General features: G+C 43.6%; 3 protein-coding genes and 1 pseudogene across 3 annotated transcripts; 1 reads left to right on the top strand and 3 right to left on the bottom strand.

Moving 5' to 3' along the window:
• Positions 1 to 9,763: 9,763 nt before the first annotated feature.
• Positions 9,764 to 14,006, bottom strand: LOC136457221 (protein RETICULATA-RELATED 4, chloroplastic-like). The gene is made up of 8 exons (XM_066457277.1): positions 12,953 to 14,006; positions 12,679 to 12,747; positions 11,394 to 11,525; positions 11,249 to 11,302; positions 11,095 to 11,139; positions 10,688 to 10,827; positions 10,306 to 10,431; positions 9,764 to 10,222 (listed from the first exon to the last, which is right to left on the bottom strand). The coding sequence occupies exons 1-8, from the start codon at positions 13,613 to 13,615 to the stop codon at positions 10,162 to 10,164; spliced, it is 1,290 nt and encodes a 429-aa protein (XP_066313374.1). The 5' UTR covers positions 13,616 to 14,006; the 3' UTR covers positions 9,764 to 10,161.
• Positions 14,007 to 17,800: 3,794 nt separating this feature from the next.
• Positions 17,801 to 22,377, bottom strand: LOC136457220 (probably inactive leucine-rich repeat receptor-like protein kinase At3g28040). Its single transcript, XM_066457276.1, has 2 exons — positions 20,364 to 22,377; positions 17,801 to 20,246 (listed from the first exon to the last, which is right to left on the bottom strand). Exons 1-2 carry the CDS (start codon positions 22,094 to 22,096, stop codon positions 18,680 to 18,682), a joined length of 3,300 nt encoding a protein of 1,099 aa, XP_066313373.1. The 5' UTR covers positions 22,097 to 22,377; the 3' UTR covers positions 17,801 to 18,679.
• A 460-nt stretch (positions 22,378 to 22,837) lies between these two features.
• On the bottom strand, positions 22,838 to 29,309 carry LOC136457219 (probable NAD kinase 1). Its single transcript, XM_066457275.1, has 11 exons — positions 29,039 to 29,309; positions 28,768 to 28,884; positions 27,835 to 28,015; positions 27,595 to 27,714; positions 26,822 to 27,114; positions 26,605 to 26,699; positions 26,219 to 26,325; positions 25,368 to 25,441; positions 24,537 to 24,615; positions 23,743 to 24,050; positions 22,838 to 23,585 (listed from the first exon to the last, which is right to left on the bottom strand). The coding sequence occupies exons 1-11, from the start codon at positions 29,063 to 29,065 to the stop codon at positions 23,280 to 23,282; spliced, it is 1,707 nt and encodes a 568-aa protein (XP_066313372.1). The 5' UTR covers positions 29,066 to 29,309; the 3' UTR covers positions 22,838 to 23,279.
• A 4,543-nt stretch (positions 29,310 to 33,852) lies between these two features.
• On the top strand, positions 33,853 to 55,065 carry LOC136461415 (putative protease Do-like 14; annotated as a pseudogene).
• The last annotated feature ends 17,024 nt before the right edge of the window (positions 55,066 to 72,089 follow it).

Genomic DNA, 72,089 nt, shown 5'->3' with positions numbered 1-72,089 from the left:
AGTCAAGCTACTAGTCCATACCCCCTTAATAGTATAGCCAAAGGAAAAATAAAGTCCTAAACTACTACAAGTGTCTCTCCAATACCAAACGACACTTAGAACTAGATCGTCCTTAACCTTGTCATCCATCCTTTGAAAACCGAAATGATTTTCATCGACAGGGGTATGACAAACATGACTGCCCAATCAATTTTCATTACCATGACCTAACTCAAATTATCTATGCAAAACACACGTTAGTCATAGTAATCTCGTATCGTCATTAATCTCTAAAACCCAACTAGGGGCCTAGATGCTTTCAACATCTCCACATCTTGATTGGGATACCATCAGGGCCCATCGCTTTGCCCCCTTTCACCATTTTCAAGGCTTTTCTGATCTTCGATTCTTGAATCCTCCGCACAAAGCGCCTGTTAGTGTCATCAAACAAGTCGTCTAACTGAACGGTGGTGTTCTTGTTCTCACCATTGAACAATTTATTAAAATACTCTTGCCATCTATGTCTGATCCCATCCTCCTTCACCAAGAGATTCTCCCTCTCATCCTTTCTGCACTTGACTTGGTTGAAGTCCCTTGTCTTCCTATCGCAAGCCCTAGCCATCCTATAAATGTCCTTCTCTCCTTCCTTCGTACTCAAACGTCGGTAAAGGTTCTCATAGGCCCACCCCTTTACCTCACTCACCGCTTGTTTTGTAGTCTTCTTTGCCTCCTTATACTTCTCTATGTTGTTTGCACACCTGTCATGATATAAGTGCTTATAGCACTCCTTTTCCTTAATAGCCTTTTGCACATCTTCATTCCACCACCAAATATCTTTCGAGTCGCATCCGCTCCCTTTGGTCACTCCAAGCACCTCTGAAGCAACCTTCCGAACGCATGTTGCCATCTTCTCTCACATGCTGTTTGCATCGCCTTCATCATTCCAAGGGCCATATTCAATGACCTTTTCCTTAAAGACCTTTGATGCCTTTCCTTCTAATTTCCACCACTTTGTTCTAGCAACCCTAGCTTGTTTGTTCTCACGAGCTTGCACCAGAAAGCAAAAATCAGCCACCACCAGCTTGTGTTGAGCGACCACACATTCTCTAGGTATCACCTTACAGTCCACGCATGTTCATTTATCCCTCCTTCTTGTAAGGACAAAGTCGATTTGACTAGAGTACTGGCCGCTACTAAAGCTCACTAAATAGGACTGTCTCTTACAGAAGAAAGTGTTAGCTATTATCAGATCAAAAGATATGACGAAGTCTAAGACTTCCTCTCCCTCCTGGTTCCTGCTACTATATCTGAAACCCCCATGAACCGCCTCGAAACCTGCACTTGATGTACCTACATGGCCATTAAGATCACCTCCTATAAAGAGCTTCTCGCTACTAGGGACAGCTCTAACCAAACGATCTAAGTCTTCCCAGAAAAGCCGCTTATCACTCTCATCATGGCCTACTTGGAGGCATACGCACTAATTACGTTTAAGACCATATCACTAATGACAAGTTTAACGAAGATGATCCTATCCTCTTTCCTTCTCACCTCCACCACACCATCCTTGAGGCTCTTATCAATCAAAACTCCTACTCCATTTTTATTTGAAGTTGTCCCTGTGTACCTGAGCTTGAAGCCGGTATTGTCCACCTCCTTCGCCTTCTGCCCCTTTCATTTAGTCTCTTGGACGCATAAGATATTTACACGCCTCCTAACTGTTGTGTCCACTAACTCTCTTAACTTACCTGTAAGGGACCCTACATTCCAACTACCTAAATGGATCCTAGTTGGCTCGACTAGCTTCCTTACCCTTTGCACCCGCTGAGGTAGGTGTAAAGACCCTTGCTCATTTTGCACCACACCCGGGCGCCGATGTGGCGCGCCACTAAGGATGCGACGACTCGATCCTTGCTCATTTGACACCGTGTCCAGATCGCGACACGGCGTGTCACGGGGGTGACGACGTGGCCCTTGCTCATTTAACACCATACCCGGGTTCCAACATGGCGCATCGCTAAGAAGGTTACGCCCCAACGGGATTCTTTTGGGTTTCATCTCCATTAAAGTGGCTAAGTTTTTACATTGGCTCACCGCGCCTAACACAACCCTCCTCCTTTACCAGGGCTTGGGACCTGCTATGCTGGGACACCAAAGACGCCTCACCATAGACGAAGTTATTGTATTTGTTACCATTATACACAAAAATTTTGCTTTAGCATAAATTGTAATTACATCCTCAAGTAAGCTTAATGCAGCGCATTGCCCCCTTGCTTCTTGTTGGGATGTCGATGTCGAGCTGGGACTTATAAAGGACTTATATAAAAAGTAAAAGCAGCTGCATCAGCATCACGGTCCACACATGCTCAACATGAGTAGCACCTGTGTCACGGCAGCCACAGCAGGGTGTATCGACCGAAGCCCATGAGGCACACAAAGCCCAATGTGCTTGCCTGCATGGTCAAGTCCAATTATTTTGTGTTTGCCTGTGATCAACAAAGTTGTCTTTGGTCGAGCATGGACCAATGACCAAGTCCTTTTTGGGGCTGGATGCAGAAGTTGTAGGCTGCCACGTATTTGTTTTTTATTTGACTCAACTTTAATTAACCAGCTTAGGGCACCTGCGATAGGATGAGCTACTGGCTCTAAGTCATTCTCTCCGATAATATTAATTTTTAGCACATAGCTCATAACTTGAATAGCACCACACAGGAGCGAAGCTGCACTATGATTAGAGGGTGCAAATGCACCCCCCAAATTTTAAAAAAAATCAGTTATAATGACTAAAATCCCACCATGTATGCACCCCACAACACAAGTCTATGCACCCACAATGCAAGTGCACCCCCTTCGATCTCCTCTAGCTTCGCCATTAGCCCCACGTGACATCCTCGTAGAATCTTAAAATATATGTACGAGACTAACTCTTAACTCCTGGTCAAAAGCTAGATTTTCTCTAGCTTGTATTATAATATGAAACAATAAGTTGCTATTACGGGTGCCCTTATATTACAGAAGTCCATTGTAGGGCTTGTAGTCCGAATCCGTGTATAGAGAGTCTGACGCCTCGTCCACACCATGTATAGAGGTCAGAGCAGTAGAAACATAGCAGAGAATTTGGGCATTCACGACTAAACAAGTGTTAGCAATTTTTTGTTCTTTAGTATAAGGTACAGATTTTTTTTGCTTTGTAATTTCTCATAGTTTTTAGAAAAAAAATATTTCCTATGAACAAAAATGTAGACATTTTACGTTTTTTTACCTCAATGTACGCATTTTATTTTAATTTGTATATTATTCTCTTAGTAGTTATCTACTTTTAATTTTCCCAAGTATTTTATGAGAATAAAAATATAATTTTCCCAAGTATATATATCACTTGTCGATAATTTGCTTCTTTAAGCAATACTTAGTTGGAACCTGGACTTCTAGAAGATTTACATGGGTGTTTGTACTCCACATCTATACCCAGTACTATTTTATTATAGAGACAGAATTTCATTCTATTTTTCTGTCCACACCTCTAACTACTTGTGCAGCATTACTCAGTTTGGAGTTGCAAAACCTCGTTGGCATAGCACGACTCATATTATAGCCTAGCTGAATCTATGCACGCGTGTAGCTCTTCTTAAACCTTTTCTAACCCTAGAACAAGATATAAACAATATCCATCTATTTAAGTTTGAATCAGTCTTCAATCAATTTTCCGTATCACATTAATCTTTTACTAATATTTATTATGAGCCTTAAAATCTGATAAAAATAATTAAAATATGTTATGAAAAGTCTAATTATTAATATTTTACCCGGACATCCGTTTGAGCCTCCATTTTTTAAGCGTGCGGACGCAACTTCTTTTTATTTTTCGGTTTTTTGTTTTTCGGAAATGCTTAGGCTCAGGCGTCTGATCATCTGGACACCTCCGTTGGTGGGCCGCGATGCCAACCTGAACAGCCCAACGTTCCACCATGCTCGCTTAACCGAGAATCGTTTAGCCAATCCACTCCAGAAACAAGACTGAACCATACTCTCCACTCGTCGAGTTCTCGCCGCTGCGACATGGTCCACGGCGACCCCTCTGGCATGGCGTTCTTCACTGCGCCTGGCCACCAGTCTGCCTTCATCCTTCCTCGCCACCACACTGGAGCGCCAACGCGCGGCTTCTTCCCTCTCCACCGTGCTCACTAAATGATGTGTATGGTTTCCATTCTGCATCGCCCTCCCCCTCCCCCCCTTCCGCCCGCTTTCGTCCCTCTCTGGTCGTAGCTCGCGCTAGAAGCGGCGACCAATTGACCTTTCCCTCTCTCTCTCCATGGCTCCTGGTCCACTGTCTCCCTCGACGACTCGCCCACCAGTACCTACGATGACGGTGGCAAGGATGCAGATTTTCAGAATCAGCCGTTTCCCCGCTCTGTGTTGCGTCGTAACGAAGAGGAAGGGTGAAAGTCGCAATTGCAAGAGTATGTTTTAAGTGTTTTAGATGTTTCAGAGTTATGTTGCAACTATTGTATATCGATTTTGCAAAAGTAGATCGGGATGTTGCACATGTTGTAATAGCGGTACACGTATGTTTCATGTGTATGTTCTAATTTCATCTGTTCTAGACGTATGTTGCAAGCGTTTTATCTGGATGTTGCCAAAGTAGATCTAGATGTTGCATATATATGCATGTTGTAAGCATATGTTTTAAGTGTTTTCAGATGTCTCATACATATATGTTTGCAAGTGTTTTATGTGACTGTTGCGTATGTTTGTAATGGTTTTTAAATGTTTTTTAGATGTTTTTGCAAGTATTTCAGACGCTTGTTTCAAGTGTTTCATCTATCTTCTTTTGTATGTTGCAACTGTTATATCTGGATGTTTCAAAAGTTGATCGAGTGTTGCACATGGAATTCGCGTGGGAAGCGGCTGGCGGCGCGGGCGACATTGGGGGTGGCACGGGTGATGTCTTGGGCGGCACAAGCCCACTGCTAGAGCACTGGCTCGCGAGCTCGACGCGCTAGGCCCTTGCTCACTCCCTATACGAACACCGTCCGGATGCTAGCGCCCGGATCGGACGTGCGGCGCCTGTAAGTCAGTTCATTTTTCTCTTACATCCGCGTTCGTTTTTCTCTTTTTAGACCGTTAGTTCTTTCTTATTTGACACACGTTTTTTCCTGTTGTCCCTCCATTTTTCCGTTCATTCTGTCTACCTTTTTTCTTTTATTTTCTTTTTTATATCCCCTTTAAATCATGGAAAAGTCCAAGTTTTCTTTTCTTTTTTCTTCTGGCCACGTTGGGTGTTGGTGAGGAAGACGAAGACACAGCTGGGCCTCCGAGCGTTGGGGGTCGTTCGCAGGCGCAGCAAGGGCGGAGGTGGAGCGGGCGGGCACAGGCGATGGGTAAGGGCAGCGTTGGGGGAGGAGGAGGCGGAGCAGCGGCGCGGCGGAGGGAACTCTACCTGCCGGGATCTGTGAGGAGTGGAGGAGAGCCGCTGCCTGCCATAGGTCGCACGCCGGCCACCGTGCCCGCGCACGCCGCCGAACGCCCGAAGCCACGCCCGCACGCTGTCGCCTCCGAGCAGATGTGTGCCCTACGCCCCTTCCTACTGGCGAGCGCAAGCGCGAGGGTGAAGGTAGATGCGAGAGGAGGCGGCTGCGTGGGCGTGCGCGTGAGGGAGCATGATTGAGCGGGATCACGTAATTGGTGCCCAAGCCATTTCTAATGATAGCACTACTGCTACTGCATTTTGATAATGGTAAGTTGGTTAGCTAGATGTTTGGACACATCCTGGTGGCGCCATGGAGCATTGTTCTCTTGCTGTTGTTGATGCCTGCTGGCTGGAATCTGTTTTTTTCCTGTTGTTTATCAAAACTGATGGAGTATTGTGGTTTATTATCAAGAATGAACTACAAATTTGTAATATTTGATTTGAGCATTGAATTGTTAAGTTTGCAATAATCTTGAGTCTTCAAATAATATACTGTGCTGTGCAAGTTTGTACTGTGCTGTGCTGTGCTGTCAGTTCTAAATCATGTCTGATATTTTCTTGCATCGGTTTATTTGGTTTTAACCGAAAAACCAAACTAAAAAACTGAACCAAAATTGGTTGGTTTTTAGAATTTTAGCAAACTGATCAGGGGTCATTTTCTGGAAACTAAAATTTTGGAAAACCGAAGAAACCGAACCGAACCATTGGTTAAAACCGAACGCCCAGAATGATGGCGTCTGGATCGAGGGCTGCAAGCCTGCAACCGCAAGGGCTATTAATTAGGTTTCAGTTTTTTTAGCAAAATTAGGTTTTAGCTTACTGGGCTCTATTGGTTTCACGGCCCGTGCAAAATAATATGCTATGGGCTTTTTGTAAGGTGTAGGGCCTAGTTGGGCTTCCTGCCTCTGCCGTGTGCGCTAGAGAGCCCTAGAGCGCTCGGCAGCGATGGCGGAGCTGCAGGGGGAAAGTCCAAATTACCTTCTTCAACTTTGGCAAAAGTCCGCTTCTCCTCCCTGAACTTCAAAATCGGACAAAACACCTCCCTCAACTTTTTAAACCGTTTATCTTACCTCCTTGGCCCAGTTATAAGCGGTTTTGAAGACGGTTTTGTCTTATTTATTTATTTATTTTGGCTAAATCTTTGAAAAATCATAGTAAATCACAGAAAAATCATAAATATAGAAAATCTAATTTTGTTGGACTCCACATGAGTAAATCTACACAGTGAATATATAATATGGTATGCTTTAGTACAAAGTTTTTATTATGGATTTGGATCTATGCTTTTCTGTAATTAAATGGAATAATTTATAGCTGCAGTTTCTATGGTCCAATTATGGTGATATTTTTATGGTGGGCGAATTATTGTATGCTTAAACTGTAGTAAAAATTTTATACTCATTGGATCATGTATAACTTAGTTATAGATTTATTTATATTTAACAAGCATAAACCTAAATAAAATCTATAACTAAGATATACATGATCCAATGAGTATGAAATTTTTACTAAAGTTTAAGCATACAATAATTAGTCCATCATAAAAATTTCACCACAATTGAACCATAGAAACTGCAGCTATGAATTATTTTATTTAATTATAGAAAAGCATAGATCTAAAGCTATTGCAAAAAAATTGTACTAAAGTATACCATATTATATGTTCACTATGTAGATCTACTCATGTGGAGTCCAACAAAATTAGATTTTCTATTTTATGATTTTTCGGTGATTTACTATGATTTTTCAAAGATTCCGCCGAAATAAATAAATAAGACAAAAGACAAAACCGCCTTCAAAACCGCTTATAACCAGGCCAAGGAGGTAAGATGAACGGTTTTAAAAGTTGAGGGATGTGTTTTGCTCGATTTTGGAGTTCAGGAGAAAAGATGGACTTTCGTAAAAATTGAGAGAGGTAATACGGATTTTTTTCAGCTACAGGGTGGTCCCTGTGGGCTGCGGACCACCCGGGGCTCGGCCCAACCAAAGGCCTATATATGAGTCAAGAAGCCTGTCTGCTGCTCGGCCTTCGCGTGAGGCTTGGCAAGTTGGCAGAGTCCTGTTGATGGGCCAGTTTGATTTGCATTTACTCAACTGTAAGGCCTATTAGGGGGTTAGCTGAATTGTTTTATGCATTTGGAAGAAAATAGGTCTGTTTCTCATTGAAAACTGTAGCTATTCTAGTCTTTTTATACCCGAGTATCATACGGCGCATCCATATAAACGCTGAATCATTCAATCAAGAAAATCCCCGTCATGCCATTTGCTAGCTCATAGTAGATGCAGAATTCTATGACTTCACCATTCTGTTTGTTTAGATCAAACTTTATTGCATCTGAGGTGGAGCCTCGGACCCAACAAATGCTGGACTGCGTGCATCTTCTCTCTGAGGTGTCCCTTGAGGAATCAAGAGTTGAAGAAGCTCAGCATAATATGTCATGATCGACTATCATTGAATTCAGAAAAAAATGTATTTGAATTTGAATTTGAATATTCGTTATAATAAGTATAGTGCTTTATTGTTATAGTTTAAATAAATTATTATATAATATTACGTTCTTAAAAATATATAATATGCATATAATGTGTAAGGGAATTGAGAATAGGGCTCTTGTTGGCGTGCAGCCCGAAAAAATAAGGCCTCAAAAGTAGTAAGAGCCCTCAAATAAAAAGTACCATCGTTGTTTTGACGGCTAATGTTAGAATTGCTCTTTGGTATCTTTAGTTTAAAATTGCATTGAACTACGCAATTTATACCGTGTATCCGCATGTTACATTTGAATTGTTTTTTTTTAATAATGGACCACCCTAGCTACAACTACATACTCCCTCCGTCCTAGAATTAGAGACGTTTTGGGTTGATACACAGCTACAAGACACAAGGCAAAATACCAACGTACCCTATTCTATAGTGCTCTCTCATCTCTGCGCTCCTCTTCCCGGGCATGGATAAGCGTGCTACAGGATAGCTGGCTAGCTGGACAGTATGGTGGATAAGCGCGCTGCACCTAAAACGACATTAATACTGGGACAACGTTGCAATGCTAGAACGTCAATCTTATTGGGATAGAGGGAGTAACGCGGATACGGGGCCGTATCGCGTATCGGATACATATCTGTTACGGATACGTCACTGATACGGCTCTGGTACGTATCCTTCAAGTATTTGATTTTTTTTTATTTAGCAACATCTGATTTTTATTTTTGGAATAGTGAGTACTTTTTTTTTTGAGCAACTGGAATAGTGAGTACGTGACCTGATACGTATCTACCTCTGGCATACGGCCCAGCCCAACAAGCGCTCCTTATCTCCCCGTCACGACACCTCGCGCTGTCGCAGCTCGCACCGCCGCCTGCGCACACGCGCGCCGCCTCCTGCGCAGGGGTTGCGCCCCACTCGCCGGCCACCGGCGGCGAGCCTCCGCCCCCTCCGTGCCATCAATTAACTTCTCCTCCTCCTCCAAACTGCCGCGCCGGTGAGCACCCACCAGTCCGCCATAGCCACGGCCAGCATCGCCGCCTCCTACGCAGGGCATGCGCCACCGCTCGCCGGCCGCCGGAGACGAACCTCCGCCCCCTCCGTGCCATCATTCAACTTCTCCCCTCCTCGAAACTGCCGCACCGGGAGCACCCACCAGTTCGCCATGGCCGCAGCCAGCTCCCGCGATGCAGGGGAGAGGACGATTCAACAAATGATCAGTGATCTGGTGATGTTTATATCATGTATGGTTGCACGTAGAGTACTGAACTAATGATTAGTGATTACAGTACTCAAGTTATAGACTTTCGAAGCACAGGTCTGGTGCAAGCGGTAGAGTTTTACCGCTTGTAGGGTTCCGGGTTCAAGTTGCAGTCTCCTCACATTGCATAGGCGAGGGTAATATTTGCCACTGACACCTTTCTCCAGACCCCACATAGAGCGGGAGCTCTCCAGTGCGTCCTTTTATTATTACGTATCTTGTTTTCTGGGAAATTGCCGTATCCGTATCCTTCTCCGTGCTGCATAGAGCTACAAACGGCAATGATGCTATCAGATGCATAAGGTTCATAAACAAGACAATAATTCAATGTTAATAGGAATGGAATATTGAATTCTAGCGATAGCTGTTATTTGTATGTTGCACTAGAGTAGCTGTTCCGTGAAGAAAATAATAAGATGGCAAAGTAGGATCACAATTTTCTAATTGCATGTTGCACTGCCATTGAACGGATCTAACAGTTTACATGTTGTCGGGGCAGCATCTCCGTTTGTCTGGTAATAAGGCGGCCCTGAGTATACTCCGACAGAATCTGTTTAACAGTTGTCAAGAACTCTAACCGACAAAACAACCAAGGCATTGAGGAAATACAACAAGGCTACAATGCATACGTACATATGAAACAGGACAAGCGATACTTCCTAGAGTTTAGGAAGTCGCATGAAATTCCCAATGTAACATATATTTGAATTTTGAACAATGACAGCCCTTGTTGCAAGTTGCAAGCAAGAAAAGAAAAGTTGAGGGGTAAAACGACGTTGTCGTTGCATACGAGAATTCGACGGATATATCCCTACTTGTGGTTTTCCGAACAAAATTGGGATTTGTCCTATATATAGAGGGGGCCTCCAATCCAATGAAGAGTAGAGCGGCATTCTAGAGGCAGGCAAGCCATCGATGGTATTGTGAACATGCCCAGTGACAGAAGAACATGCAGACAAGCTGCTAGAACTTTTAGGCCTCTTCGTGATCGTGAGACTTTTGGACGCCTATCCATCTGGCATAGTCAATCCAGCTGTTCACAAAGTTCGCCAGTAAGCAAATACAGCAACAGCAGGATGCAAGATTTCAATTTCCGGTGAGGTGAATGTTACTCACAGCAAAGAGCCAAGGAATGTGTTGCCCGTACGAACGATGAAGCTCATTGCACTCAGTAGTAGCTTCTGGTTATGCAGCAGCGGCTCCAGGATCCTCTGTTCGATCACACCAGCCAGAAGCTGATACCTGATGAAGTATATAAATTTTGTCATACGAATGAAATTGTGAATGGCAAACCAAATTGTTAACATCAACATCGTCTGTATCTATTTGCTACATGTTTCACAGCTGCGATCTGTTTCAAGGGGGAAAAAATCAAGTTTGCCAATTCAACTGACACACTTACTCTCTCTGGCTATTCATAGCAAAACAAGATGATCAGTCATAAATTCAAAAGCTTAAGTATGTCTTGTATGCTAAAATATGTAGGAACTCTGTTTACCTGAGGTTACTAGAAATTGACATGTATACACCATAGGCAACACTAGTTTGGACAACTGGAATTTCCACAACTTCATCCTCAAGGTCCTTGTTAACAGCCGCCTTTGCTTTGAGCACTGTATTGGTGACACTAGTGCCAACCTGGGAAGATGACAAATTCATAGGCATTGCAAGCTTAGAGAACTAATTCAGGGAGATGAAACTAACTAATACATAAATAAATTTTGCATGCATAACAATAACATATTGCTAGCGGATAATTCCCGTTTTGGAGAAGTGTTTCTTCGTAACAGGATCATGTTCAACTGTATATCGCTCAGAAAAGAGAATGACAATTTTCTAGCAAAAGATCAAAAGAGACTGCTAATGAAGATCATCACAGAATAGCTATGAGATAAACAAACTTACAAAAGAAGCAGTAGTTCCCACTGCCAAAAGCTTTACAGCATTCCTCTGGAAAGAAGCAGCCGCTGTTAGTTGATCAACATGGCTTGCAAATAAATCCAGATAACTATGATTATCATAAAATAGTTAACAATCGAATGCAATTAATCTACAGTACCACAAAAGCTCCAAGCCTCTGCACAAGTGTGAATGATCTTCCAGCCAGAGCAATCTGCAAAAAAGTCGCATAACATGTTTTCGAATACAAGGGAAAGAAATAGGAGGTCCATTCAACTCTAGGAAAAGGGAAACGGTTGCTTTACTTGGAAAGCATTATCAGGGCAGCTAGAGAAAAATTTGGCAATAGCTGAGGCATTTCTTGCAAGTGGAGGCTTTAAACCAATAGTTGGAGCAGGAAGATAGACAAGCATGACATCCGCAACAATCGCCATGACCTAGGTAGTATCAGAAGCAACAACTGAATTAGATTCCATATCAGAAGAGTTTAAATGTTCAGTGTAGAAAGGTACAATCATGTGATATCAGATAGTGAGGTATTTATAATTAGTGAAGTGAAACCACAGAAAATATGTTCTGTTTGATAGAGAGTAGATCTTAAGGTCTTCCGTTAGCATGAGATTGCAAAGATTGGCATGTTTCATCAGTAACAATGAAAGAATGAGAAATGAACAGGATGGTTCCATGGAAAAGCCAGGGCTCTGACATATTTGGGATATTGTGATTGTTTTGTTTCCAGACTTGATTATTTAACAAAATAGTGAGTCTCATCCTCATTAGATGAAATTGACCCTATTTCCAAATTTTGCCACTACTGTTATAGTCCCCAGCGATAGCCAACATCCTTTTGACAAAGAACACTACTGAAATGTAGATACTGATAAAGAGCCCACTGGTAAAGCTAGTTTAACCAACCACATAAACCAGCTACTATTCAGAATTTTTTTTGTATAAAAAAAAATGTACCTCCCTTGGTTAATTTTCTTTTACAGTACTTGTAATTTTGTGTTACTAGTATAGATATTTTGCGCCTCTCACCAACACCACACATACTCACACCCACGCACACCTCAAGTATACAAACAGATCCTACAACTACACCTAGATTCCAAGATCGCGTCCTTGAAGAGAGGCTCCGTAGACAACGGGCGCGTCGTAATCCCCACGCAAGAGAGGCCCTGTTAAAATAGGGAAAACCCCCGGTGGGAAATCATGGGTCGAGCAGAGCTCGAACCCACGACCGGCCGCTGCACCACCAGCAGCTTTGCCACACGAGCTACGGCTCGCTCCCTACTAGTATAGATATTTTATACATATTAATGGCCAAAGTTTAAAAAGATACAGGCAGGCAGGGATTCTAGGATGTAAAGTGAAAAATTGGATGAGTAGTATGTATCAACTTATAAGATTTTGCCAGTTTTCACATTTCAGTTCCAAACCTTATACACGTGCTGCAAAGATGAAAGTGCAGATTTGTCCTGACTTAACAATCTAATGCGCTATCGGTTGAGAACTAGTACCAAAACGAAGGCATACTGAAGCTTGAAGCAAGTTGGATGATATGACATAAGCACAGTTAAGCGGGCGTACCACATCAGATATGACAACTTCAATCTCTTTGAAGAAATTGTCCCCCCTCTTCTGCAACTCAGCCGCAGTCTGAACAAAAGGAGTCAAATTAGCACTACACAGCTCGACGCAATTGATCACTACAGTATAATACAGAACTGTCAGGAGTAGTATTTGTTTTCATTTTTATAAAAAAAAATAGAAACTACTTAATGAAACTAGTGCAGCGCACGTTCTCGAAAAAAAAATAAAAAAAATATATAGAAAAGGAGAGAGTGCCGAGGTGAGAGGTGACCTTGGCGACGAGACCGATGCCGCACTCTATGCCGAGCTTGGTGAGGAAGAGTTCGTCGGCGAGGAGTCTCTCCCTGAACCCCTCGAACTGGAGGAGCCATTTGATGAAACCGTTCGCCTCGAGTTCGCTGAAGCGGCTCACGATGTCGCCCCCGATCCGGCCGCTCTCGATGGCGGCGGCGAGATCAGACGGCAGGGTGTCGAGCTTCCGCCCCAGCTGCGCCAGCACGAACAGCGCCTCCCCGCGAGCGTCGCCGGGCGATTCGTCGCCGCCACCCTCACCGCCGTGGTCGTTGTGGCCGCCGTCGTCGCCACCACCCTCGCCGCCGCCGCCGCCGTCTCCGCCGTGGTGGTTGTGGCCGTCGTCGGCTTCATCGCTGCCAAAGCCGCCGCCGGCGATGGAGGAGGAGGAGGAGGAGGAGGAGGAGGAGGAGGCGGAGGCGGAGGGTGGTGGTGGGAGAGCGCGATGGAGGGGCGTGCCCGGGGCCGCTGGGAGGTTGGTGCGCGGAATGCGGGCGCGCAGCGGCCGCGGGAGCGCGGCGCGCGAGAAGGGGAGCAGCGGGAGGCGGCCGGGTGCCCGGCTTGTGAGGTGGAGGTGGAGCGGCGTCGGCTGTGCTGACGCGGCGGAGAGCGAAGACGCCGAAGAGGACGGCGGGAGGGCCATGGCGTGTCGACTAGGCGAGCGAGCAGGGTGGCTCGCGGCGGGGCGGGGCGCTGGGCGCGAGCGAGAGGGAGAGGGAGCGCCGTACGGTACCGTGGGGTTATGTACGAGCAGTGGGCGGGCGAACTTTGGGGCGGAGGCACCGAGGTGGCGAGGGAAACGTTGGTGCCGCCGTCGTCAACCCAGCCAGCCAACGAGGTTTACGTTACGAAGGAGGCAGCGAAGGCTGGTGTGGCGGCTTCGGCTAGCCAGCCAACGGGACGACGATTCGTTCGACGCTGCAGCAGCCTCCAGGGTTGGAGAGGAGGAGACCCCCCGGGGGGCGCCGGGCCGAATTTTTAAGATGCCGCGGGCGTGCGCGAGCGGGTGGCCGGTAGACGCCGAGGCCCGTGCCCGCCGGCCCGCGGATTGGATTGGGCAGTATTGGCGCGGGTTGTCGCCTGCTCCACAGTCCATAACTTTTTCTTTTTATTAGTGGAACGATCGACTTTACCGATGATTGGTGATAAAGGGCACAATAAAGCTATCAACGGGCTCAAGGAGCCATACATGTCGTCCTACATCCAGAGATAAGGAACATCTATCTAGCTAAATTGTGAGCCTCTCATGCACAAAAAGTCTCTGTTCGAGATTTCCTTCGGAACTGTGATGTTAATGGCACAAGCTACCCTTTCACCACGACCGACCAATCTAATGCAATGTGAATTCTCTACGTTCAAATCTGCTGCCAGTGACAAAGCTTCGTCGCAGCACGCTGTCGTAGCTTCTACCGTGGCTGGGTCTGAACTTCCGCACCTGGTCTGGTCTGCCGACGTCAAACGTTGGTCAGGGTGGTGGTTAGGTGCCTACCTGATGGGCCGCGCTATTGTTTTTGCCTGCTGGGCCTTGCGTCTCCTGGAGGCTGGAGCGAGCCGTAGACCTCGCTCAGCTGGGCTTGTAGAGTAGACTCGCACACTGGACGGAAAAGCCCACGTATACCGTGCAAGGGGACCTGAGAGGTCCAAATGTCCAGTCGAGATTTCTTAACCAAGTTACAATCTTGCGAATTGATAGTTTGTAAAATTTCCTTCTAATCCCTCCAGGCCTCCACTATTTGCAGTATCCAAACTTTACTCTCTCATGTATCAAATCTGATTTTGGTCCTCTCCCCAACTTATAGAACCATTTTGCTTTTTCATTCTGAGCGACTTATTATACGTCAATTTTATCCAACGACGTGGTGTCATGTCGTTCACAACGGGAACAAACCAAACTACGTCGATAGTTTAAAGGGTAAACCAAGATGCAAATATATATTCTTCAAAAAAAATCCAAATATTTTTTCCCAAAAATGTGCAATTGAAAAATCCTAGAATTTGGTTTAACCTGAGAAGTTTTGTTTTACCTTCAAAAATATGAGACCACTTCCAGATTGTCCTAGAACCATGTTTTATCTTAGGGTTCCTAGATTTGAAATATTTGAATCTTTTATGATCCCCTTTTAGCATTTATTTTGCTAGTAGATGCTCTTGTCATCTACTATATATAATTAGCCTACGTTTACAGTCTAAACTCCTTACATTATTTGATATGTGTCTTGTCAATAATCATGTCATTGCTGCCGAGCCGCAGCGTCTAACATGGAGTAGAAGATCCAACTAAGTATATATAGATCTTTGTTCATCATTTAAACTTGCAACCCAAATTCCAAACATGTGCTTAGAGCGTGTGGGTGTACTACCCAATGTGATATTTGTAGCACCCTCCAAAAACAAACTTAGTGAGATGGCAATGAAACAAGAGATATTTGTCCCTTTTACTGGCATTGGTACTCCACAACCAATAATGCATGGTAGTACATGCGAAGAACACAAGTAGCAACGACAGCACTGTCGACCATAGGTATTCTCAAGTTCAAAATTCAAATAAAATAGATATTCAAAACTGCTTATCGCACTACTAGGACGAGTACCACTTACAGTGGCGCGGAGCAAAGGGAAGGAAGGGTGAAAAAAAAACCTACAGCGTCGGTACGGCAGCATATGGACGTGTGCAACGACAAGAAAACAGACAAAGCTTTCCCGTTCACCAAAGCTAGCAGCACTCTGGTGTGGCCCTGTTGTCTCAATCTCCTGTAGAAAATTCTGTCCCCGTTCGGCTTATCTTAAATCCAGTTTATTCATTTTTTTTAATCAGAACTATGTTTTTCTCTTACAATATTTCGACCAAAACAATATTTTTCGGTCAAGTTTTAGCAAGCCGAACAGGACCTAACCCTGAGTTAGGTAGTCAGCTCATGCCTCATGGCACGGCACTGTGCGGTTATCAGTGACACCGTGACACTGCTGGTACCGAGAAGCGAGAAGACAAAAACTAATGCCGGCCTGATGAGTGCCTACCTGACCAGACCCTCTGCCGTTTTCTGATGTCGGTCTCTGCCTTGTTGCGTCGCGAACCAACATTCCAACATTTTTTTTTCTCGTAAGTATTCTCAAGACTCAGGCACTCAGCTGTGTTTACCAGTTCACCGTCACCCCCAAGCTTCAGCATCTCGCTTCCAGTTTCAAACTCTGAAGGGAATGACATTATGTGCTCCAGACTGCAGGGACAGATTTCAGCACTTGTTTGAAACGACATATTCCCGGATTTGTTTAACTTTCGGGCACAATAGCGACCATGAATGATATTAAAAGCCTGAAATCACCAGCATCTCCAGGATAGTCCCTTTGTTCGAAAGAATAATAAAAAAACTTGTCGTTAGGACAAAATTTGACCAGAACCTAACTAATTAAATAAAAACCATAAACATCAATAACTATTACTCCCTATATTCCAAATTATAAAGCGTTTTGGTTTTTTTTTTTCTAGATACGTTAATTATGTACTTAGATACTCGTTATATCTAGATACATGGTACAAACAATAGGTCTAGAAAAGCAAGAATATGTTATAATTTAGAAGGATGGGACTATCTTTACCAGAAAAAGTCAATAACTATTACATTATTTACTTTTTAAAACTTGAAACTACTATGTGTACATCTGTAGAATATTTGCAAAATCTTTTAAAATCAATTTTTAAAATCATATTCTTTTAAAAAAAATATTACTTCATCCGTTTCAAATTATAAGATATTTTTAGATACATTATTTTTTCTTATACATCTAGATATAGTGTATATTTAAGTATATAATAAAAATTATATATTTTAAAAAATCAAAATATTTTATAAGTCAGAACGGAGGAAGTAGTAAAAAGTAGGCGCAGTGTAGGTGCAATCATGCAGCCCCGTTCGCCTGGCAAAATTTTGGCTGAAACTGGCTGAAAAATACTGTTCTGACTGAATTGTTGTGAGAGAAAAACACTGTTCCACATAAAAAAAAGAAGCCGAATAAGTTAAATATGGGATAAGCCGAACGGAGCCAGGTCTTTGGCCCTGTGGATAGTGTTGCACGCTGCTGCATACCTGGAACCTGGATACTAGTAGATCGCAATGCAAGCGCGTTGCTGACTACTGAGCATGGCAACTATTCTTCTCGCACGCACAGACGCACTAGGTACGGGGTCAATCATATGATACCACAGGCCCACAGTGCAACGAAACAGTGACATATCGAAAAAGGGTTCCCCCTCCGTCCATAGGGTGTGAGGTTTAGGCCCTCCGTCCATAGGGTGTGAGGTTTAGGCACCGTTGGCTTCGCTGAATTTGACTGAAAATATTGTTTCGGCTAAATTGTTGTAAGAGAAAAATACTAATTTAGCTAAAAAAAAGAAACTGAATAAACTAAAACTTAAAATAAATCGAACGGGGCCATAAAGCTACAAATGTGTTTTTTTTTCATGGACGGGGGACAGTAGATTAAAACTGACAGGTCAAAAAGGTGAAAGCGGGATCGAACCAAATAGACGAACCAAATATGCATGGCGCCCACTAGGGAGCATGCAGCCCGAAGTGTCCACCGCTGCTGGATTGCCTGCCTTGAGGAGCTAGTTAACCTGCATGAGATGAGTGAAATCCGGACGTATTTGGCAGCGTTTCATATTCTTATAGAAACGTTTATGACTTAGATTCTCTTTAGAAATGCTTCTACGATGGATCGAAACGATTTCGTGAAATCGTTTGGCAAGTTTGTTGGGTTCTTAAAGCTAGAACTAGAATTAGGAGAAGTCACATTTCAATCGTGCTGGGGATCTAAAATTTGGTTCGCACACCCGAACTCGGTAAAAATACGAGGATCAGGCAAGGTAAGTATGTAGGTAACTCTCTGGATACAATACAAACCGAAGATGGGAACAGCGAAGACCAAGACAAGGGAGATGCAATCCGCAAGCTGTGGCAAAACATGCCCCTCCAGTTTGGAAGTTGTGATAACTCTCTTGCTCGCAGAACGCATCTAGTAGTATAGAAGCTGAAACTGTAGATTCAGTTAGGTGACACAAGATAAAAAAAGAGCTGCCGTATGTTATGTATCCAGCAGCATCTATTCCGTATCAGACGAGCCTGGTGTTGCATATATTGTCCACATCTATCTTCCTCCACTGCACTACTGCAGCATTGATACCCTGATGCTGATGCTTTGCCATGGGGTGGGCTGGTGGACCCCAGGCCCGGACTCACGTAACGCACACTTTTCGCTGTGCGCTCACATGCCTCAAGGAAGAACTACAGTCGCAACGCTGGCTGCCACTGCTTGCCTGCAACTGCAACTCACCCACCGGCCGGCGAGACGTACGTGTCACGACATGAGTGGAAGAAGGCCGGCGTTCTGAGATGACTTGACATCCATCCATCCAAAAGCGAGGTGAGGAGAAAATTGCCAAATTGGCACGTACAAGGTGCAGCAGTGACAGAGCTGAATGAATGAGCATGCATGGAAAAGGAGATGGAGCATCCACCTGCCCACCTGTGGTTGCTACGCTACACTAGCATGAATGCACATAGTACTCGCAGGCTGCCGCCGACCGAACCAGGCCAGCAGCAGCAGGCCAGGGACGAGAGATGCCGTTGCTTGCATGCCATGCCAAACGCCCAACGGACGGCCCGACGTTGTTGGTTGGTCGTGACTCGTGACTGACAGTCAGGATGGATCAGAAGGAGGAGGCTTCCGTTCTGCCCACGGGCGCCTTGATGACCTGCAGGATCTGGACCACCTCCGCCATGGACGGCCGGTTGGACGGGATCTGCGACGTGCACACCATGCCCAGCTTCAGCACCGGCAGCACCTCCTCCTCGGGGACGTGCCCGCCCATGGCCGGGTCCACGCACTCCAGCGCGTTGCCGTGCTCCAGCAGGACGCGCACCTGGTCCATGAGCACCACCACGTCGTCGTCGCCGTACTCCACGGCGCGCCGCCCCGTCACCAGCTCCAGGATCAGCACGCCCAGCCCGTAGATGTCGCACTTCTCGTTCGCACACAGGCTCTGGCACGCCAGCTCCGGCGCCACGTACCCCATCCCGCCGCCGGCATGGAACCGGCTGCCGCCGCCGTCCGCCAGCTTCCCCGGCAGCAGCCGCGCCAGCCCGAAGTCGCCCACCGCCGGGTTGCACTCATCGTCCAGCAGGAAGATGTTGCTCGGCTTCACGTTGTAGTGGACCAGCGGCGGCCGGAACGCCTGGTGCAGGTGCGCCAGCGCCCGGGCCGTCCCGGAAACCACGCGGAACCGCTCCTCCCACGTCATCGCCGGCAACTCCTCACGGCCGTGGAGCCGCGCCTCCAGGCTGCCGTGCGCCGCGTAGTCCGTGATCAGCAGCTGCAGCTGCGGCGTCCAGTAGTAGCCCTTGAGCGGAAGCAGGTTCGGGTGCCGCGCCTTCCCCAGCACGCGCACCTCCTGCTCGAACTCCTCGCGCGACCGCACCGTGTTCGCCGCTACCAGCCTCTTCACCGCCACCACGCGGCCGTCGCCCACGGGCGCGCGGTACACCGTGCCGAACGCGCCGCGCCCGATCTCCCTCGCCTTGCTCATCAGCGCGTCGGCGCCGGCCACCAGGTCCTCCGACCGGAGGCTGCTCCCGGGACCGAACGTCACCATCTTGCCGGCGGCGAGCTTGCCCCTGCCCTTTCCGCCGGGCGGCGACGATGACTTGGTCGTCGAGCTGCTGGTGACGATGCTCTCGTCCACCTCCTTCTTCTGGTCGTAGCCAGGGCCACCACCACCCGCCGCCTCGGCTCTCCGCCGGGCCGACACGTTGAGCAGCGTGACCACGATGACCCCCAGGACGATCGCGACCGCCGCACAGATGGCCACCATGGCGGACACGCTCAGGAACCGCCGCTTCCTCGGCGCGCGCACGCCGCCGCCGTTCGTCTCCAGGTTGTTGTCGCCGCCGCCGGCCCCGCCGGGCGGGCACTCGTTGGGGTCCAGCACCAGCGGCTTGGGCACGTTCATCATGCACGGCCCCGCCACCAGCGGGCTGCAGATGCCCAGGTTGCCCTCCAGCGCGCTCGCGTCCAGGCTCTGGAACACGCCCGACGCCGGCAGCCGCCCGACGAGGCGGTTGTGCGAGATGTTCACGGCCAGCAGGTTCTCCAGCCCGCCCAGCTGCGCCGCGATCTCGCCGCTCAGGTTGTTGTACTCCAGCCGCAGGATCTCCAGCTTCTTCAGCTTCGAGATGCCCGCCGGGATCGGCCCCGTCAAGCCGTTGTGCCCAAAGCTCCTGCGTGCATGCATAAACCAAACCGTCGTCAGAACTCAGACGGACGTGACATGACAGTGTCGTGATCGTGACACATGCAAATTGCAACGCAACACAAGTACAGTAGTAAACACTTACAGGAGGTACAGGGAAGAACAGTTCCCGATGCTGTCGGGGATGGGGCCGGAGAGGGAGTTGCCGTCGAGCTGGAGCACGGCGAGGCTACCGGACTCGCAGAGGTCGGCAGGCATGGCGCCGTACAGACCCGTGCTACGCAGGTCGAGCACCGTCAGGTTGCGGAGCAGGCCGAGCTCCGGCGGCAGCGGCGTGCGGAGGTCGTTACGGGACAGGTTGAGGTACCGGAGCTTGAAGAATAGCGACATCTCCGTGGGGATGCCGCCGGTGAGCTTGTTGCCGGAGAGGTCGAGCCACTGCAGCGTCTCCGCCAGCCTTGTCGAGCCGGACGGCAGGACGCCCGAGAGCGCGTTGGACGACACGTCGAGCGTCTCGAGCCCGACGTCGAACAGAGCGTCCGGGATGCTGCTGCTGAGGCTATTGCCCCTCAGGTGCAGCTCGGCGAGCTTGGTGCACCCGGACATGGAGGCCGGGACGGTCCCGGAGAGCTGGTTCCTGGACAGGCTCAGGTAGTTGAGCGCCTTGAGGTCGCCGAGCGAGTCCGGCAGGCTTCCGGTGAGCGCGTTGTCGGATAAGTCCAGGTGCTGCACCGCGGCCAGCTTGCCGAGCCAAGCGGGGACGTCGCCGGAGAGCCGGTTGCCGGACGCGGAGAAGTAGACGAGCGAGCCGAGCTGGCCGATGGAGTCAGGGAGGTGGCCGTCGAACGCGTTGGCGCTGAGGTCAATGGTGCTGAGGTGCGGGCACAGGCCGATGTCCGCCGGGACGGCGCCGACGAACCGGTTGCCGCTGAGGCTGAGGGTCTTGAGGTTGTGAAGCCTAGCAATGCCGTCGGTGACGGGGCCGGAGAACTGGTTGCGTGACAGGTCGAGCGTGCGCAGGCGCTCGAGCGGCCAGAGCGCGCCGGCGAAGTCGGGCGAGCCGGAGAGCTGATTGCCGGACACGTTGAGGTGGAGCAGGAGCGGGCTCCCGGACGCCAGCCCCTCCGGCACGGGGCCGGAGAACTGGTTGCCGGACAGCACGAGGAACCGGAGCGTGCGCGGGAAGGCGGGTGGGAGCGGGCCGGAGAAGGCGTTGCCGGTGAGGTCGAGGTAGCGGAGGGAGGCGAGGCGCGCGACGTCGTCGGGGAGCGGGCCGGAGAAGGCGTTGTAGGAGAGGTCGAGCGAGCGGAGGGAGCCGAGGAGGGAGAGGCCCTGCGGGAGCGGGCCGGAGAGGTTGTTGCGGGCGAGGGAGAGGTCCTGGAGCGCCGTCAGGCGGTCGAGGCCCCGCGGCATGCTGCCGGACAGCGCGAGCCCGTCGAGCGCCAGGCGGAGCACGCGGGAGGTGGCCGGGTCGCACTCCACGCGCGCCCAGCCGCAGGGGGTGGCGTCCGACTCCGTCCACGTGGCCAGCGCGCCGGTCGGGTCGGACAGCGCCGACTTGAACACCACTAGCCCCAGCACCTCCTCGTTCACCGTCATCGGCATGTCGGCCTTCGTCGCTGGCAGCGCGCCGCCAATGAGGAGCAGGAGGAGGAGGAGGAGAGCAGGGGAGGTGGCAGTAACTGTGGCCATTTCTGCTGCTGCAGGTGCGGGTGCGGGGCTGCCGCGTGCAGAATGTTTCCGGGACGGGATAGATATGGTGGCGGTGGCGATGACGGTGGCTGGCAGTAGATGAGATCTAGTGTCGCGGAGGAGGAGGGGGTAGTGTAGTGGTACCGGCGCCGAGCTGTGTTTTGGGAGTGTGCATGGTGGAGGCATCCATCGGAGCCGCGGGGAGGGGAGGAACAGAAAATGCAGGCCGCGCGCGTCGCTGGATTGGATTGCCCGTGACTCGCGAGCGGGTAGGTTTGGACAGATGGAAAGCAACAAACGAGTTCACGCTCTCTGGTCCCGGCCCGGTCCTCGGGTTGGCCATGGCCATGCCACTGTGACGCTGGACGGTGGGGTCGCCGGAGGAATCCAGCTCGCCGGAACACGACACCGCACGGCGATTGAGGCGACGACGCGCGCGCGCACAAGCTCGCTGCAGCTGTGGAAAGGGAACGCATGCGCCGGCCGTTCTTAATCTTTATACTCGGCCTTTAATTCACGCAAAAGCAGCCGCAGAATCACGTCGAAAGCTACTCGACTTTTGTTAATCCTGATTACGGATTCAAAACGCGTGACCGATCGCCCTCGCCCCTCAACTCCAAGTGGGCAGCAGGCACCCATCTGGCCGTCACAGGAGCAGGAGCAGCAGCAGAGCATGCCCACTCCATGACTCCATTCATCATTTCAGCCTGTTCGGTTGGCTGGTTTGTATCATTACTGGTTCGTAAAAAAATACTGCTGACTGGTTTGTGTGAGAAAAAAAATACTGTTCTGACTAAAAATTTACGATCGTTTACGACAAGCCATAGCCAAACGAACAGGCTGTCAGTTATCAGCATGGAAGCTGAAAAAGGGACGGAGGCTTCCCCATCAGTCGTCACAAAGTGCCCAGATCGCAAGACTGCAAGCTGTAACAGAAACATCTCATCTTGTATGGCTAGCGGATTATTTCATTCAGATCTGGGGAGCAGATCACATGTATACATGCATACGTTGGTGGTGTATTATTCAACATGTTCAGTCGTTGCCATCCATACCTATCTCTCTCACCCCATACTTTATCCGGAATCAGTGTACATATCTTCTGCCACGTGTGCTATAATCGAGCACTGAAGCACAGAAACCTGTACACACACATGCATGGCCATGGCTATATATTTGGACTCTGCACTATACCTCATATCTAAACGCACGCAACTTTGTATATATATATATAAGTATAAGTAATGGAACGGTAAAGGTGAGCACCCTCGAGTAGGTACAGTTATTCCTCTTGATGTTAGCTGCACTTTGAGGATTCCCAGCTTGAATTCTGGCACTGGACTGATATATAACTGAAAAAACTGTTGAATCAATCACGCGGGCCGTCAAACGACTGGGATTTCCTCAAGTTCCAATGGAGGCCCTCATGGATGCTCCGGAGGAAATCGGTGGTCGAGTCCACCAGGCAGGCTGTGGGCACGGGCCAAGGAGAAATGCTGCAGATCAGGGCGTCACCGGGCGATAGCTGCTGACGATCTTTGCCATCGAAGGATGCCCAGACATTCCCCCTGCTGTTGCACGGCACTTGAACGCGCAGAGTCACGTATTCAGGCAGAATCAAAGGTCTGAATGACAAGGAATGCGGACAGATTGGGGTGAAAAGGATCCCTGGGACCTGCAAACGCCGGCTACACATTAGAAACCACAGCGAAATGGCAGCATGGACAAGTAATGCTGATTGCTGAGCCGCTGGAAGAAGATTTGTGTAACAATCCAAGCGTTACTGACTGAAATTGGTCAAATAAACGCCATATAAATCAATTGGGGCATACCTGAGGATGAACCATGGACCCTCCAGCTGCTAATGAATATGCTGTACTTCCAGATGTAGTCGATATGATGAGTCCATCCCCTTGTACACAAGTAACAAAAGAACTGTCACAGTACACTTCCAGGTTGGTAAGGTAAGATGATATTCCTCGGTCAATTGTAACTTCGTTTAACACTAAGAATGGTTCCTCAGTCACGATTTCATCCTTTGCCGCGTCACGTATTACATGACACTGTATTCGGTTTCTCAGCGTGATGCTAAATGGCCCGTTCAGCACATTGTCCAACAACTCACGGTATTGCTCGCTTGCTGAAAAAAAAAGGTTAAGGACAACACAATAGATAAAAACAGGACTGTCAATTGGATAGAAGAAATCTTCACATGCAATTTATTGTCCAACAGAAATAGGTTTTCCGAGATCCAGTAAAATCCAGCTGTTCTAGGTTATTATTGCATAGAGCACCAAAGGGCGCCTAGCTCAAACGGTTAGGTGACCCAGCGGCACTCAGTCCTGGGTTCGACTCCCCGTGGGAGCGAATTTCAGGCTGAGGTTAAAAAAATCGCCTCGTCCGTCCCCATAACCAAAGCAGGGGGGGGGGGGGGGGCACCGTCCCAATTCTCACTTGGGCGACAGAAAGCCACCGTGTAAGGGTGGGGGCGGGGGTTCGGGGGTTTTCTCGGCCGGGTGAGAAGGTCCTTCTTCTTATTTGTAATGCTGCGGGGGTAGTCTTAACCCCCCGGTCGAGTTTTTTTTATTATTGCATAGAGCGTGTTAGCACTGGTGGTAAAGGATACGGAAAGGTGTCATGAAGCCCAGTGATCCCAGGGCAAATGCAACAACTGGAGGAACTGGTCCTTTGAACAATGATGCAGCCTGTTAAGAGGAATCCAGAAAATTTCTAGTTTCAGTTGGAGAGCAGTTGAGTAAAATAAAACTAAGTGAAAGTACAAGTCCAAATAAACATACGAGAATATTATCAGAATAAGCATAGACACTCAAGCTGTCCAGCAGTTGGCAGGCAGGCAACATGCAAAATACTAACATTAAATAAAACATCTAAAATATGGAACAGGTAAGCTACTAAGGTGTTTCCCACAGTGAATTGTATTAGTACTCTTCACTTTATCATTGAAAATTCACCTGAATAAGAACTGCCATATTCCATAGAAAAGCAAGACTACCATAAATTTGGCTTGGACAGCACATTGTCATGACCATTCCTGGAGGGATCTCTACAGACCTTCGATTTCGGATGTTATGTTACCACGTAAACTATATGCATTGTCCAAAAATGGGAGTTTCTGTGAAATAGTTTATCGTCCAAATGTTCGGATCAGATCAAAGTTTAGTTGGTTGAGGCAAAGCCAGTCAACTGACTCCAAGGTCCATGTGATCCTCCTAAGGCTCCGCATATTAAAAAAATCATCACAGGAGTAATAATTTGTTTTTGAATCTTAAAAAGTATGTAGGATGAAGCTCCACACTGACATGACAAGGGAACAAATAGGAACCTCAGAAACTGAAGGAACTATATCAAAATGGATTAAAAAAAGAAGCTTCAAAGTCCAGATAACATTTTGCAAGGGTGCATCACAACTGAAATATAAAACAAAATGGATGCATACCCACAGAACAGTTCCATCACCGCCAAGAGTTACAATTAGATCAACCTTCGTACGCAGCATCTTTATCTCCTCATCTATAAGAGTTGGCCAGAACACGGGAAGTGATATCTCAATAGAATGATTGCAGGAACAATCTAGATAGATCTAAAACACGACAATACAAAAGTAGAAGATGAAGAATGTTGATGAATAAAAAACTACAGAGGAAAAGTATGTTTTTATGCTAAATGTATTAAGTTTTTTTGAAAACATTAAATGTAGGAGTACTACTAAGGTTTACAACTGTAAGACAGCTGCTGCTGCTGCACATGCAACATGCACGACTCAAACAAGTTCTGCATCATTCATAGTGATACAAACACAGCTTAATACTGTGCTCAGTAGCCAACCCAGGTTCATTTCCTCCATATTTCATAAATATGTTGGAGGGGGCAATCTCTCCCTTCCAATCTGCCTTTTTTTTACTGTGCACAGTTTAGGCCAAAGAATGTGTTACTAAAAAGATAGCATTGTGGTCTGACCAGTAAGGTTGGATTTGAGAACATCAGCATCCATAAACTCTCTCCACCATAGTAATATGCATTGCAAATTACATGGGTAAATTGGACAACAGAACATCAACATACAAATAGCAAGATGAGGCAGAAACTTCATATAACCTAAGCACCACTAGTGTCTTGCAAAAGCATGTATAAGCTATCCATAAACACTCTCCAAATTACTATACCTTATTAATTAATTTATTCAATTCCCATCACAAAAAGGAAAAATATCTTCTTGAGTAATCTATGTCCTGAACTGCTAATCTGGAGCACATGGAAGAAGCGCATCACATAAGTTAAACCTCTTACCATCATCCCATGTTTGGACGAAGTTGTAGTAGGAATCCTCCATTAGAGGTTCCTTTTTAACACGTGGTTCAACAAAGATGTTTATATTTTTATGCTCCCTAAGCCATCTGCGGAAAAATAATTCAAAACCTTTCAATGGCGTGAGCACAATATACAGGCTACCTGTGCAGTAGCATACTAGCATATAACCCATGTAAGTTGTGATTCATCAGGCACAAAAACATATCAAGGGTGCTGATTTCTAAAAATATTGAGTTATGTCATTTAAAACAATTTAGTTTTCATATGGTACAGTGTGACAGCATTTGTAATTCAGAATTATGGAAAAATTACTAAGTATATTAATGGATAAGTAGTGGTGGTGCAAAGTAGGGAAGAGAACACACCTGACCATTTCAGCACAAAGAACACGCACAGAGTTGGAATTCGGTTTGGTTATGAAAAGCACTGTTTGTGGTGGTGATTCCCATTTCAGTAAGATCTGAAAGCGAAGTATTTGTCATCATTGGAAGAGAGAGGAGCAAAAGTGTGATAGTTGTTTGGTAAAAATTTCTAGAACTATCTGCCATTCCAAAATGAATTGAACATGACAAATGGACCAACCTGCTTATTGCTCCTTTCTGCGGTTGTTATATCACCTTTTTCAAAGGACACAAAATCATGCTTATGCTGACCATTTTTATCCCCATTACATCCCCATGAAAGTTTAAATGATGCCTTTCTCCCCACCACCTTGTGATTAGATCTTGGGATAGCTCCAGGAACTTCGTCCTGCAGAACCTCGTGTGCACATATACCATGCTTACCGCAACATCCTAATTGATCAGGTGCAGGTGTCTCCAGAGTCAGTTGGCTGGCCAGTTTGTCCAAGTCATTACTGATACAACTGTTGTAGCCTGCACAAGATAGAACTCCAGTTGCTCAAGAGAAACAAATAGTATATATGCAGAGCACAATATTATAGTATTCTACAATGTAATACATGTGTCTAATTTTGGGATCCATCCGATGATGCTATGATAACCCCCACACCCTCAAGTCACAAACAAAGCTACCCCTATGAGCAGTATGTTGAACATTGCAGGGGCCAGAGTCTAAAATTTGCTAAACCAACCATACCCCTTGCCGGATGGGCCTACGCATGTGTAGCAACCTGCTTGGAATTTTGTGGTTGCTTCACCAACTAAACCATCAAGAATGCAAAACATAGATAGCAACTTGAAGCAATAGCTCTTTCATTCCTATCTTAATTGAAAGGCAGAGCTCCTGCCAAAGTTTTCAAACAAAAAACTTGAAGCAATAGTTAATGGATCGCTCAAGTTATGAGATTGTTTCACTAGAAGTAAAATCATCAATAGCAAATGCACAAATCTCACCTTTGATTTTACTCTGCTGCTTGTGCGCTGTCTCTAGTTCATACTTACGTTTCCACTCTGCTGCCTCTGATTGAGCAGCAGCCTTCCCTTCAGCCACTCGTCGTAAGGCTTTTGCAACAGCTTCAAATTCACATAAATTTATAACAATTAGTATTTTAATAGTAAATGGAAGGTTCGTATTTTGGATTTTTGTAGAACATTTTAGGCTTCAATCAAAGTAAAAACTATGTCTATCCTTACTTCTCATAGCTTCTGAAAACTCAACAAGGTGTGCATCAGTTGACCTGACAGGAGTTTGAGCAAGAAATTCATATGCTGCCTTCTCTGATTCTAGTGAAACAGTAGAGCTAGCTGTAGAGATGGATCCATTTTCACTTTGATGTGAGGCCACGACATCTATATTTACTCTCTCATCAGAAACCTAAAATACAAGCAGGTGTGTCAGTGTGAATGTAAAACAATGGGACATCTGACGACTGTTAAAAAAACTGTGTCTCTCCTTTCATTGTGAATATATCAACTGCCTCCAGAAATAAATGTATCCAGTCGTTTAAGATTGCAATGACATATTTAGCTTAGTTTTGATTCACAGATAAAACGTTGAGAGGTTTTCAGATAAATTCAGACTTAGACTCACCAAACTTTTGAACTCCATAATCAATACCCAACAAAATGCTGATCGGTTTATTTAACTCAGAGCTTAAATAGGCTCAAACTGCAAACTGATGCAATGTTAAACTTGGAATATGTTATAACTAAGTGATTTTGCCTCATATTTTCATGTGCATGACTCAGATTTGCAATCGGTGCGACTTTCTAGCTGAAATCAAATCACAAATTCAAGTTTCACATATTATGCAAATGTCTGTACTAAACACGTTTTTAAACAAATTACACTAAAAACACCGGAATCACTCTTTTCCCCACAAAATGGGGAAAAGAGGTCAAGCCCATTGGCATTTCTGGTCCAGGAACTCCCCGAGCTTGCAAGATAAGCTAGTTACTTAAAACACTTGTACGACAAAAACAGAAGACGTAAAACTCAAGGACACTCCAGCTAGTTACTTGGCCGCCCTTATTACGCAATCGCACAACGAAGAACAAAGCTACGAGCGAGACGAACTCAAAGCGGGCACACATTCCTTTGGGCCATCTATACAAGTCTGCACGTACCGAGTCGACCAATGATCTGATGCTCGGAGGAGCTGGGATCGGAATCGGCGCAGGGCCGAGGCTCCGGAACTTGGAATCCGACGGCGCGAGCTGAACTTCCTCGGAGGACGACGGCTCCTACCACACGGAAACCACGCATTCATCAGAACCAGCTAAACCAAACACTCCGTCGAAGCAAATTGGGCGGAAATCGGACGCCCAGCCGCCCGAACCGCCACCAGGAGTCGCCCCAGCGCAGCTAGCGCGGACGGATCGGGAGGAGCCGGCGTACCTTGTCGGCGAGCTCGTCGAGCGACATGGCGCCGCGATCCGGTCCGCTTCGCGTCCTCGCCGTCGCAGAGAACACCCCCTGTACTACTTGTTCTGCTCTTGGCTCCGGGCTCCCGGTCCAGGGGCTTGGGTAGGCAGTGTACTTGGCCTCCGATTCGCGAGGTGGAGAGAGAAGGAGAAGAAGAGGTGGGTGGTGGACCGGTGGCCGGTGGGTGTGGTGCGAGGCGACGACGCCGAAGCCGGTGACTCGGTGAGGAGCGCCACCTCTCCCCGCCCGGCGCGGCTATTTATCGGCTTCTGGTTTGACGCCGACGGGCGCTTGCCGGTGGGGCCCAGCTGCAGTGGGACGGTCGGCTTCCGGCTGACGCGTGCCGGGAAGGGAGCGGCATGGCGTGTGGAGCCTTCGTGGTTGCTGCCGGGGTCCACCACGCTTCTCATTTCTTTTTCCTGATTTGGGAATTATTAAATTAATCGAATTATACCCCCCAACTTTTGGGGAGACAATGGGAGTATCTGTTGAAAGAAACTTGACACGGTGCGCATGTGCACCTGTGTGTACTCGTGCGAAGTAGATCTGCAGCCTAATTTCAAGAAATTTCTTTTGAATTCCTTTTTATATGAATATATCATGTATGAAGTATGAATAAAACTGCTTGACCTCCCTTGGTTCCCGATGTGATATTGAAGGTGGATCTTATTTCTGCTTGTTTTTTTAAATAGTGTTGAATAAACGTGGTACGGAGTTTGGTTTTCTTGTAAAAACATCTATCCATAGCAATTTTAGACGAGGAGAACATCAACTAGAAGACAAGTTGTTGGGGGAGATCTTATACCAAACGACGTCTTCTTTACCTCGTACTTCAATCCATGGGATTAATACCATACGTGCAATTAGATCTTGTCCGGAATGATAGGTATGCCGCCCCAAGTCCATAGAATTGCCACATTTCAAACATGACAAAGCAATCTCTTAGACTTCAGTTGTGAAGCTTTCTTTTTTGGCGCGGGTCTGACTTTTTCTCGGCCACCTCACCAGCGGGCAGCGGCGGCCGTCCGACTCCTTTCTCGGCAGCGAGCGCGGAAACGCGTCAGAGCGCACGTCGGCTACCGCGCTACGTCCGGTCCGGGTCCGCCGATGGAGAGCGTCAAAGTCAGCGGCAGCGGGCAGCATGCGGGGGAAGCTGGCGCATGGCGCTAGCTGCTGGCCGACGCCGTCCACCGGTCCACGCGCGCACCGAGGCGATCGATCCGACGACGCGAGGCGAGGGGACACCACCATCACACGACACGAACGGCTCTCGCGGACGCGGCGACGGCTGACTGGTTGGTAAAATTTGCAACTCGTTTTACGGCTATAATTTAAGAAAACCTATGTGACGTAATTAAAACGGCATTCCTGGCTAGATTTGCCCCCCGTTCATCCGTGGGCCGTGGCGGCCGACAGGTGGACGATAAAACGTGACGCAGGTCGTGTAGCCACGTGATAGCTAGGGGCTGATTGCGGAAATACACATGGAATAGCGGTGTACTGGGGTAGTGTGGTTTATGGTCTATGTTGGCTATGAGAGAATCTTTTGTAGCAGATCAACGGCCCAGCGTTGCAATCAGATGCGACCTATCTAACATCCGTTCGCGTGATGGGTTTCTATGGTTTATAAGCCTATGATTTATAAGCCGACTGATACTGTTTTGTTGTGAAAGAAAAATATTATATCATAGTTGATAAATACGGCTGAACGAACAAGGTGTAAAACGTTTGTGCTCGCACATCAATCTCTTCCAAATAAAAGTCCAAACCAACCAACTGACGTGAGTGAGCTATCTAAAACGTCATCCGTACCGAACTGTTGACACATCGCGCCTTGCATTGCCTGCGCGGCTGATGAGCCAGGATTTATAAGCACGTAAAATAGTTCGATTCAGAAAGTAGTACAAAATAGTTCATGACACTGGTAAATTAAATTAAAGATATCTATTCAAGCCTAAGGTATTCACTATTCAGGAGCACGCGAAAATGACACAACATTTGTTTGAACTGAATTACGATTTAGTTGGCGGTTGCCAATGGAAGTACGTACTAGCATAAACTGAAAATTTGTAAACACCATCATGTGTTTGGTGCTTCTCTGTTCCGACAAGCATAATAGAAAGCTCAACAAGTAATACAGGTAAGGAAGCATTAAAGTTTGAGAATGAAGATAACTCATTCTGAGCTTGTGAAATCATTAGGATAAACTGAGTAAGCTTAACCATTTTGCATTCTCCTCGCCTGCTCAATCACACCAAGCATCGGGCCGTCCAACTATCATCAGACAGGTCTAGGGCTAGCTAGGTATTTGTTGTTGTTTTTTGTGTGTGGATTGGGGGAAGGGGGCAACAAACAAACTGTCTGACATGCGACAGCGAGAGAGACTTGGGCATTTCACCTTGCCTTGTACCCTTGGTCAGTGTCAGCGTTACATACCATTGACGAGTAATCATACAAAATCACACATAGTGGATTAGGAGTAGCGCATTGTTAACGAGAGTTTATACTAGTTCAAGCTAAGAGCCCAAGTCTAGTGAAAGAGGAAAGTCTACATTGCTTGTGCACTGAGCGCTCAGTTCAGTGTCGATTTGGGGATGCGATGCAGGTGTGAGTGGAAGTTGTGTGTGTAATGTGTTCCAATGCCCTCATGCGAGTGCTCCCACATAGTGGGGGGCAAGGTTACATGCAGTCGCAGACGGTTTGATGGTAGTCAACAATACTATTGCTCTATAGTACACAATCATATCCAAGTAGCTATGATTCTTGCGCGGACTTTTGGGTCGCAGTCAGATCCGAATAGACAACAGGGATGGTGCTCGTCATGTAGCACATTGCCGCCCATGCTAGGCTGGTAGCATAGTGCCAATACAATGGAGAGTATGACGAACACTGCACACAGTCATGCACAATTAAAGTGCAGAGCATGGCCCGCACAATAGCCTGTCCAGGTATAGCTTCGGAGCCTATTCAAGTACTTATCCTCCTGCGTAATGGCTGTCCATGGCTGGTACGGCTAAAACTCGCTGAAAACAGGTAAGCCAATCAGAGCCGGTGTAGAGGAGAGCATGTCCCACTTGATCGTTCCTGTACACAAAGCCAGTGTGACACCCCCAAATTAGGTATGTTCTAGCCTAATTGGTTTGGCCTACCTGGGTTGTGATCTTAGGGTGCGTTCGCTGGTCTGACCAGTCAGTTTCAGCCAACTGCTCCTCCCCACAACAACCAGTCAGTTTCAGCCAGTCGAATGGAGCCTTAGTGAGAATATCCTCGGTCACTTTTAGCTTCCGTCTGCACCGCTCTTGCTATGACTACGGAGAATGTTATTAGAGAATATGGGATATCTCTAGCGATATGATAGTGTCGGCACGAAAATGTGTCAACACACAATAAGTCGGAAGGATCTGCTCGATGGAGCTGGAGATCCGTTTGGCTTCAACGCAGGGTTAGTCGATCCTACGTATTCCTTCCGAGACGTGTCAGTCAATTTGATCCTGCAATTAACAAGGAGAGAAAGTTTATCAGTAATTTAAGGTGGAACATACTGGTCTGTGCCCAGACAGTTCCAAGTGTACCGCTTTGGGAGCAGCCAGGCGTGAAAAGTGATTGAATAGCCGATATGCACAGAAATCGGCTGTTACAGACTGTAAAGCTCGTGGGTAGCGATTAATTTCATATTAACAGGTACAGTACTCATAGGTGTAAATGAGATCATCAACTAAACAGATGTAATCAGTATAAAGCAGTAAGCCGATGAATCTAACGATAAAAGGATATAGCATGCGAACAAATCGACTATCTGATATAAATTGACATACAAACGCTCTGAATCTAATATGTTACCACCAACAGTGAGGTTCGACCGAATCAATGGCAGCTATGATGATAGTAACAAACTAAAATCGAAGAATCCATAAAAGCATCCATACTTTGACAGGCTTTTCGAAAGACATGCTATTCGTGAAGGCTCGGATGAATCGACTAAAATGGCCAATTCAGGTGAAGAGAACTACAACATATGAACAATCGACTATTTCACATGAACAAACCTATAGACTCCTCAGACTCAACTTGCTATCTCTAACAGTGGGGTTCGACCGGTTTGATGCACCCGTGAAAAAACAACGAATCAAACCTTTAAAGTACACAGATCTATTCATGCTTAACAGAATCATGGACGCACACTGTAGGCGTTAACGCACAGGCGATCGGCTATTTAGCCGATGTAGGCTTAGCAAATAGCTAAGGCCACTCCTAATCAGGAACAAATCTACTAACTAGCATCCTCCAATCTACAGTGCCATCAGTGGGGATCGATCGGATCGTTACGGCCATAATGGTGAACTATAAACTAGATTTAATTAGCTAGCAAACCTCTTCAAGATTATTCATGCCTTAACCACGTACTATGCGCGATCAAGATCAAAGTAAAAACGGACGATCAAACATAAACCGTCGCTCAAGGTAAACAATATTGTGTTATAACAAAATGAACGACGAACCTAAAGGATATGAGGCCAATCTAAATCGATCTTGATCGGGCAGCTTGATATTGCTGCAAACTAATAACAATGGAAAACATCAGTAAGATCGGTACCTTAATGAATATACCAAAGATTGACACTCTTAGGTAGAGCCGATAACTTGATCCTAATCTAATTCGAGCAGTGGAGGTTGACCGGATCGATGCAGTCGTACTTGAACTAGATAAGAGTCGATAACTAGCTTATATCAGAGTCGCAATGGAGGTCGATCGAATCGATGCAGCCGTACAAATAGAGGTATAAGCCATGACGGTACTTACAGACAAGCCGGAGGTCAACCGGACTGATGCAGCCCTGCTTGCTGAAGAACCCGTCGAGATCTACTCTACTCCTACTCCTAAGGTCTGGTCGGAGCCGAAAGAGTAAATAACTTATATTTGATTGATTGTGTGTCCTTTATAATAGCCGGGGTCTAATATTTATACCCGAAACCTACGCATGAATCCTACTTAAGCACGACTCATTATAATCTTTGGTATAAGAGAAAATATTCCTAATTTAAGATAACTTGAACCCTAATCTTTTTCTTTTTGTAGAGTCCAACATGTTTTTCCTAACGCCAACCGCAACTTTTATCGTTATCTGCTGGCGCTATCTGAAGAGAGCCGATTCCAATACTGCATTCGAATCAGCTGATACCGACCTTTATGCAATCGATTTCTTGATGACATGATCTTGGGAGCTTTCGAATTTCTGTAATTCTTATTTCCAAATTTTGATGTAAACAGATAGATTAGGATCATGTAATTTTGTTGTCTTTATCTCTAGGGAAGCTAGGTTTCTTGCCCCCTAAACAATGTATTATATTCCAACATAATTCGTTCACTAAACTCAGCAATACAATCAACTATTCCACCAATTCTATTTCTCTCACGATCTCAAAAAGTTGATCCTGCCCCTAGGTCACTTTGCAAGCACAGGACTACTACAAATTTTTTTTATCCCCTCTCTCTCTCTCTCTCTCTCTCTCTCTCTCTCTCTCTCCCCTCTCTCTCTCTCTCTCTCTCTCTCTCTCTCTCTCATAGCTATGCTCATGAGTCATCAGCCTATACGCCCCTTTCAGAAAACATCATTTTCTTGGGGAACTTTGGAATGAATGCATGCATCACATAAACTAGATCGAATATTCATAACTGTCTTGTTCCATTATATTTATGGATACAGCTTTAAGCTTTTGGTCCATACCATTTTTAGCTCAAAGGTAATGTGCTACTAGACTCACAAGCCACTAAACTCTGAAACATGAATAAAATTCATACAAGATGCTTATAGTATCTAAACATGGGCAAAAAGAAAAAAAAAAGAAAGAGGAACGCCACCAACAGCACCCATGGCCTTTTCCTTTCCTAGCGGCGAGCGGCGGCGCCATGCTCCCACTACGTAAAAAAAATGGTTTGTAGCAACGGGATAATTTTTTTAGGGGCGGCTGGTGATGGAGCCGCCCTTACAGTGGCGTACTCGGGAGCCCAGCGACCAGCCGCCCCTACAAATGGAACAGCAGGGACGGCTGGTGATACAAGCCGCCCCTACAAATGGGTCGGATTTGTAGGGACGGCTCACTCACCAGCCGCCTCCGGTATTGCTATTTGTAGGGGTGGCTGGTGATTGAGCCGCCCCTACAAATGCCCGCGTATAAATACCTTTAATTTGTAGGGGCGGCTCAATCAACAGTCGCCCCTACAAATGACCCACATATAAAGCAAATTACATCATCTTCTTTCTCCTCAGGTCACTCACTCCAACCCATGAAAGAAAGGTGGGGAGGCCTTGGGCACCTCCCAAAAATTGCTCTACTAAGGGGGAATGTTTTGGTCTTAAATCATTTGATGGAGAGATTGTAGACGGTAAGAAAATGCTATTCCACATTTTTTTGAAAGTTTTAATGGTTGGTTAGTGAGTAATTAGATTTTTGCTTTTCTCTCTCTTCTATGATGCTTGAGCTACTTATGAAGCAAATTAGACCTAAGTTTTGAATGTACTAGAGTAAATTAGGGAGAGGGATAGGATCATACCCTTATTTGGTCAATGTTTCTTGATTTTAGTGAACAATTAGTTAGTTTTATGGATGTTTCATGTGCATGTAGATCTAGATCTAGGGTTTGATTTTTTTATTAATTTCGGTGTTATAAATTTGTGTTTGATGAAATTAGACTAGGGTTTGCATGAAAGATATTAGATAAAATATAATTGTTGCTAATTGTTGTCTTTAAAATTGTTTATTGTAATCAACAAATATGTATTTTAATTATTTATAGATAAATGAGCCATTAATAATTTTCTTCTACCATGGTGTGTTTGTATGATTCATGTAATTATATTTGATTTATATTCATATATATCTGAAGTATATACAATTATTCTTAAGTAATTATTAATTTGATTCATTTATATATATATCTGAATAAGTAGTCCTTTAATATTTGTTTTGTTGTTGTTGTAAAAGATGGAGTACATGAACACTTGGATGTATGGTTCGTTAAGGTTTAAGGTAGGTTTTCGTGAAGAGGTGGATAAATTTATTGAATCCACAAAGAAGCATGCAACGACATTGACAGAGAATAAGGATATAATTATTTATCCCTGTAAAGATTGCAAGAACTGTATGGCATGGACAGATGTGACTATCATCAGATCATATTTGATTATGCGAGGATTTATTGAGGACTACATAGTATGGATTCATCATGGTGAAACAGTTATTGTTAACGACGAGGATGAGGAGGAATACGATAACGAAACCCTAGAATCCCTGTTCCAATATTCAGCAGAGCTTGAAGTACGAATGGATTCAAAGTTTGGCAATAAACAAGGTGGTGATACTGGTGGTTGGGATGGTAACGACGAAGGTGGTGCCAATAATAATGGTGGAGCACGTGTCGGGGATGAAGATGATTTAGAGGACATGATTTGAGCCCTTGGACCAGAGATTTTACTAAATAGCTCGAAAGGTCTAGAAAATTTGGAAAGGATGATAAAAGCATCGAAGGAGACTGTGTATGGTGTTGAAAAGGGTTGTCCGACACATTGGACATTGCTACGTTTTGTGCTTGAGCTACTCATCCTGAAGGCTAAGTACGGCTGGTCAGACTGTAGTTTCAATGATTTATTGCATCTCCTATCATGGGTGCTACCCCAACCAAACTCAGTTCCCACCAACATATATCAAGTGAAGAAGGTCATAAGTTCATTGACAATGGGGGTTGAAAAAAATCCATGCATGCCCCAACCACTGTATACCTTTTCATGGTGAAACGTTCAAGTCACTGGATCAATGTCCTCGGTGTGGGGCCAGCCGGTACAAGAACAATGACCTTTACGGTGGGGACGAAGTATCTATGGGGAAAAAGAGGAATAAGAAGGGTACAAAAAAGGTGGTACAAGAATCTCAGCCTCTAGAGGACACTCCATTAGACAACGATGCAAAGCAGAGAAAAATTCCTACCTTAGTAATATGGTACCTGTTAGTGACCGATCGCTTGAGACATATCTTTCTAAACCCTAAAGAAGCCACACTCATGACATGGTGGGATGATGAGCGCAAGGTGGATGATGATAAGATTGCACACCTGGCTGATTGTAGTCAGTGGCAAAGATTTGATGAGAAGCATAAAGAATTCAATGATGACCCAAGGAATGCATGTTTCGGCTTGAGCACCGATAGAATGAATCCCTTCAATGAGAGAATAAGCGACCACAATACTTGGCCAGTGATCTTGACCATGTACAACATCCCAACGTGGTTGTGTCAGAAGAGAAAGTACCTTCTTCTCACTATTCTTATTTCTGGCTATAAACAACCAGGCATTGATATAGACGTGTTCCTCGAGCCTTTGATGCAAGAAATGGAGAGGCTATGGAGGTATCGAGAGCCGATGAACGATGCGTTCTGAAAGGAGGACTTCATATGTAGAGCAATAATATTTGTTACTACTAATGATTACCCCGCGCTGTTTACTTTGTCTAGACAGATCAAAGGAAAGATAGGATGCTTGGTTTGCTTGGATGGTACTACATGGGTGTACCTGGATGCATCCAAGAAGATAGCTTACCTAAGGAACCGACGCTTCTTAAAGACAAGTCACAAGTACCATAGCAAATTGTTCTTTAGATTTTATGACAACACCCCAGAGATTGAACCCCCTCTAGAGAGACGTCAAAATAGAGAACACGTCTACAAAATGATAAAAACATACGTGTCGTCTATGAAAAAAAGAATTTGAATGGGACGAACAGAGATAGAAGCACACCTCCTGTCGAAGGCGTACCTTTTAAGAAACAATTGATCTTCTTTCAGTATCTGCCTTATTGGCCAGACTTGGAGGTCCGCCATGCCATTGATGCTATACACGTGTAGAAGAATGTCTTTGAGAGTCTCATCGCTACCTTGGTGGACACAGACAAGTTAAAGGATAGTCTGAAAGCATGGAAAGATATGGTGCAGCTAAACGTGATGTCACAACTTCACCCGGTACCTGAGGCTAATAGAAAATACACTCTATCCACGACGTGCTTCAACCTAACACCAGACGAGAAGAGAGCTATATGCACTTTCCTGAGGGGGGTCAAAGTCCCGACTGGGTTTTCAGTAAATGTGAAGAAGCTAGTGTCGATGAAGGACTTGTCAATAACATACTGTAAGGCTCACGATTGTCATGTGATGCTGATAGTGTTTCTACCTATTGCAATTAGGGCTATAAAGCCAGAGTTCTTGAAAATAGCCGTCACCCGCATGTGCTATTTCTTTTCAAAGATCTCACAGAAGACGATTAGCAAGCAAGAGCTGAGTGACCTACATGAATTTGTGGTGGAGACACAAAACCAACTAGAGATGTGTTTACCTCCTACTTTTTTTGATATAATGCCACATCTCATGATTCACATGGTTCATTAGATACAGGCGTTGGACTCTTGCTACTTGCATGAAATGTGGTCCTACGAGCAGTTCATGTCAGTTCTAAGTCGATTCGTGCATAATCGAGCATATCCAGAGGGCTCCATGATAGAGGGTTGTCGAGTGCTACCAAGAGTATCTAAAAGTACAGAAAAGGATTGGTAAACCCGATTCTCGTCATAAAGGTAGGCTAGCTGGGAAGGGCACCAGTGGTAGAAAAGTGTTCATCGACCATGATTATAAAGAGGTGAGTCGGGCGCATTACAGTGTCTTGCAGAGTATACAACTGATGCAACCGTACATTGATGAATACTTGGCTATCATTATGACAGAGAGAAATGGTCGTTCGGATGAATGGATCATGAAACAACACAAGCAATGACTAACTACATGATTGAAGGACCAAAACATACTGCCTAGAGAAACCATAGAGTCTATTACCATCAGTAGGTTGGTGGAGGAGCCATCGAGACAAGTAACATATTGGAATGCTTATGACATCAATTGGTATACGTACTATACCCACGCAAAGGATAGTAAATATGTGAACCAAAACAGCGTCATTCGAATAGAGGCTCTCGATGAATTGGGACGAAAGATCCAATACTATGGCATCATTGAAGAGATATGGGAACTTAACTATGGAAGGAATATAACGGTGGCTCTATTTCGATACCGCTGGATCAAACAACACCAACTGAACGAGATCGGATTGAGAGTTCTGGACCTCGAGAATCTAGGCTACCAAGATGACCCTTGGATGTTCGCTTCACGTGTCGCACAAGTTTTTTATATGTCTGACCCATAAAGTAACCTCCCCCGAAAAAGAAGATAAAGCACGTGGTTGCCTTTGGGAAACAGCACATTATTGGAGTTGATGGCGTGGACGATATTGAAGCTTACAATAACTACGATGAGATGCCGCTATTCACAGACTTTCCTAAGAAGATTAGTGTTGTGAAAAAGAACCTACCCAAAGATATATTGCCATGGAAACAAAAATGTGTCAAGAAGAAAGTCGTTATAGCGGACTAGCTAATTGTTGAACGTGAAGTGTTTGTGTAATTGTGTGTTTGTAAGACTTCATTTATACATGCGTGTGAGACTATATATTTATGTATGTGTATAAGACTATATATTTTTATATGTGTGTGAGACTATATTTATGCATGTGTGTGAGACTACCCTTTGCAACATCTAGATGAATCTATTTCAGCATCCATTCTATTACTACTAAAACTTTATGAAATCACTTAACACTTTATGAATTGAAGAAATAGGCAAAATAAAAATAGGAGATCTTGATGAGTTATACAACTTTTATATTCATCACCTTTACAGCTGAAATCATTTAGTGATTGAAAATCATGTTTGAAGCTGTCATTTTATGAAATTTAAAATTTGAACTATTTAAATTTTGTTAAATAAAAAAGATGACTAAAATAAAAGTTATAAATAGTAATATGTTCAACAACTTTTATATTTATCACCTTTACAACTGAAATCATTTATTGGTTGAAAATCACGTTTAAAGCTATAATTTTCTGAAATTCAAAACTTAAACTGTTCAAAATTAGTGACAAAGATAGATGACTAGACTAAAATAATAGAGCATGATTTTAGAAATTTTTAGGAAGAAAACCATCATATTTGGAGTTAGTATGAGGGAGAAAAACTAGTTACAAGTGTCAGCCATAAATTAAAAAGAGAAATACATTTGTTCATCATTGATAACCATGAACAGTTGTGATTTTTATTTTTAATCTCTGGGTAAAATTTGCAACTAGTATTTCTCCCTCATACTAACTCCAAATGTGATGATTTTTTTCTAAAATTTTCTAAAATCATGCCCTATCAAATTACTATGTTGATTTGGTCATTCTTTTCATTTAACAAAGTTTGAGCACTTCAAATTTTCAAATTTAAAAAATAACAAGTTCAAACGAGATTTTCAACTATTAAATGATTTCAGCTAAAAAAGTGATGAATACCAAAATTTTATAACTCATCAAGATCTACAACTTTTATTTTGATTATTTCTTCATCTGACAAAGTGATAGTAAACATTGTTCACAAATCAATATGTTTCTCGTATAGTTCATGAAACTATGAGTCATATGTGAATTTGTAAATAATGTTTACTAATACTTTATCACATGAAGAAGTGACCAAAATAAATGTTGTAGATAGTGCTGAGTTCAACAACTTTTATGTTGATGACTTTTATTGTTGAAATCATTTAAGGTTTCAAAATCTTGTTTGAAGTTGCCTTTTATTGAAATTAAAAATTTCAACTTTTCAAATTTAGTCAAATGAAAATATGATCAAAATAAAAGTTGTACATTTTAATGAGTTCTACAACTTTGGTATTCATGAGTTTTTAGCTAAAATCATTTACTCTTTCAAAATATTGTTTCAAGTCGAAATTATTTGAATTTCAAATTTTAAATCGTTCAAACAAAGTCACATGATAAGATGATCAAAATAAAAGTTGTATATGTTGATGAGTTATACAACTTTTATGTTTACAAGATTTTTATTTTATTTCATTTAATATCATAAAATTGTAGTTGATTTTTTTAAAATTTAAATTTTTATTTTTTTTGTTTTCTATATTGTTTTGACTACAATTATTTATATATATGTTTCTGCATATGTAGAATAATACAAAATATTATATTTGTACATATATACAATTGTTTTTATATTACTTGTGTTTTTGTGATATAAAAATACAGAATTAATAATTTATTAAAATAGAAAATATTTGTAGGGGTGACTGGATCAGGAATCGCCTGTACAAATGCATTTGTGGGGGTGGCTGGATCAGGAACCGCCACTACAAATCATCCTGAGTATAAAAACAAAGGCGCACGGGTGAAAATGTGTTGGACGCTCTCTTTTTCCTCCCGACGCCGTCAGGCTACCCAATCTTTTCCCCGGCGCCTTGCCGCCGCCGCCTCTCGGACCTCTCCCGACACCCGTGCCCCCTCTCCGCACCCCTAGACCTCTCCCGACGCCCGCACCTCCTCTCCGCACCCGCGCGCCCCATCTCCACAGCAGCTAGGATTTTAGTGCCCTCGGCTGGCGGCGCTAGGGTTTTAGAGCCCCCGGCCGCCGCCTCCTCCCTATCTTCGTGTGAAAGGTCCTTCTTTGGTTTTGATAATTAAGTGATAACTTAGGTGGACTAATTGTGTTTATGTGAGATACACAGGTGATTAGTCCATAGGTACATGTGTGTGAGCAACATATGTCATGAAGGTGAAAATGGCTTGGAGATGTTGCAAAGCTCACACATGTGATGATGAAGAAGCTTATTGCACATGAGACATGACATTGAGTCATGTGATCAAGGTGGAGAAGATCAAGACAAGACTTGGCTTAATGGACCAGTTGCAAGCGTGAAGGGCAAGTCGAAGGCTTTGGAGTGATGGACCACGTGGCGGTGAAGCTTGAGCAAGACTTGGCGCCGATGGACGATAGCAACGGTGAAGAGCAAGTAAAGTCAAGATTGATGAACCAATATGATCATGTGATGATATAAAGTGGATCATATCATTGTTGATCGTGTTGGTGCATATATTGCATTGACATTGGAGGAGATGGAATGAATACGCAAGGTAAAGGTATAACCTAGGGCATTTCATTTTACTGGTCATAGGTGTGTAGAGAAGTTTATGACCAGGTTTAGGATAGATGGCCGTACTATCAAGAGGGGCAAACTTGTTTGCATATCGGTCATCTAGTGCCACTCGAGTGATCTAACTTTGCATCATCGCTAGGCGTTTTTGGGAAAATGGAATGCCTATTTTCTATTGCGCCGGATGCAAATTCTTATGATTGACACATTGGAGCTAGGGTGAAGAAGTTAGAAGTGAAAACGAGTTGATCGCGAAGACGCTGGCGTCGGTCAACTGATCGGACGCTGGGTCTGAAAGCACCGGACACTGGCAGGCTGTGTCCGGTCAGGCTGACGTACGGTGACATAGAAGCTGGAGTGTGACCGAATGCTGGGCTACGTCCGATCAAGTGTGACCGAACGCATCCGGTCGAGATCGGTACCTTACTGGAAACGACCGAACGCTGGGGGTTCAGCGTCCAGTCAGTTGAAGCTGCTGCGTCCGGTCAGATCAAGTGACCGTTGGAATCAGGACACGTGATCGTCTGCGAGCGACCGGACGCTGGGGTCCAGCGTCCGGTCAACATGACCGGAGCGTCTGGTCGGCCCGATTTTTGCCCAGTTAAGGGGTAACGGCTAGTTTAGCCCTTGGGGCTATAAATAGAAGTGCTTGGGAGCCCTCCATCTCACACATACTTGATAGTGATCATTCGATTGTGTGAGTGAGCGATTCTAGTGCGATTGCATCGTGAGGTTGCATCGAGTGGCACTAGGTGATCGAGTTGCAAGCCGGTGGTGCTTATTACTCTTGGAGGTTGCCACCTCCTAGACGACTTAGTGATGGTCTTCGTCGAAGCGTGCAAGAAGCTTGTGCGGCGCTCCGGAGAAGTGCTTGTGAGGGGCATTGTGCTCGCCCCACGGGAGCCGCGAAGAGCAACTCTAGTAAAGCGTGTCATTGAGCTACCCTCACTCAAGGGGTAGGTTCTTGCGGTGCCCGACATGCGGGCTTAGCGGATGATGCTAATTAGCCACCGAACCACCAAGTGAGCGGTCGACACAACGGAGACTAGCGTGTTGGCAAACACGTGAACCTTGGAAGAAAAATTATCGTGTCAACCTTATTCTTCCTGTTGGTTTGCATCCCCATTACACAAGCTTGCAATTACTTTTATACATATTAAGCTTGTGTAGTTGCTCTTGTAATTAGATAGCTTGTGTAGCTTGCTAATTACCTTCTTGCTTATGTAGCATAGAAGTAGCTCCCTTGCGTGGCTAATTTGGTTTTAGTAACCTTGTTAGTCACATTGCTTAGTTTGTGTAGCTAAGTATTTGAGCTCTCTAATTAGACATTGGTTGTCTTGTTATTGAGTATTGCTAGTGAGCTTTGTTAGCTTTGTGCTTTTGCTTACTAGCATGTGTAGGAGCTCCCTTGTTGCTTAAAATACTAGTGGCATAGGTTTATGTAACCTTGCTCCTAGAATTATTTAGGAGAGCTCTAACTAGCCCGGCACTTTTGTTGCATAATTGTTATCTTTGCAAGGTGCTAGTGAACAAATATAGTGGGGTATAGTCTTGGCTAGACCGATAGTTTTAATTCCGCATTTGTATCGGTTAGCCAACGCAATTAAGTTTTAGAAAAGACTATTCACCCCCCTCTAGTCGTCAACTCGACCCTTCACCGTGCCGTCCACATCCATGACCCGGTCCGCCGCCACCTTATTTTCGACCTTGAGGTGCCGTGGGCCTGCTCCCCGCCCTCCCGTGGCCTAGGTGCGTCGGCGTCCGTGCTCCCTCCCATGGCGAGCGGCCACGGTGCCCGACCTCTCCGGTGTCCGCACTCCTTCCCTAGCGTCCACACCTCCAATGACGGGCGGCCCGGCTGCCCGTGCTCTCCGGTGTCCGCGCACCTCCACCAGCGTCCGCGCTCCTCCATAGCTTTCCCTACACCTGACAGGTAATTCGGATCCACCACTGCTGATGCTTTACCATTTAGAATTACAATTAGATACCAGAATTATACGGGTTTGTCTGTTGTCATACGGGTTTGCTTGTTGTTTGGCCTCTGGAAGCTTCGATTAGAATTTCCCCTGTTTTAAGTTGCTAGCTGTGTTAGGGGTGTGCTTGGGGTCAACTTTTTGTAGTGGATCCTGTGTCACCACGCCATAATGCACAATCCCTGCATTAGGAGCCTCTTTATGTCTGTACAAATGGTTTTCCGTTTTATTTATGAATAGTTTCTACAATGTTATATACATAACTAGGTTTGACGTAACATGCTGAAGGAATTTTTTATAAATTTTGACTGTATGCAACTATGCAAGTTTGATAGAATTGGATTGAATTTTGTTTTGGAAGGCAAAACTGGCACACACACCAATTCACCTTTTTTGTAGCTATAGAATGAGTTTGAATTATTGTGCAATATTTGAGGAGAATCTGTGATATGGCTTTTTCAAGCTAGTTTTTAACCTTCATATCTTGTTTTTGAGTATCCGCACACCTTTGCATGCATCAATTTAATATGCCATATTAGAAATCAGACATGTTGCTAAGAATAAAGCAATAATTGATATTGTGTAGTCCACAGTTTAGTACAAATCTAAATCAAGTGTTAATCTGACTTTTTTAAAGTATGGTGTAATTTATATGTTTATGTATATTTATTTTAAAATATATATGGTAGAAGTAGAATCTGCTGTTAATTTGGCTTTTGTGTTAATCAACCTTGTTGGCTTTGTGATAGTTTATTTGTTCCTTGTCACTTCATGACTATCTTGAAAAAATGCTCTAATCCTATGTTATATAGTTGCTTTTTGATGAGAACATTGTTATTTATTTCATTTGTGTGCCTGTTATCAATTGGTATAGAGAAGCTGGCTGGGTCCTTTCTTAAAAAAAACTTTGTAATTTCGTTGCTGTTAGTAATGGAATCTGATCATGTGTTTCTTAATTCTGGTATCTAGTGAAATACTACAATGCTGGTATATTGTTACTTTATAGTAGTTAACTATTAAATTTTCAGTTTCTCAATATTGTTGTATTTGTTTTTTTGGGTAGTGCAGCAGCATGCGTATACGTACATGCTCGTGTTGTACTGTCCTTCTCATAGTGAAATGAATTGGTCTTTGCATTGCAATTAGTATCAAAATTTCAATGACCTGTCCACTAACTCGATCGTCATACAGCACGTTCTGCAATCTTATGTGATATAAATATTAAAAAATTATGAATATGAATATATTTAATGCATAAATAAAACTAACCAAATACAGGCGGCAGTGGTTGCCCACTAGCTCTACAGTAGTGGGTGAAGCCACAAAATTTAAGTTTCACCGTCATCTCATCGGATTAATTTTCCACCTTGGTTTGTGCTTTAGCTCCATGTTTCAGTTCTCAACTCTTTAGTTTTAGCTCCATGTCAACTGTCTTTCTACATTAGCTCCATGTTTATATAAATGTACTTAAAACCTTAGCTTATGTTATATTAATTTTTGTTGTAGTATCACCTTTTGTGACATCATAAATTATTATTTTAGCTTCCAAGTTTTTGTCTTATTACTTGTTGTAATTTTTTTTATTTATGTGTTATGTCCAAACTCTAGCTCTGACTGTATCTTTTTATTCCAAAATCTGGTATCTACTGAACTACTACTACTCTACTTGCTACTGCTAGCTACTCCTACTACTACTAGTTGGCTGCTACTCTACTCTCTTCCCTAGCTGCTGGTTGCTACTCTACTCACTTCCCTATACTACTAAGTGGCTGCTACTAAGTGGCTCACTTCTAGTACTCTATCTACGACTACTACTGTATCTAAGTGGCTGCTGCTCTTAACTATATATGTTCTATGATGAGTAACACCGGTGCTTATAGGAGACACCTCTTAAGGGTAAGTTTGAACCTCTTCACCCGTAGTATAAAAACTTCGTATATGGTATGAAATACTAAACCGAAACTTGTTCTCTTGTAGTGGAAAGAAGAGAAAGAAATGAAAAGAAACCCATACAAGGATGACTAACTCTTAGAGCTTGTCGGCGACCTTTGCAACTTCATATTGGACCAGATTGTACACGTTAAAGGCGTCTACCATGATCGAGAGTCTGACTTAGGTAGAAATCCTCAGTATCAATACCTTCGTGAGACTGAAAGGCTAGCTCTAGGACGTTGATAACAATGTGTATGGAATTTGACAATGGTTTTACCTTATGAATTATGTCTATTTAATGATGTATTGTATATATTGTTGTGAATTGGACTTGTAATTGTAGTTTATATAATACTCTTGTGCTTGTAGTCTAAGGGGTTCGGAACGCTGGTCGCGGGGCATTCGGCAACGTGAACGCGGTTCGGAACGTTGGTCGCGGGGCGTTCGGCAACGCGAATGCAGTTCGGAACGTTGGTTGCGGGGCGTTCGGCAACGTGAACGCTGGATGGAATACGCGGAAACAAACAGTGTTCTGGTCGAATTTGAATTATAAATGTGAATTTTTTTGGCAGAAAAACGTACTGTAGAGGTGGTTCTAGACTGAACCGCCCCTACAAACAGGTATTATAGGGGCGGCTGGTACTATAGCAGCCCCTACCAGCCGCCCCTACAAATCGATTTTTAGGGGCGTCCTAAGAACTGCCCCTACAAATACATGATTTATAGAGACGGCTCGGTAGGGACGGCTGACCAAACCGCCCCTACAAAGGGTTACGAGCCGTCCCTAAAAAACGTTTCTGTAGTAGTGGCCTGCGCTGGTCTCTTTGCCGGCAGAGGGGCGAGCAGCGCCCCCACCCCCAGGTATCTCTTCCTTACTTCTGTTCGAAAACGAGCACTCAAACCCTAATGCAAGCTGCTTATACTTGGATCTATGGCACAATTACAAGTATATACATGTATTATACCAAAATTTATTGGGTGTACATGTGTACACCCATGTCCTCGCCCTGATCACCACGATGCTTTTTGGTTTCGAAATTTCCCTACATGTTTGCATCCCCTTGGGTCCTTGTGGATGACAAGTTATTATCCCCTAAAGGGACTATTTGGACTGAGTTCACTCTATCACTGTAATGATCAAGATTAATGAATATTAGAGAATGCTTTACAGTTTACACATGATCCAGTGGAGGAAAGGGATAAGTCTGATGGTTTGGCTTCATCAAAATTGATTTTGGGCCGCTGCAGCTTATGTTAGCTCGAGGCCCATCAACCTTGTAAAAAAACCTGCATTAATGGACCTTATTAGAGGGTCTGATGGTTTTGTGGCATTGCTTTACTGGTATTAACCCACAGTTTTCTTTAGAAAACAGTATTGGACGATGTTGATTAGAGCGGGTGGTGGTCATCGCATAAGAAGGTCAAAGAAGAATAAAAGAACTTGCAATGATGACAGAGAGACAGCAGAGTCATTGAATCCAGGTCTGCTTCTTCCTCGTTTTTGCACATGTTTTTTTACATCTTTATTTATGTGAGCATTCACAGTTGTGCTGTTTCATGTTTCTTTAACTAGGCGATATTCAGGCTCAAAAAAAAAAAAAAAAAAAACTAGGCGATATTCATCAGGACTCAATACAAGATGTCTGAAGTGAGCTCAGTGAAGAAGTTGCATCAAATTTGTCTGAAAGTGTTGTCTCAGCTGCTGTACTCTGTGGTGATTATTTATGCTGCTCTTAGTTTTCTGAATATATATCTACATTGCTGTATACATGATTCAAATCGCAATGTTGTGTAGGAAGCTGTGTGTTATTTGCATGCTCGGGAATAGCTATAGAATGCCAGGGGTGTGTTACAAGGTTTCTGACTTCAGCGAGTTTGGTTAGAGCTTTAAATGATAAAACAAAACACCCTGCTAACTTGAAGGTTTGCGCTGCAATTCATCCTTTAGTAAAAAATGATTGTTTAGTTAATATAATCTCGATCAATTTTTTGTTTTTTATTTATCAATATAGGTTGAAGTGCGCTATGAAGGCAATGTTGTCACAGGATTTTTGGGGAAATATGATTTAGATTATGGCCTTGCTATTGTCAATGTCACATCCTGCCTTGATGTTCAAGCTGTACGTCTCACGTGTGGTGGAGATGGAATTTCTTCCATGTACAAAGGTAGTAGCTTTAGGGCGTGGCATACTGACCCGCGATTCAAGAGAATCTGAAGATAGTGAAGAGCTTATGCTGTCCACTTGTAAAATCTGCGAGGTACACTTCGGCCGGTTTGCCTTACTAAATTTTGGTTGCAATTGACTAAAAAATACTGTTCTGGCTAAAATATTATGAGAGAAAAATACTGTTCCGGCTGAAAAAAAGAAGCCGAACAAGCCGAACATGGGATAAGCCGAACGGGTTATTTTAATGTGTAAGAAAAACACTGTTCTCCTATATGTAGTCTCTGAGGCACGCTCGAATTATGATAGGGTTATTTTAATGTGTTTCTCCTATATGCAGTAAAGTGTATCCAGTGGCGTAGCCACAGGGTATGCCGAGTATGCACCGGCATACCCTGCAAACCTGGCCAGCAGTAGTATATATACTATTATATTGTATATACGCTGTATTTGTTAAAAAGAAAAAAAAGGAAAAAACATACGTGGACACCATCGCGTGATGATGGGAGGCCCATATGATGCACTGACGTGGCCCATGTGGCAAGGGAACTCCAATTCTCTAAAGTCCAAACGTCCGGTACATGCGCTCCGTATACGTTCGAATTTCCTAATTTAATCTCGATCGGATGGGGAGCCACGGAGGAACACATGCATCGCCGCCTGACAGGTGAGTCTGTGACGCCCCGGCCGACCACGACCCCTGGTGCCCTGCCGCCCTCCGCCATGCTCTAAATGCTGGATCGGAGGATCGCCATCTAATTCCCACGTTCTGTCTGCAAAATATTCGGTTGCGCCAGTCAGGACTTATCGTCTTGATTTACTATTTTGGTTAGGTAGATCTTAATCTTTGCTCTTCGTGTTTTTTAGAAAATTATTTTCTACATTCATAGCTATTTGGTAACATTCATAGCCAGTTGAACCTTCTAATCCTCCACCTGATCAGGTTGAACTAGTGGCGGAAGATCGGTGGTTGATCTAGTTGATGAAGAAGATATAGTAAGACATTCATATTTCTTAGAAATCGTCGAATAAAACAGTCTGAAAAAAGCATTGTAAGCCTCTGGTGCTCTTTTATGTGTATATTTAAACTATCGGTATGACTTTTGAACTATTTATATTGTATCTAGTAGATGGTTTCAACTTAATCCTTGAATTTAAGCCTTGTCATGTTACTTAGTGCATGTATACCAAATCACGTTGTAAAATTTATAATTGTTACTTAATTGCTAAAATGAATTTACCAAATCATATATGAAATATTTTTTTAGCGGCATACCTAAAGTTAAAATCCTAGATTCGCCACTGAGTGTATCTCAGGGGCAAGGCAATAGGAATGTGCTTCCTTTTTCTTTCCCTACATAACTCTTGTTCCATACAACTCCATTGTTTTGGTCCAGTGACCTTTTTTGTGTGAGATTAAAAAAAAAGATGGACCCAGTGCAGAGAGCTCCTGCTCTGTGTAGGGTCTGGGAAAGGGTGTCAGTGGCAAGCCTTACCCTCACCTGTACAATACGAGGAGACCGCGACTCGAACCCGGGATCTTCCGGTCACAGACGGTAAGACTTTACCGCTTGCACTAGGCCCGCCCTTCTTATGTGAGATTAAAAAAACCCTTTTGTGTGAGATTAAAAAAAAAACCTTTTTGTGTGCCAGGGTTGGGAAGGTGGCCCACTTTTCAATACAGAAGGGAACCTTGTTGGCATGAACCTTTTTTTTTTGTTAAAGAAAGAACTGTGTTCCTGCCAACAACTATAATCTTTGAACGGTTGGAGCATTTTCGAAAATTTTCTGAGGAGGAGTGAATTTCTCAAACGGTTACAGAACTTGAAGGCGTGCAGGTATGCCTTTTATAACTCAACTTCATTTTGTATGTTTGACCATTGTTGGTTCACCCTCTCTTTCATATCCCAATTTAGCCCCCCTCCTCGTCATGACATAGAAGGTGAGCTGTTTTGTATTCCAAAACAACTTGTGTGTCCGTGTGTTTGGTGGTGGTTTGGGCGGTGGGAGGCGGCAATAATTTAGATCGTTACTTGATGTTCCCTTTTTTGAAAACAGTTACTTGATGTTACTTTCGTAGTTTTTTTTTTGGCATCAAGTTTTGAGAGGGAACACTCTTTACTTGGTGACATACATTATAAATGCAGCAACTTGTCAGGTTCCTAAATACAGTTTTGTGCAACAAAACTAAAATAGATCAGGCGAAACCATAAGCCAGGGCCATAGTAGAGCAATGAAATGAGCTTATTGGGGGGTTGTTTTAAAATCAACCCCACCTGATATATTGGTACCACAGATGCCGGAGTGAACCGGTGGGTGGTGGGGCTTGGCGCCCAGTTACAAGAATTACACGTAGAATGAAAGTGCTACATACGCAAGTTATTACACCAGATAGTAGATAGATGAAGTTTGTTCCAGGGGAGGCAGCATCTCCACAGCTTTGCTGACTCTCGTCAGGCAGCAACAAGACGACCGTGGTCTGGGGTCATTTCTCTGAAAACTACATCATGGCGATGCTTCCATAGCTCCCAACAGATGAGAAGTAGAAGGGTAGCGTGAGCTGACCGTGGCATGTTGACTGGTGCAGTAGATTCCCATATTTGCTGGACATCTGCAACATCCTCAATTCTCCATCCAATTCTCCTCCAAAACTCTCTGGCAAAGGGACAGCCCCTGATTATGTGGTCAGCTGTTTCGGAGCTCTGATGGCATATATCGCAGTTGTCTTCCTGAAACACTCCCTTCTGCATCAAATTAGCTTTGCAATTGATCCTATTCTTAGTGAGTAGCCATCCAAAGAACTTAACCCGAGGGGGGGCAAAGTTATGCCAGATGAACTGGTACGATGGGCACGTACTGTCTCCCCTCAAAAGACGCCCTGCTGCCCTGCATATCATTCCTGCAAGCCGTTGACACCGAAATTTGGTTCGGAATGAAAAGTCCCCAAGAACAGGAATTATCAAGGAAAGCCGAAAATTTCAACAGGATCGGCTAACCAAGTTGCTGTTAGGATGACGTCATCATAGCAGGGGAATATGCCCCATTGGCAAGAACGACAAAGCACGGAGCGAAAAGACACGTCGGACTTCATAGAAGGGGAAGATTGGAGTCAAAGTTATCTTAAATTAGAAAGTTTTGATTTTCTTTTACAAGTTGTAACCGGTCTTATTCGACCAGGACTCGTAGTTAAGGCTCAGGTATAAATATTGAATCCCGGCTATTGTAATAGACATCTCTTATCGATCAACCAAAACAAGTATCTTTACTTTTCGGCTCAGGCCACCCCTTAGGAGTAGGAGTAGGAGTAGGAGTAGGAGTAGGAGTAGAGTAGATTTCGACGAGTTCTTTGGGCAAGCAGGGCTACATCGGATGACCTGATTGGCTTGTTTATGAGTATCCGTCACGACTTATATTGTTACTTGTAAGGCTGCAACAGACGATTGATCTCTTGCAAGTCGCGGTACAAGTTAGTTATCGATCTATATTGTTGTTCGTAAGGCTGCAACAGACGACTGTTGTCTTACAAATCGTGGTATAGTTTTGTGTTTCCAGACGCGTCCAGAGGCAGGCCCTAGGATTGATCAATTAGAATTCGATCGGCTAAAAGCTAAATTAGCTGATGAGAAAGGCGATTAGTCCAAAAAGATTACCAATACGACAGTTGACAAGGGTAAGACAGATTTGAATGATAGGCATCAACTGGACTTGAGGAGTAGTAAAAGATCAACTATGAGCATGAGTCGAATTGGGGAAGAATTGGCTCAAGAGGTCAAGAAAGTGATCACCAACAGATGACCGAATGCCATGATCTCCAATTATCCTTGGTCAAGGAGGGCCAGTGAGGTGAGACTGAAAAAGCCCATGTAATAATTTTGGAATAAAATCATTTTATCCCAAAATTAGGGAGCATGTGTTGACACCGAAATTTGGTTCGGGATGGGAAGTCCCCAAGGACAGGAAATATCAGGGAAAGCCAAAAATTTCAACAGGACCGGCTAACCAAGTTGCCGTTAGGATGACATCATCATACCAGGGGAATAAGCTGGACTTCAATAGGCACTGAGCTAGAAGACATGTCGGACTTCATAGAAGGGAAAGATTGGAGTCCAATTTATCTTGAATTAGTAAGTTTTGATTTTCTTTTCCAAGTTTGTAACCGGTCTTATTCGACCAGGACTTGTAGTCAAGCCTCATGTATAAATATTGAACCCCAGCTATTGTAATAGACATCTCTCATCAATTAACCAAAAGAAGTACCTTTACTTTTCAGCTCAGGTCACCCCTTAGGAGTAGGAGTAGAGTAGATTTCGACGAGTTCTTTGGGCAAGCAAGGCTGCATCGGACGACCTGACCTTCGGCTTGTTTGTGAGTATCCGTCACGACTTATATTGTTACTTGCAAGGCTGCAACAGACGACTGATCTCTTGCGAGTCGCGGTGTAAGTTAGTTATCGATCTATATTGTTGTTTGTAAGGCTGCAACAGACGACTGATCTCTTACAAATCGCGGTATAGATTAGTTATCGATTCATATCAACTTTTACAAGGCTGCAACAGACGACTGATCTCTTGTAAACGTTGGTATCAATCAAAGTTATCGATATTGTGTTAAATAGTTTACTGTTTAATATAATATTACCGATTGCCTGATTTAGATTGAGATTCGTTGGTCTTATCTTTTTGATCTGTCGTCTGCTGATTACTATCACAGTTGAATTCAATTCTTAACGTTAGATCCTATTTTGATGACCAATCTATCTCAATCTTGATCGTACATGGCGGGTGTTTGAAGCCATTTTCTATTAAGAGATAGATTCATTGATCGTCAGTACCCGGTATGATTCCGCTATCAATGCTGCATCAGCTGACTCGATCTGTTGATAGTGTGTCAGATTAGACACTGTCGATTAATAGATCTATCTATTAAGAAGAGCATGGCGTCAACCACCCGTTATGCCCCCATCAGCTAGTTTGCCAATGACTTGAGCTTCCACACATATGACATGCTTTCACGATCCCTTTGTGATATAAGTAGATCTATCGACCGCTGGTCTTTGATCTAGGGTTCTACTGTCAATGCTGCATCTGACGACTCGATCTATTGACGGTACAATAGATTGGGTCTAGTTGTTTGTAAATTTATTTGTATCCAACGGATGAGTGATCGTATGCCGTGCGTCACAATCACTGGAATCGGCTGTTTTAGCCGATAGCCCACTTTGTTGAGGATGTACCGGCTATTTATATGCTTTTACTTATTTTTGTCCTGGTTAAAAGCTAGTATGTCTCTCCCGTGTATGCTTACACGTCTATCCTTACATCTTTCGCATGTTTTCGTGATCATCGGCTAAGTTAGATCTATGCAAATGAGTAAATAATAATTGTCAATATGTTTGTTTTGTTTACATTACATCATGAACATGCTGGATATCGACTCTCTAGTCGATCGCCCTATCGTGTTGGCCACTTAGCCATGTATTTGAAATTGTCTGGACAACACCGGTATATTCTACCTTAAATTACTGATCAATTTTATCTCCTTGTCAATTGCAGGGTCAAATTGACTGGCACGCTCTCGATCATGACCATCCGGTCCGGTGCTCTTCCTAAACCCGGAGAAAGCTCGGGATCTGCTCCGCACGGTTTCTCTCGGCTCGCTGCTGTGTGCCGTCGGCTCCCTGATGCTGCTTTTTGCCGTCGACACAAGCAGCTTCATGTGGCCATCCTCAAAGAAGCATATCCTCTCATCAGTGCCATTGCTAAGGACTATGTCCTGAAGCATCATCGTCAATTTCTCCAATTCCTCGGCTGTTCGTGAACTTGGCGGCGCTGAAGCTGTGACCTCAATCGAGCCGATAAGACTTCCTGGACAGAAGTACCATGTCCAGCAAAGTGACTGTGGAGGGCCGGCAAACATGTAGCCAGAGGTGCCTCATCTAACCAAGTATCCTTCCAGAAATCAGTGCTTCGCCCATCTCTGATGTTGACTCTAGTTATGTGCCGGTATGCCGGCAGTAAATTTCTAAGTGCTTCCCAGTGCGTCCCAGCTAGATCACCCTGCAGAGAGTCCATATGTATCTGCCCTCTTACCCAGATTGCCCAGGCGGAGCCATCAGGGTGGTGTAGGTGGTGAATGAGCTTCAGAAGTAGACTGGCGTTCTGTGTGTTGAGGCGTCTGATCCCAAGCCCTCCATCCTCTTTGGGCTGACATACGTTTTCCCAAGCTACCAGGCACTGAGCTCCGCTGACTTTGTCCGACGCCGTCCACAAGAAAGCTCTTCTTCTCGCATCCAGTGCATCACAGACACCAGGAAAATCCAAAGTTGGTGTTTCACTTTTTTTTTGTTAGTTTAGCTTTTAAGTTGATTTTGGGCCTCACACTAAAGCTTGTGTTAGGTCAAGATCCATCATCCTTGGCATAAAACCTTTATTAGGGCACTTGAATTAATAAGTGTGATGATTTTGCAGTGTTGGTTTACTGGTTTTGACCCACATTTTTGCCTTTTCTTGAAAAAAAAAAAACAAAATTGCTTCAGTACTGGTGAGACACTGGTACCTGAGAACAGTGGTGCTGATCTAACAAGATGCTTGAAGAAGAATAAAAGAACTGATGATCTCACAAGCTTGAATATTAAGAGGACTGATCTTGAAAATAAGCTTTATTTGAGCAGCTACAGTTGTGCCATATCATGTTTCATTAACTCGGTGACTTGTGTCACGGATCAAATGGTTTTACATTTGTAATTCATAATAAGTACCGCCTCTTAGAGTTATACTTTGATACTTTCATATGTTAGTGTTAATCAAGTAACACTGTTACACTTTGTTTATGGGTATTTTCATGCAGAACCACTTCTGATTTGTTGCTCAGGCTGTCATCAGATTCTAAAATTTACAATTGGATATTATGTACTGAGTTTTGTGGTGATTATTACATGATAGTCACTAGTCAGTATTAGCATGTCAGTTCCAATAACTTGACTTTACTGCACCAGGAAATAGTGATGTTCCAAAGCCACCAATAGATATGTCTGGTGAGTCAACATTTCCTTTTTGATTACTACAACCAGATATGGACAGGTTGACATTTGTAATGCCAAACAGATATGTAACTTAACTACAACCATGTAAAAGCAAAAAAAAAAGGAAAATATTTTTCCTTTTTTTTTTTGCTTTTACATGGTTGTAGTTAAGTTACTATTTTCCTTTTTTTTTGTTGCTTTTACATGGTTGTAGTTAAGTTACATATCTGTTTGGCATTACAAATGACAACCTGTCCATGTCACCTGGTTAAGCTGGGATTGGAGGGCCTGTCGTTGATCTTGACGGGCAATTTATTGGCATGAGCTTCTATGACATGCAAAGAACTAGACCACCGTACCTATCATGGGATGTGATTCTGGATGTCTTGGCATATTTTAAGACAAAGTGGTATGTTTGGATTTCCTTCTGGAATTAAGTGGCTTTTATTTAACATGTTCAGGCTTAGAGCGTGCACTTGGCTGCAAGACTAGTGTGAACAGTTCGTTTTAGAGTCTTCGTCCAAACAGGTATTCTGAATTTGAAATACATCATCATATTCATATTGTGAAGTTTCCATGTCGCGCATGCTTGAACTTCTGCCACAGACATTACATCGTGTGCAAATTGTTGGATTGCAGTTGGCCTGTGCCCAAGGCATTTTGGTGCCCTGATGAGCTTGCTGGCATGGTGGGTGAGCCGCGTGTTCAAAGGCGAGGCAAACGCAGCCGCCCAAAGTGTCACGTCCCAAAATTTCTGATTTTGGGTTGTGCATAGAAAACACTGGCTCTGTTCGGCTTAACTCATATTCGGCTTGTTCGGTTTTTTTTTTCAGCCGGAACAGTATTTTTCTCTCACAACAATTCAGCCGGAACAGTATTTTTCAGCCAGTTTCAGCCAAGTTTCATACCAGCGAACGGGGCCACTAAGGCCATGTTCGGCTTACCCCATATTCAGCTTGTTCGACTTCTTTTTTCAGCTGGAACAGTGTTTTTCTCTTACAACAATTCAGCCAGAACAATATTTTTCAGCCAGTTTCAGCCAAGTTTCAGACCAGCGAACGGGGCCTAAATAAAGTGAATTATTTTAATATTTGGATAAAATTTACCAAGTTTAGTTTGAGCTAGCGCAAATTTAGTTATAGAAAAAACGTGAATTTTCAAAGTTTTCTAATTTTGATGAGTGTTTGGATGATGTGATGTTTGCTTGTTGCTTCTTTGTGTGTTGAGAGTGAGCAAAGTCTTTAAAATGCGTTAGTAGGTCAATTTTCCTTCTCCGACACGCCATTATCTTTTTCTACAATCAAATTCTTTGTTTCTCGGCTCAAGTTTTCGTTGGGAGCTTCCTAAAATCTTTTCTTTGTAACGCAAATCATTCCTTTCAGTTCCTCATCCGTCAATCAATCTCTATAAACTTCTCGGAAAATTTTTCAGTTTTTTCTGGAACTTGTTCCTACTTGTCTGTGAGCATAATTTAATTTTAGATGTTCCAAATTATCTTATCATGGGCTCCAAATACTTTATTTAGGTTTCTCATATTCCATAACGTCTCTGGAAAATTTCCCAAATTTTTAGAGCTTTCCGAGTATTTTTCGTGGCTTAAATAATAATTCTAAACTTTTCTAGAATTATTTTATCCACGAAATTAATTAATTTTGAAAATAATAAATCTCTCATTTTTTCCAACGGCTCAAAGCCCATGTGCAATAATCCTAATAAATCATAAAGGTCCCATGCATTTATTTACTAATAGGCTTTAATGATTATTTAGGCCCATTAGTAAATGTGGAGGGTGCAACATCAATTAATATCATATTGCTAGTTGATGTAGATGTTGGTAGTTTTTCTCCCTATAAATATATACCAACACCTTGGGCAAAGCACGCCAAAGCTATCATAAGGAGAGCCCCTAGTTTGGAAAATTTCTCGTATAGTAAAATAGAATTTTCTCCTCCTTCTCTCGTCGCCGCCGCCGCGCTGCCCAACCGCATGGAGTTCCATTGTGACCACCTTCCCCCAGTCTGGAGTTTGACTACGGCCATATCAAAGTTCCGTGAGCTTTCATCTATTATTTTTCTTCTTCTCCTTTCTCGTTGCGTTTGATAATGCTTCGGTGTTTATTTTTCTCTTCTGTGCCGTGCTGCTCGGGTACAGGCACCGTCGATGGCACTGTCGGGCAGGCCCTGCTAGATGCCGCCTCGCGCAAGGGCGAGCACGCGTGCGCGCTATGCACAGCCGCTGTCCAGTCCGGCCATCCTCTCCTTCGTGCAACAAGTCAAGCCCACCTCTGTGCAACTGCTGTTGCCATGGTCGTGTGGTGGCTGTACGGGAAGTCAAAGGACGAAGACGAGATAATTACGAAATTACCACTAGTTCGTAATATCATCGTCGTATATTCGTTTTAAGTCTGTGAATCGTTTCAATTGCGTTAGATTCGTATCGATGTGATCTACATGCTAGTGTGTTTTTCATGTCAAGTGACTTTTATATATATGCTTAAATATTAATTTGATTAATATACATGCAACTAGTTTTTATAAATAAAGCAACATAATTATATACAATGCTCTTTTACAAATAAGTTTTAACATGACTAGTTGCTACCATAAATATGTTTCTAAATTATAATATATTTAGTCTAAACACACATATCAAATTTGATTAGATGTTCTCACATGTCAGTTTGTATTTGCGAGTTAAAGTAGAATTGGCATAAATGATATCAAAATATTTATAAATAAAATATGATTAGCTTCAACCCTGTCTTTAAGTATAAATATGATTTGTTTAATCTAAATTAATACTACTCACATCGTTTTTCCTAATTAACATAAATCAAGCTTATAGTCTTCTCTTTTCTTTTATAATATAAAACCCTGTAGTCGTTTCTTTACAACTGTAGTTCCGATTAGCATGCTTTTCGTGTCCGTATGTTCGTTGCGATATGTAGAACATCTTTAAAACTTTTTTACTTGTTGTTTCATATGTTTGGTGTACTGTTCTAATTTAGTTCTATTGTTTGCTTCGTGTATGATTGCATGGATGCTTGTGTGGTGCTTTATGATCATGTCCAGTCGATGAGAAGTACGTTGGTGAAATAGAAGAAGTTGGTGATCCAAAAGAAGTCTTTTGGAGGTTACAATTTAATAGAAGAAGGATCTGAGTTTAAGGCAAGTATAGCATGGGATCTTCATTGTTGTTCTATACACCTTTAATCATTTAATCCATACTGCATGTGTCCACCTTGACTACCACTAAGGATTTTCTAGTACTTTGTTACCTTGTACCTGTCACCTATGGTTTATTGCATTGGGTAGTATGATGCTAGTGCTCAATTAAAAACTATGATCTTGTAACTTGACTAATGGTATATGCAATAAACATTAAAAGATGATTTTTGGCAACATGAAACACGGGTCATTGTGTTGTTTTTATGGAGCTCTAGATTTCTCTCCGTAAGAACTTATCTGTAAGCGAACATTCAAGACTTACAGTACAGCTGTGAGGTCTACATGGCTCTAGCTTTAGCTCAGTATGAGGACCTTTTCTAGCTTGTTAGAGGTTACCTTTATGGAATAAGAATGACTTGACGAATCAAGTATAGGACATCATCTACTCTTATGTGTATAGGCTGTGTGTCATTATGCCATTCAATAAGGGGGTTCCTATATCTGTTTGCCGAATGAATCTAGTGGCCCTAACTTGTTAGAAGAACCTTTGAAAGGCTTCATAGTGAACCTTACCGACCTTCCTAGGTAGTGGGTCAAGAGGCTGATCACCTCGGGCGAAAGGGTAAATCATGACTCACAGTGAAAGTGTACAACCTCTGCAAAGTGTAAAACTGGTATATCAGCCGTGCTCATGGCCACGAGCGGCCTTGGATCCTTACGGAATAGATGATGAACATTGATGATACTGATGATAAAGATGCTCATTAATGATTACTGTTTATACTATTTATTATTTTTGTTTACCTAATCATGTGTTTATATGGGCTTGTGATAAACTTGTTGCTACTTCTATGCTAAAATTGTGACAATTAAAAGCTAATCATAATTAAACCAGGGTCAACCTTTTGAGCCTCATGAACCCCATGTTATATTTGTTGAGTATGATATGTACTTACGCTTGCTTTACTTTTTAAGTCTTTGGATAAACATCCCGGATAGGTACCAGATTACTAGAGTTGAGGAATTAGACTTATGATCAACCAGTCAGTTGTTCCTATAGAGGATTATAAGCCACTACTCTCGAAACATTATTACACAAAAGTAAGTCTTTTAGTTCCCAGATTAGCCCACTTGCCGAGCAACAATCATAGTCTCGTCATGTTGTTGCCTAAACCACCATCATGGCGTCTATCTCTAGCACGACCTTTTGAATCCCGAGCTCAGCAGCTCTCTGCAAGCCTGCAGACAGGCAATAATCTCTGCGTGAAACAACTCTAAGACTTTCCCAGCCTACCATCGCCTGAGCTAATGACAGCTCCACCACCACACAGCACAAAGCCTCACCCCCTAGAACGATCACAATGTTTAAAGGCTCCATCGCAATTGAGCTTCACAAAGCCTTCAGGTGGCCTACACCATACTACTTTTGGTCATGGTGGTGCAGGCTCCATACCATTATGTTTCAGAGATGACCATTCCTCCGCATAAGAGCTGATTAGCTGTGCACTGCTTCTCGACCCTTGTCCTTCACGAACTCCACACCTCTCCACCACCAGAGGTACATGATAATGATGACTAGCTTGGCGCTATGTTTCTTCCTTTAGTTTTAGTATATCATCCACCACTCCGTTGGCTGAGAGCATGGACGCCGTATGTGCTCTGGCATGTTCTGTTTGATATACTATGGGCTTGATCCATATAATATTTAATAAATCAAATAAAACTCTATGATACGTAACATTAAGTGTTGTATGATTTAATACCGTATGAGATTTTAACTGAGCATTTACTCAGCTTATTTGGTTGAAAAATTATCCATCTCAATTGATAAGCTGAGAAAATGACAAAGAGTGCTACACGTGCGCGCGCCACAGCCGCCGCCGAGGCCGAGGGCGAGGCAGGTAGGCGAGCGGCGAGCGGGCGGGCGTGGCCAAGTTTTGCCACTTAATCCACATAATCACGGGAGTTTCTCTCCTTTATGGTGGAGGCGAACTGATTGCGCCAGTTATCGTCTCTCCACTGTCTCCGTCTCCTGGGATCCTCCATTGCCTTTCTCCCTTCCCGTCCCAGTCATAAATCTGAAATCCTCCGTCAGTCTTCCTCGCTTCCGAGAGAGACCACATCTCAGCAGCCCTTTGGCTTTCCCCGTCCCGTACCTCTGCACGCACGGAGGAGCGGGAGAGGAGATGCCTTCGGAACCCTTGTCCGCCTGCGAACCTTGCATGGGGTGTGCGGCGATTAGGTTTTTGGGGAGCGATTCCGCGACTGCTCGTTTGACATCTTCTTTCTCGCGGAACCTGTCTTCTACCTGATGATCCGTTCATGGAACTGCACTGCAAACATCGTACTACATCGACTGTGGTCTATGACTTCGAGCAACACACTATGTCGACTAGTGCGAATGGAGCCTCCGATGCCCTCGGTATGAGACCCTCCGTTGGGTACAATCTTATCTATGTGATTACCGCATTTTGCGTTCTTACTGTATCGATCTGTATGTCATGTTTGCATGTTATAGCATTCGTTAGTGATATACATATGCACATATATATTATCACAAACCTACTGATATTTTATTTCTGGATTAAATTGACCATAAAAATGCCTAATTTTCTAACATGTTCTAGCTGCAACTCACTCCACAGGCTGCACACATTCTTGCACTTGAAGAACAAATGTCCGCCATCTTCATCAAACCTGCCACACATGATACATATGGTATCTAAGGTTTGTTAATAAAGCGCGTCATCGTCTAACTAGCATGTATGCCAATATAGAAATAAAAAACTCCTAGAATTGGCATGTTGCTATGAATCTTGTTCGGTGGGTGGGCTGCGCTGAGATCTAAACACGGTGGATCCGTGGATGGAGAGGAATGAGGAGGCTGGCGGGTAGAGAGGAGAGGAGAGAGATGAAGAGTGAGGGGAGCCCGATGCACTACGCTGATCTGCTGCTTCGCTGCACGTCGCGCATTGCCACGTTCCACATCAATATTGGGTGATTAGTGCGTGAACACGTGCTCCCAAGTAGCCACCGGTTTGCAGGGGAAGACAGGCGACTACTTGGGATCGCTGGTATCACACAATATATATTCTTCAATTCGACCTTTATTTAAATGTATGTAAGTGACATCAGTACGTACATCAAAGGATACATTGTCTTGATCACTTTTGAAAGTTGAATTGTGTGATTCCTGATATTTGAGTTGCGGGGGTCTATAAACTTGACTTGACTTGAGGTATCATATAACTCATAATGAACCTCGCTTTCTTCTTCCCAACCCTGGGCGATGTTCTAGGTTGTTCGTCAGAAAAGTCAGCAACATCTCAACTTAACAAGCTTGGCTCGGCCGGTGCAATTGTTAGGAGTAGACCGTTCAAATCTAACTTTGAATATTTTTTGTTCAATTCAATGGGCATTTATCCCAACATCTCGGTTACAGGACAAAAATAAAAGTAAGAACAAATATAAAGGCTGAAGCTCCCAGGTTAGCTGTCTCATATGTATAGTGTTGTATTACTATACCGCCATCAAGGTGTATCAGTATCAGATTTCACTTAAGAAGAAGCATGACGTCGGCGCTATAGGACGAAACTCTCCCATCAATGCTAATCATCAGAACAATACAAGTCAAACGAACGGATATTTATCACCTTTTCAATAGCTTTCGGATAACGTTATATAAATGCTCTAAAGCAGCTTGAACGCTCTGTACAATACATGCAAGAAGGAACAATACAAAAGTTACCAGCGCATTTTACTCAAATAATTACTTAAGCCAAGAATGTAAAATCATTACCGTGAAAGGGTATATCTTGGCTCCTCTCAATTGCATCTGCTATTGCGAGGATACTTTGGGCAGACACAAATGATACTCAAATGAATAGCACATACTAATAAGCATCCTATATTGCGAGAATACTTTTGGCAGACAAATGATACCAACAAGCATCCCATTCTTGTTAAGAATGGGTGTTTCGAATCCTGACATGTCGCTTGCTATCCTGGCGATGCTGAATAGATTTGCTTCAAATTACCTAATAGTAAATCAAAATTTTCATAACTAGAAGCACGAACTGAAATTCAAATCTGAGAGTTAATTTTGCATTATTAGCAGTACAAACTAAGTTTAGGAAGAAAACTTACATTATAGTCACCGGAGTTATTATATCTTTAACACTCTCATACACATAAAAGCATGTAGTTCTTTGCGAGCTTCTTGCAGTAAATACTAAAAATATCATTATAAAGATGAAATTGGTTTAGCAAGGGTTGATATTTGTCCATATGAAAATTCCACTTCTATTCTCCTCCTTCCCATATGCTAACAAACCAAGCGTGTCTTTTATTACATACGCAGATCTAGCCTTGCAAGCGACAATAATACCGCATTGGATGATGGATTCTCCTCGAGCATGAACTGTAGCTTTCACCACACTTTTTTCGGTAGTACATAAATATTGGCCTAACAATTTAAGGATACAGAAGTATATTAACAAAAAGAACAACATTTTTTAAAAGATTCATGAATAAATTTTATAGAACTAACTGCTTGACTAAATTACCACAAAGCTAAAATAAGAAGTTGTATAGAAACTACATATTTAACACACCAAGGTTTTTAAAACTACATATTTAAGAAATCGTATTACAAACTACAAATTTAGTGTGTGATATATAGGAGTATATTATATATAACAAGATGCATGAAGACCACTGTATAAAAACTATCCATCTTCGATTAGCCAATCCTTTAGTTTTATTATGCATCGCACACTAAATCTCTAGTTTTATTATACTATGGCATGCTTAAATTATAGGAGTATATTATATATAACTAACCTTGGCTAGCCTAAGCAAATGACTAGTGGGAAAGATGACTGTCTTGAACAGCCTCTATCCTTATTTATAAAGCTATTACACAATCCAAGAATACATCTAGATATTTTCCCTGAACCACTTAACCATAGGGCCGAAATGGTCTAAGTTTAGTTCCTTGCATCGACGACCACCATCCCTCCATGAACAAGATTCGTCTCGACGCAACCTCTCCGATGATGCCACATGCCCCCCTCCGCCCGAGATCCTCCTCGGGTTTTGAGGCCCAAACTCGGCAAACCCATCGCCCATGGTTTTAAGGCCCAGACCGCCAAACCCACTTGGAGTCACATAGCCACTACGCCTCCTCCAAGATCATGACATGTGTCCCGCTCATCCTCGACCGCCCAATCACCAAATGCTCATGCCCTCGCCATGACTTGGTCAATCATCGTATTGACTTCGGGCAACACCGTCTACGCTTTCATCCTCGCATGTACACTTGGTTGTCGACGTTGCCAAGTGCTAGCCATCCACGGTTCATCCTCCACCCATCTGTCCCTTGGTCAAAACCTCCACGTCCATCCTTCACCGTTCCTGGTCCATCGACACAAACCCACTTGACCTTCTCCATTGCCATCGACCGGTCTCAACGCTCAACACCTACACATCATAAGACAAGAGACATGTTGCACACACCAGTACTCACGCCAAGGTTAGTGTCAACAAACTAAACCAAAGCTCGATCATCTCTTGACAATCACCCATCACTCATCCACGTGGGCACATATCTATCATGTGTTTGCAGTAGTTTATGGTTATTGAATTAGTTTTTATAGTAATTTATATTGATATTTAGGCAAGAGGTTTGGATGACATTTTAATTTATTTTTATAACTACAAAGGTAGGTTCCTTAAATACATATCCAAGATTCCAATTTTATTATATTTTTTATTATGATATATATGGATATTTGAAAAAAAAACAATTTATGGTTACTTTGTATTATCTTTAATGAGTAGAGGTAAGCAACTATAGATACAAATAATACAATGTATTACTTTATGTATTTTCATAATACCATACGCGGATATTTTTTTAGAAAAAAACATGGTAGATCCAATAGCTACTATTATTAAATTGAAGGCCAAATATTTTTGATATTTTTAAAAAATGTATTGAATTATTTTTTTGCGTGTCTCATAAGAATACTTGAATTAGTAATATTAATATAAACACGTCGAAGATAGTGTAAAATAAACATGACTAACACACGTGATGATGGTGCAATGCAAAGTGGCGTTAGTTTATGAAATTATGGCGAAAAAGTACATGGAGCAATTGGTTGGATTGGCAACATTATAATTTTCGGTTATTGGAGATATACCATTACAATTCGACTAATTCAAACCATACCATTACAATTGTGCGATACTCGGACCAACACCATGGGATACGCTCAGCGACGTCTTGGGGCCACCTGCAGGTGTGTACACTACCTCACTATTTCTGTAAGGACGTCCATGCCCTCGGGTCAATTGGATAAGGCCCACCAGGCGCCGGCTCTCCCTTTCCTCCTCGCCGCGCTCTGTTTGTCCTCCTCGCCGCGCTCTGTTCGCCTCCTCCCTTCCCGTCCGCTAGGGTTAGGTGCTGCAGCCGCCGGCTCCGCCATTGTGCCCAGCTGCCGTTGCCGTTGCCGTTTGCCCATGGCCACCACGACTTCTATCTCGTCACAACAGGTGAGGACTCTCCCTCTCGTGGACTGCCCCCAGTGCTTGGTGCCTGTCGTCAAGTGCAAGAGCAAGAACGACAACTTCTACTACAGGTGCTCAAATAGGTGTGGTAAATGATGGTTTGAGGATGCATATGAGCTCTATTTGCACAATAATCCTACCAATTTGTTCGAGAGTTCTTTTGTTTCTGGGCACAATCCAGCTGGTCTTGTTCAAGTTGTCCAGCAGCCTGCTGCTACTACTGTTGGAGGGTTCGAGATGGTGGCACTTGATTTGAAGTTGCTGCTCAGTGACATCAAATTGGAGATTGGCAGCCTGAAGACTGAAGTGAAAGAACTAAAAGATGAGGTTAAGAAGGAAAAGAGTCCAATTGTCTTAGACAATGCAGCTGTTGTTTTCTTGGCAATCTTTGTAACTATCCTGGTGGCTATTGTATGGATGAAATGAATTCTCATGTAATGTAGCCTTTGTTAGATAGTGTTAGCTTAGAATTTGGGTAGCTTTTGTCCACTCTCATGATGAGTGGGTAATGTAAGCATTTGGTTTGTACTTGGAGCTGTGTTTGTTTGCAATTTATGAACAAGTTTCTACAGCATGTTTGTCGAAACTTAACACTACAATAAATGAACAAGCAGCATGCCAACTATCCAGAACCTCCACTGTTCTCCCTGATACTAAATGTGTGCAAAAGAACAGGGTACCGCTGCTCAAAGATCTCAGGGTCAGTCATCCTTGTGTTCGTCATGTGACATTGAACTAGTGCCATCCCAGGTTGGCCCAGCTCCACATCCACCTCCAATGGTCTCATAGTAACCAAAGGCGTCCCCAAAGGTCAAATTGTTCATGCAGCCCTGAGAGCAGGCACAGGCTTGAAAAGCCATTAGGATAACATTAGTCACTCTCTGAGACGTTAGCACATTGCCACCAACAACAGCAGCCTTGTCACTTGGTGAGAGGAAAGAGCAGCTGTTGTATATGACAGCAGTATATGACAACCGTAGGTAGTATATGACAACATCTGTTGTAACTGCTTCAGGAGCATTCCAGTTACCATAGACCTCAGGTTCTGGTTTACACTACAATAAATGAACAAGTAGCATGCCAACTATCACAGAAATAATGCCTAATTTAACATAGACCAGTTCACATAAACAAATTAGATAAGTGTTTGATGCCATCAGTCAAGTGCATCTCATAGAAGTATTACCCAATAGGACATCAGCATTCACTACATAGTGTTTCGAGGCCATTAACAGCATAGACTACCATTACAAGTTCATGTGCCCAAAATGATCAGAGGCATAGAGAAGTTTTTGTGCCCAAAAGCATTACATGACATTACAAGTTTTTTTTGCCAAAAGCATCAGAGAACATTTTGAGCCTTGTCAAGTAGACTATGGATCAAAGACAAGCTTTGTGATACTAGTCACAACAGTGGGAGGTGGGTTTGCCTTTGCCCTTTTCAGCTTCTTCTTCACAGGTGTTTTTTTCTTGGCCGTGGTTGTCTTCTTTTTCTTCTTTTTGTTCACATGTGGTTGTGAGGTACCTGCATCATCTTCTATGGTCCTCTTTCTGCAATGGTTCCTGCATGGACCTCTTTCGCCATCTTGACCAACCTCTGGCTCTTTGCAGCTTTTTTGGAAGTGGCCAAATCCTCCACATCTTTTGCATCTCACCTTTTTCTTGGTAGCCCTTTTCTCCATGCATCCTCTAATCCTTTGCACCTTTGGCCTCCCTGGTCCTCTACCCAATAATGGTTGGTGCACTTTGAACCCAAGATCAACTTCAGGCCACTGGGATCTATCAGGTATAGGTTCAACTCTTGCCTCATAAGCTTTCTTGAATTTAGCCACTGAGTAGTACTCATGCACATAATCTTCTATTTTCATCCCTCTATTGGACAATATCTAGGCCAAAGCATGTCTACAAGGCTTTCCAGTGACTTGCCACTCCCTGCAAGAACAATTGTGATTTTGTAGGTCTACTGTTTCACGCTTCTGGTTGTTCCATTGGTCCACAATGGTAACTTTAGCAATGTCATCATCACTTACAGATACTTTGAGGACCGTCAGGTGATTGCTAATCAGATTAAGTTCCTTAATAACATTAGGGAGAATCCTGTCATGCCACTGTCTAGCCAGTTTCTTCCTCAAGTATCTCTTCTCCATTATCAACTCCTGCAACTTGTCTACTAGTTCATGCAGCAATAGACCCTTGAATTTCTTCACTTGTGCATTAAAATTCTCTGACACATTATTAGTCAAGGCATCACACTTGTTGTTTTTAGAAAAAGAACTCCTATACCATAACCTACTATGGTGCGTGTCAAGATACTCAATTGTTCCAGGTGCAAAATCAAATATTTTCTTCATGTGCCATTTGAACATTCCTTTTGTGTAGCTCCTAGCTGCTGAGTATAGGTGATCAATGAAAACATCACCTATGTAGTGCTTCATGAAATTCTGGTAAAGGTGTCTCATGCATTCCCTATTTTCAGCATTTAGGAATATAGCTCCAACAGCCTTCTCCAAACCTTTACAAGCATCTGTACAAATAACAAGGTTTAGAACATCACCAATGGCTATGTGCAGCTGTTGCATGAACCATGTCCAGTTGTCCTCATTCTTAGTGTCAAAAATTGCATATGCAATGTGATACAACCAATTGTGCCCATCTATACCAGTTGTAGATGCCAACTATCCTCTGTACTTGCCATACAAACATGAAGCATCAATTCCTATAAATGGTCTGCATCCCTCTAGAAAGCCATCAATACATGGCTTAAGAGCTACAAAAATCCTCCTAAATCTCTCCTTGCCCTCAACCATCTCTACCTCTATCTGCACATGACTGCTAGGTGATGAATTGGCAATCTGAGCTACCCAATTGAACAGAAGCTAAAAACTCTCCTCATACTTTCCATGGATCTGCTCTAGTGCTACCTTCATGCCAGACCATGCTTTGGAGTACTTGAGCTTGATACCATAGTCACCCTCTAATTTGTCCTTCCAATCTATTGGAGTCTTAGTAGGATGCTTCTTCAACCAATCCCCTAACCTTTCTACAGCCCAGCCTTGGGTTGCCGTTTTGGTTTCTTGGAGTTTAGTAGTAGCACATTTATGTTCTGCACATAGTGTTTTGATCTGCACACATAGACAGAAAATTGTTAAATTATAAGGTGGAAAACTGGTAACAAAATGAAAGAGATGTCATAACTTCAATTCACCTCTATTGTCTTGCCATCAAAGATCCTTGAAGCATGTATACGTCAAGGACACCCTTCAGCTTTACACGTAGTAATAAACCTAGTCTTATCTGTAATGATTTTACCAAATTCAAACCCTTTCACCACTGCATGATGTCTCATTGCCTTCCTAAATGCAACAATGTCAGTAAATCTTTCTCCCTTCTCTATCTTGGGGTTTTCAGGATCATAGATAACTTGAACCTCCTTTGGATCTGCATCATTTACCTTTGGCTCAAGAGGAACACCTCCTTCAGTAGCACCAACATCATCAAACTGATCAGCAACATGAACATAGTCATCATCAGCAGCAGTATGAGCATGGTTGTTACAAGGTTCTGCATTGTTAGCTGCCTGCACAGGCATGTACAGTCCTTCATCGTCAACACCGACATACTCCTCATCATTGTCAAACATGTCAGGTTCCCTATCAGGCTCAGGCTCTAATGGATACTCATCATTATCAGAAGGCTAGGCTACATGGTTGTCATCAGGGCTGATGGTATTCCCATCCCCTGGTGGAATGTCTTTACTACTAGGGTTGCCGTGAATAGAAAACTCAGGTGGAATCACACATATTGGGTCTAGGTTTGTAAACTCATCAGACTGTCTAAGACAACTAGCAAACACAAGAACTTCACAGCGCATCTGATCCTTATACATTTCAAACAAGTCATGCATCTGAAAATCATTTTTTATTCTCACATCTTCACATAGCCTTTTGTCAAAGAACCACACACTAGGAGACTAGCTACTGGACCACTAGAACTCATTGCGCAGGCTTGTCAACAGCAAATCGAAGGAAAATGAAGCTACTTCAACATCCCACTTAATCAAGCGTCCCTTTGTGTATGCTTTTCTACCAGTACTGTTTTTGGTATAGAATCCTTCTACTTTCATCACTAGCGAGAACAACGAAACCCTAGCAACAAACAAAATCAACCCCAAATCCCATGAATCCCTATCAATAGCCTCAACGAAATCTACCGGGGACGAGCTCATTCACTATAGAGGGAAGAAAAAGAGGCAGAGGATAAATACCCGCCCTCGTCGTCCACCATCTCCGTCATGCCGTGCGGCTGCGTCTCACCCATTGCGCGCAATAGGGTGCATCATAGCACGCACGCAAGCTGGGTGATTCTGGTCGTCGCAGTCTATGCCGCCGAAGACAGGGTCGCCGCCGTCCTGCTCCCCACCGTCGTCGGGGTGAGGGTGAGTGAGAGGAGACAGAGCGTGAGGAGGAAGAGAGCAGTCAGCCTAGGTGGGATACAGAGGCACCTTATCCAAATGACCCAAGGGCATGGGTGTCCATACGCAAATACGGAGGCAGCTTATACGCTGTAGGTGGCCCCAAGATGTCGCTGAACATATCCCATGGCGTTGGTCCGAGTATCGCACAATTGTAATGGTATGGTTTGAATTAGTCGAATTGTAATGGTATATCTCCAATAACCAAAAATTGTAATGTTGCCAATCCATGGAGCAATTGGTAATAATTAGGCCCCGTTTGGCATGGCTTCTCCAGCGGCTTTAGGAGTCGTTTAGAGCTGTTTTCTGTCAAATGAGGTAAAATGAAACGGCTCCATCGATGAAGCCCCTAAAAACATGCTCTCACAGAGTTTTGGGGTGGGAAGGAGCCAAAAATAGTGGCTTCTCCCGACTTCACCTCATCCTATATGGCGTTCTGTGAGAGCATATTTTAAGGAACTCTATACGTGGAGCTATTTTGCCAAACAATTTACCAAAACGGCTCTATCTCCACCGATAGAGCTGTTCATGGAGCTAAAGCCCCCCAAAACAACTTCTTTGGTGAAGTGGAGCCGTGCCAAACGGGGCTTTAAAGAATATCATAACTGGATAAGATAAATGAAAGCATCAAACTGAAGTATCGTGTTTGAGGCCCATACTCTTAGGAAGTTTTCTTTTATTCCAAGAATTATAATGAGTCGTATTTGAGTAGGATTTATGTTTAGGTTCTGGGTATAAATATTAGACCCTGGTTATTGTAAAGGGAACGAACATTCAATCAACACAATATTTCCGGCTTTCGCCATCGCATTAGGAGTAGGAGTATTATAGATCTCGACGAGTTCTTTAGCAAACAAAGTTGCTTCGACTGAACGACCTCCAGCTTACTTATGAGTACTGTCACGACTTGTATTGTGCTTGTAAAGCTGCATCAGCTGATTGATCTTTTATGAGCCATAATATAAGTTAGTTATCATTCTGTATCGTAGTTTGTGGCTGCATCAGCTGATTGATCTCTTACGAATCACAATATAGATCAAAGTTATCGATCTTGTGTTAAATAACTTGTTGTTTAATACAATATCACTAGTTATTGAATCTGCTAACATTAGTAAGATTTTTCTTGCTGTTTTTGGTTGATTCATCAGTTATTGATCTTGCTATAATTAATATTTTATTAATTATAACAAAATCACCCGATTTGAAATAGAGATAGATCAGCATCATATCATCTTAATTGATCATCCTTTGAGCTGGTCATGCTTTAAATCTTATAATTGATGGCTTAATTCCGCTAAATCGGATGTTTTATCTCTATTCCAGTCAAACATAGTATGCGTCCAAAGACATATTTCAATCTTGAATAAACTCACTAGTTAATGAGATCTAATCTAATGACACTATCATAGTTGCATCGATCTGGTTGAACCTCACTGATAAGACTTTAGATTAGAAATTATCGATTAGTGGTCTTGTTCATGATCAAAATATGTACTCTGTTTGTTTGCTATGACTGTATCGGCTATTTTAGCCGATTTGCCTATACTCTCACGCATATATCATGTTTTCGTAAATCTGTCAATATATAGATGGTTTTATAGATTCTTTGGCTTTAGTTTATTATCATTATCATAGCTGCATCGATCCGATCGAACCTCACTGTTGATGATAATAGATTATATTCAAATTGTTTGTAGATTCATTTATATTAGACAATCGATTTGTTCGCATGTTATACTCTTTCCATGGATACGCTGAGCCTCATTGAATCGACTATCTAGTCGTACATTTGGAACTGTTTGGTATATATTCCACCTTAAATTATTGATAAGATTTTTTCTTGTCAATTGCACGTCAAATTGACTGGCATGTCGTTGGGTTTTTAGAATCGACTGATTCTGTATTGAAGCCAAGCAGATATCTGGTCTCGTTCCACTCAGATCTTTCGACTTGCTATGTGTCGATCACATCGTCACATTTTTATGTCAACTGATGTTTTATTTAAAATAAAATAAAATCACACAGCTGATATATGAACATACATGCTATCTCCGGCCTCCTCATCACCAAAGCAGAGATTAGCCAACCAACTCTGAAGCCGGTATCTATCGCCCCGATGTAGGGGTGTTTGGTTGAGCGTCTGCCAGGCAGCGATCTGAGTCCTAGACTTCCAGCCACCCGAAATCGAACGCCAGGCAGTTCCTTGTGGGTCGTAGAACTTGACAACCTAGCATGAAAGCAACTCCGTACTCCGGCCCATTCCTACAATGAGATGTGACTCTTGATATGTTGCCATATTTACGACAAAACATTATGTATATATATTTTTTTATTTAAGTGCTTGTCATCTATTGTATCCAAGTTGCAAGGTAGCACATATGGTTGTACTAAGAGACATTCTATGAGTGGTTTAAGAGCTCGTTGAAGTAGGTCCATGACGGTTATGCACATGGAACGAGGGCAAAGCATGGAACGGGTCGCATTTGAGGCCCATGCTCTTATTTTCATTTGGTATATATGTATACTCGGAAACAATCCAAGTCAAAGGAGTTGCTTCTTGCATCATCCTGTCGGTGATCTGATTGGGATTTTTTTTAGCAAGATCTGATTAAGCTGCAACGGCACGCATCGTTGTTGCGTTTGCCGAATC

The sequence above is a fragment of the Miscanthus floridulus genome, chromosome 6 (assembly GCF_019320115.1).
Source record: "Miscanthus floridulus cultivar M001 chromosome 6, ASM1932011v1, whole genome shotgun sequence".
NCBI classification, from domain to species: domain Eukaryota; kingdom Viridiplantae; phylum Streptophyta; class Magnoliopsida; order Poales; family Poaceae; genus Miscanthus; species Miscanthus floridulus.
Note: the sequence above shows the minus strand (reverse complement) of the source record. Positions and strands in the feature narration are given on the sequence as shown.

Bases quoted from the DNA above. Each gene is read 5' to 3' on its own strand.
- LOC136457221 (XM_066457277.1), bottom strand. From the start codon at position 13,615: ATGGCCCTCCCGCCGTCCTCTTCGGCGTCTTCGCTCTCCGCCGCGTCA. The intron at 11,526-12,678 runs GTACGCCCGCTT...GATACTACCTAG, and splicing joins AAGTTGTCATATCTGATGTG to GTCATGGCGATTGTTGCGGA. The intron at 11,303-11,393 runs GTAAAGCAACCG...ACTTTTTTGCAG, and splicing joins GCCCTGATAATGCTTTCCAA to ATTGCTCTGGCTGGAAGATC.
- LOC136457220 (XM_066457276.1), bottom strand. From the start codon at position 22,096: ATGCCTCCACCATGCACACTCCCAAAACACAGCTCGGCGCCGGTACCA. The intron at 20,247-20,363 runs GTAAGTGTTTAC...GCATGCACGCAG, and splicing joins TGTTCTTCCCTGTACCTCCT to GAGCTTTGGGCACAACGGCT.
- LOC136457219 (XM_066457275.1), bottom strand. From the start codon at position 29,065: ATGTCGCTCGACGAGCTCGCCGACAAG. The intron at 28,885-29,038 runs GTACGCCGGCTC...TCCGTGTGGTAG, and splicing joins TCGACGAGCTCGCCGACAAG to GAGCCGTCGTCCTCCGAGGA. The intron at 28,016-28,767 runs GTACGTGCAGAC...CTTGTATTTTAG, and splicing joins TCAGATCATTGGTCGACTCG to GTTTCTGATGAGAGAGTAAA.